Consider the following 72,089-nt stretch of genomic DNA (forward strand, 5'->3'; position numbering starts at 1 on the left):
ATAAAATGTTGATTGTTGAGGATGTGTCTAGGAGGATGTTGTCATAGAGATGGAGAGTTCTGATGCTCGACCATCCTCTGAGAATAGAGACGAAGGCACTTCCAAAGAATCGGAGCCGAATAGAAGTAATGAGCCCCTTGTCATTAACACGGATAATCCCAATTCCTCGAACACTTCGGAGACTCCCCAGGTAAGTACATGTCTTGAATCCTCTTCATAGAAGTATGAAAGTGCTGATTTGTGAGCGAATTAATGAGAATCCATGTGTATACACGAAAAACTTAGTCGGAATTCGTCGTCAGAAAATTCAGAACTCAGTCTTTTAGCAAAAACGCCGTAAAACCCTTATCTGGAGTCGGATTTTCATAATCTGCATATGCATACTCAAGCCCGGAAAATTTCCAAGATTTAGCACAGAAGCTTTTTAAGTTTTGAGCACGTTCAGGGCCTGAAAAAGGCAAAATAGTAAACTTCCAGGAGACTTTCAGAATTTTTTTAGATGGTATGTTGCTCAAGGTTTTAGCCACATCTCCTCGCTCGTTCATCATATTGTTATGAATACATGTTGTAGAGGACATCCATACGAACGGAATAGTATATAACCCATCTTCAGATTCCTTATAGATTGCTCCCAATTTGTCTTCTAGTACAGGGCAGAGTACCGTTTCTTCAAACGAGGTAACCGTAAAACGTATCTTCATGACTTTCATGCTATTTGCTCGTGTCTTGGGCGCATAATGATGAACTTTGATGATGTTTCATTGCTTGTATACTATATTTTATAATCTCACTTGGTTTCATGCTCAAATGACTCTAACCTCATGTAATCTTCGTATTAGGTATCAAATACCGAAGTTGAGGATATTGAATCCAACGAGGATAACTTGAACTATCCTGGAGTTATTGATGAAGAAACAACCATCCCTGCACTTCAAGACCATGAGAAGGTTGTCACTGAAGTTGTGGAAACCCAGATTGTTGCTGCTTCAGTGATAGAAGAAACTGAAACACCGGTAGAGAATACTGTTGCCCTGATTGTAGAAGCTGCCCCAATAATTGAGAACCGTATAGTGGTGCATGAATATCCAAGTGCAGGATTTGATTTTGATCCTCCAATTGATGCTTCACTCTCGTATCATGAACTAGTTGGTGGATTCAGCGTTCCCATTAGATATGCAGGTTTGTATGAGAAAATATGGAAGAAGTTTGGTCACATGATTGTTGATAAGAACCTTGGACGTGCTTATGCCTTAACAATGCGAGTAGGTATTATCTTGCGTGTCGTGAGTGATATATGCACTAGGGCTAGAAATACTGTGACTCCAGATATACTCTTTGATTGAGAGTTTAATTTGCAGAATTCAGAAAGACTTGGATTCAATGTGAAGTGGTTTCGTAAGCAAATGAACGCTATCAAGGACTCATGTGAGAACAACATACCATTTCCAAATGATGCTGCGATGGAGAAAGAAGACAAGATTGCCAGGCTGACTGAAGAGTTGAACACGGAGAAGGCGCCTTTGCAGGCCTTGAAGGATGTAGAGGAGCGAAAATCATTTTTTGCTGATTTTCTTTGATTTCCCTTTTCATGATCTCTTGAACTTCTAAACTTCTGAGAGATGTGAGGTTTTTGTTTGGGTTTTGACATTAGCTGGTTGGACAGATTAGCCGTCATCCACTATGTATTTTATTATAAATAGTCGTTCAAGTTGTAAAGAGACGGAGAGATATTTTTTGAGTAAGAAACAAGTAAATAGGAGAGAGAAAATCTAGAGCAGAGATCATTCTTGATTTATTTATCTCTTCTTGTAAGAACATTCAAAGATTGATCAATAAAATTAAGAGTGTAAACCTAAAAATGAGTTGATTAATAATGAAATCATATGAGGGGTGTAGTGTAGGATTTCCTGCAACTACATAATGGCGCTAGAAACAGGGAGGTATTCAAGATTATTCTAGAAAAAAGCTGAAAATTGATATTGAGATTTGTGAAATTTAGAGTGATTGATTAAGAATTTTCCATAATTTCTTGCAATATTGTTAACATTGAGGAAATGTCTAGAAGAAGAAATACATCTGAACAACCGACTACTGTTAGAAGATGCAAGAGAATTGCTGGAAGAGAAAGAAGTGAAATGGGAGAATCTACTAGAATGAGAAGTAATAGAGAAAATCAAATTCAATCACCAATTCAACAAACACTAATTCAAGGGAGGAATACAGATTATGATAGGGTGAGCATACACACTTGGCAATCAAATTCGGCAGAAGAAGTAGAAGAAGAGCAACAAAACAGAAATTATAGACAGGAAGAGAGAAATCAAGAAGCAGATGAAAGAATAATTCATGGAGATGAGGGAATTGGAGCGTTAGAAACGTTGAGACGAAGAATACATGAAGAAAGAAGAGTTGAGGAAGAAGAACGTGCAAATTTAACAAGGCAAAATCACGAATTAAGGATGGAGAATATAAGACTGCAAAATAGAAGATCGATAAGTATTACAAAATCATATTCAAGATCGACTAGAAGAGAAATGAGGCGTAACTCACCCACAATCAATGCTGGAAACAATACTCAAGAAGAAATATCAAATCCTAATGAAGAATATCACGAAAATAGAGAAAGAGCTGATGATCGTTACGTTCCACAAAACGAAACTTTTGATGATGGGAAAAATAGTGGAAATAAAGAGAATGGACAACATCAGGGACGAAATGACCAAGATGGCGAAGGAAATCGAGAGGAAGGAAGAAGAATTTTACATGAGAGAGAAACTCAAAGAAATCAACAGACAATTGAAGAAGAAATTGAAAGACATTATGCTGAACAAGCACGTTTAATCTGCGAACGTGAAAGATTGTGAGCGGAAATGGAAGAACAAGAGCTTCAGGAGACAATTCGCCAGAAAAATCACGACAATCGAGAAAGAAGGCGTACACAAAACCGGAATAACGGTAATCTCAATGAGGAGTATGATAGAGTAAAGAGGATGGCTGAAAGACAGCGAATTGAATTGATAAGGAATGAACAAAATCATGGAGGGGAAAATGAAAGGCATCATCATATGCGAATTCAAGATAGAGATGAGGAAGAGAATCGCAGGAGAAGACGAGATGAGGATAATGAAGAAGAAATGCAAAATTTCGCGAGAGAAGATAGACATGAACGCAGAAGAAGAGAGGCGAAATTAAAAATACCAATGGATCAAGATTCAGGTGTAAACAAACAAATCTTGAAAGAATTAGAAGAAATGAGAGGAATGCTAAATAATAGAGGAGAAGTAGGCAGAAGACGATTGGATGAAGCAATAGAAGAAGCTGCGAAAACTCCATTTACAAGGGAAGTACAATTAGGAGGAATACCACCGAAATGCAATTTGCCCGCATTAACCAGCATTTTTGATGGAACAACTTGTGCAATTCAACACATTAAAGCCTATGTGAGGTGCATGTTACAATGGGAAAATCATGATGCCGTATTGTGCAAATATTTCGCATCCAGCTTAACAGGAGAGGCGTTAAAATGGTTTGAAGGTCTACCAAAGAACACAATAACCTCCTTCAATCATTTGCAGACTACATTCTTGGGGGAATATATAAGTAACAATTCCCCACGACCTGGTATAGAAGATGTGTTTGGATTAAAACAAAGGATTGGCGAAAGTTTGAAACATCTGACTAAAAGATGGAGAACTATGTGTAGCGAAATGGCTGGCCGTCTAGATGAGAGATATCTTATATTATCATTTATCAATGCTATGTTTGCAACAAACCTATTGTATGTCCAAATTTTCAGAGTCAAGAATACGATCACAATGACTGAATTGCGAGAACTTCAAGAAGAATACATTGCTCTAGAGGAAAGTCAAAATGAAATGGAATCATATCCAGTTGCGAACACCAGCTCACAAACAGCGAATGCAAGCTTATTACCCAAGCTAATAAACACAGTGGCGAATACTTCGCAAGTACAACAAGAGAAGGTGACAAGTAACAATCAACAGAAACTAGTGGCTATGGGAAGCCGAGATCAAGAAGAGTATGAAAGAGAAAGAAATTTCTACAATCGTGGTGGAAATAACAAGATTCAAAGACTCGATCAACCGCAAGAAACTTATGGAGGTCAAAGACAAAACTATAATAGAGGACAAGGAGGTCACAAGGTAGTATGGGAAGAAATCAAGATGCCACCTCTAAATGCAAGTGTGGAGAAGATATGAGAAGCTACAATCTTGATGGAAAATATACCAACACCATGGAACATGGGAACGGAACCACCTCCAAATCACAGAAGCCATGAGTTTTGTTCTTATCATTATCTTCATGGACATACAACAAATGATTGCAGAAATGTAAAAATAATTATTTTGAGAATGATAGATCAAAGAAAACTAAACGACTTTCTGGTAGGGCATCCACAATCTCAACCACTGCCACCACCACCAGAGCATCACAAAGTGAATACGATGAAAAAGAAAGAAACATTCTTCATAGAAGTTGGTGCAAAAGCAAAAAATCTATTCTGTCACTCTATTGTATATTCATATAAGACAATTGAAGATTTTCATAATAATGTTTTGAGTAGAGTGTTCGCAAGAGATAATGATGGAAGAGAATATGAATATTTCGAAAATCTCTCCACTAGAGGAATGGAAGAAATAGATCATTTCTTTTACCGCAGAATAAATTACCGAAGGAGAAGAGGTGCATGACAACCCATTGGTAGTAAAATTAGAAATTAATCCAAAACCGAAAGAATATGAGGATGATGAAGCTGAGGATTCATGGGCAATCAATAGAATTCTAATCGATACTGGAAGCTCTGTGAACATCTTACTTTATCATACTTATAAAACCATGGGTGGAAGAGATGGTGATCTTATACCATCAACATATAAGATATATGGTTTTAATGGTACTGCTAACAAGCCTAAAGGGGAGGTTACTATGCGAATTCCATTGAAGGGAATATCTTCCGAAATATTATTTTGTGTCGTTGATGTAGAATCACCCTACAATGCGTTAATTGGTCTACCTTGGCTACATGGGATTCTAGGTGTAGCTTCAACTTTCCACCAGTACATCAAATTCCCTCACCCCAGTGGTGTAGGAATCATAAAGGGAGATTGGGCTGAAGGAAAGAGGTGTTACGAAACTGAGATAGAATCTTGCGAAGGAAGAGCAAACAAGAAGGAAAACTGGCGACACAAAATCAAAGATACACAAAGAAGTGAGAGGTTGATGGTGGATGCAATCGAAAGGAAAGAAGAAGAGATGTTTCGAAATTAATGCTAGTTCAGAATAAAAATGATGAACATACCACTACTAAGAAAGCAGTAACAGAAAATAATAAAGAAGTAGAGGATGACAAAGGTAATAAAAACAAGAAATGTATGAATGATTAAGTTGTTGCGATACTCTCGCAATAAGCAAAATTCTCAAAAATACATTTGATTGAATGGAAAAATTGAGATTGCGAAATTCAGATACAATATGACGATTTGCGAGACTCTCGCAGAGATAATGAATTTTACAGAAAATAATCAGAGAAAAATGACAAAAGAGAAAGAGGCGAACCTTTATGGCGTACACCCTAGTTCGCGAATACAATTTCGGAAGAGGAAAATGTAAGACCTAAAGTATGCCATATAAGGAGATACCTGTTTCATGGCTCAGGGAAAGGCTACACCGCCACCGAAACCTTTGTCATGGAGATTTGGGGTCAATGAAGCCCATCCGGGAGAGGCACCTTGGATTCTCAGCTTAAGCATATAACTTAGGTTAGGCGACTAAGGTAATAAGGACTCTCCCAAGGAGTGCAGATCTGATCAAGGCGCCGAGGTACATGGTTGATTCAAGAGTGCCAGAGACGTTTGAAGCGTACTTTGCCATTCTTGACAAGTCTTGGATTATACTGCACTCGGCCTGAAGAAAACCCCACTTAGGGTGCAATCTCGTAACCATAAGCCCTATAGGTAAAAGGGATAAGAGGCTGCAAAAACAACTGATTGTTGTTAAGACTGGATGGGAGGAGCTAACCTTGTATGGTAGAAGTACGCTTCCTTGAAGGGGCAACCAGGGGGAGATAAGCGCGGCACCCTCAATTAGGGAGCTAATAAGTTTCTTAAGACGCAAATGTCATGAGGCTTGTTATTCGCAAGGATATTAAGGCTTGTCATATTTGTGCAACAATCCTGAAGAGGCAATAATACAAAAGAAAAGGATAAGACGAGATCAATGGGTTTTCACATGAAAGTGCGAAGACGTCCTGCGATTTCGTTGCAAGACGGCAATGTCATGGGGCTTCATTTTCGCAAGAATATTTAGGCCTGTCATATTGTTGCAACATTCCTGAAGAGGCCATAATACAAAAGAAAAATTTAAGGCAAGATCAATGGGTTTTTGCATGAAAGTGCAAAGACGTCCTGCGATTTTGTCGCCATGACAAGAGGTGGCATAATAAGACCTTTAATTAAGAAGGCAAAATAAGACCACACAGGAATGAGATTTTGAAAAGAAACGAAATTCACTTGGAATAAGATTGCGAAGTTATACATAATTAACCGAGAAATTGAGACATAAAATAAGAATTTTTTTATGAAATCTCTCATTTGGATTCAAATAACAGAGGCAAGTATGGGAATGTATGAAATTAAAAAATGTTATTTGTCTCCATATGATAGATTTACTCAAAGATTCAAGAATTAATGATTATATTGATTAACTGTATTGCAAAAAAGAGTTGTTTTAATTAATGCAGGTCAAAATGAAAGAAACACAAATATACATAAAGAAGAAATAAATGTACAAGTATTACAAAGAATCAAAGAAAAAAATGAAGACTACTTCTTAGTTAATCCTTCATTATCTTCATCAGACTTGTTCCCTTCTTCGTCTGCGTCAGAATCTTCATCACCATCAGAACCTCCATCACTATCAGATTCTTAATCGTCAGCTTCGCTATCAGAGATAATCAAACTGGGAGTATTCTGTGGGATTTCTTCCAAGAGACAAGGATAATCAGAATGTGGGATATTATGATCGTCACAAACCATTTAGATAGTTTGATTGCGAAAATGCATAGCATCATTCTTAAAATTCGCAACATTGTTCTTGATTTGATTCTTTAATCTAGAATACTTGTCGTTGCGAGAAGAAAGATTCATTGCGAGATTCTTCAATCTTTTCACGATATCTATTTTCAGAATCTGCGAGCAAAAGATAATCAATTATTAACTTGATGAGAATTCATAAGAAACAAAATATTAGTAAAGAAGAGCAGTTAGTAACCTTCTCTGTCAGAAATCATATCTCTAATCAAGGTTGTATACTCAACTTGGAGACTAATATTTACACTTTAATCTTTTCTAGCATCATATAAGATTTTCGCATCCCAAACAAATCCATCCTCACTACTTATAAGAAGACGAGAACGAATTTGATTTTCCCTTTCGCAGAGTTCGATGTTCTTGCGGTTAGCTTCATCTCGTTCAAGTTGAACTTCAAGAAGAGCCTCTTGGAATTTCGCCAAAGCCTTGGCACCTTGATCAGAGATGCGATCCTTATCATCTATGAGACCGGTAATTTTGGTTCTTAACTCATTGGTTTTCTCTTTAGAATCAAGAAGGAGACGCTTAAATCGGTTGACTAAGCCTAAACTATATCTATGGTCAATTTCTAAGAGGCGAAATTTAGATCTAAGCTCATTTAGAGAAAGAGATGAAATTCTATCATTTGAGAAGCTATTTAAGGAATTGTTAAGACGCTCAAGAAGGGTATCATTATCCAAGGCATTAGGAAATGAACGAAGAAGGGTAGCTTCATCAGAAAGACCATAAATGTCTGCAAAAAGGATCATTTAAATAAGATAAAACAACATGATGAATGAATAAAGGGAAAAGAGAAAAGTAACATAGCGTAAAGCTGATTATTATCTTTTTAAAGACTAGAGATTTTGTTCTTATACGAGGAAGAATCAATTTCTAATTGTCTATTTTTCTCGCGAAGACCTTTAACTTCAGCTTCCAATTCTTCATTCTTTTTGCGAAATTGAAGATTCTTCTTCCCAAGATTTTCGCGTCTTCTCTCTAGATCCGAGGCAACAGCAAAAGAAGCTTTGCCAGCCTGCGAGAAAATATAAAAAAATATTAATATAGAAAGAAATTTTGAGTTATAACAATGAGGAAGTAAAAGGATAAAAATATATCAGACTATTGAGAGAATGCAAGAAGTCGGGAGTCACTTATCTAGAAACTCCACGAAGAGAGCTATCACCATCCAGTAAAGGGACATCGCAAAGGGTAGCGAGAGCTTTGCAGGTATTTGCAAATTGGCTATCTCCCATTCCTTGTAGATAATTATAAAAGAGGCCAGAGAGCTTAGCCATAGAAGATTCAGGTGGAGAATCTTCACTTGCAGCAAGATCATCATTGTCCTCATCACCCTTGTCACTTTCAGAATTTTCGTGAGGAGGGATATTTGAAGGAGAAGAAGAACGAACTTTCCTTTTCTTTGGAGGAGGACCAGTTGATTTTTCCCTGCGAAGAGCACCTTTACCTTTATCACCAGCCTTTGCAACATCGGCAGATTCTTCTACTTCTGCAATAATCTTCACACACAGATAGAAATAAGAAATGGAAGCATGGAAGCAACAATATACTATTTAAAATCATAAGAGAAAATTTCTTACCTCATCTGTGTATGAGCGAAGAGCTAACAGAGTACTATCTTTCCCAGTCTTGTTATAACTATCTTTCAGTTTTTGGATCTGCGGAATGTCGCAAGAGTTAGAGAACAGAGTAATAAAAATCAATAAAGAAATATAAAGTGAGTTAAATGGGAAGAAACATACCTCTTTCTCCTTCTCGGGCCAAGAGAAAACCCAAGGTTGATAAGCAGCGAGATTTGCAGGAAGAACATTTGACCCAGCAATGTAGTGTCCTTTTAGCATTAAAGGAAAAACACACCATTTTTTATCATCTTTGGATTGGCGAGGAGATGTGTTTTTACCAGAATGCCAGTCAATATCTTGCATGAGAATTTTGGCTTCATCAATGTTATATTTCCTTTTTAAGCGAATACCCCAGCGAGTATTCTCTTTCTTCATGGAGATCAGTTCATAGTTCTCAAAGAAACTCGCTACTGTCTATTTCTCAGCAACTATCTCTAAGTCTGCGAAATTTAAGATACCTAAGTTCTTTGGAGTATAGAGATCCTTTACCAGCACCACGGGTAGCAAATTATAGCATCAGACGGATGCAGTCCCCACTCAGTTGGAAGATAGCTCGCGAAAATCCCGAGTGAGCGAGAATTTCATAAAATAAAGGAAGATCTGGGTTATAAAGAGGAATAGGGAGACCTGCGAGAATCTGACCTAGCGAAATTATGATTGATTGATCATCACAATACTGATCAGAGAAAAGTTTGATAGAAAGAATTGCTTTGGCATTTTCACCAGGAATGGTGGAAAGCGTGAAACCTTTATCAGCAAGATCTTTTTGGACATCTTTTAAATTCTTCTCATTTCTATGACCACTTGGAGCCATATTTGAATATAGAGTATGGGAATGAATAAAAAGTAAGAGGATTGAAGGGGGAAAAATTACAGCAACAAAACTTGCAGAAGAAGAACAGAGTTGCAGAGATGAGAAAATAAAAATAGAAGAGAAAGTAAAAAAGAAAAGTGTAAAGAAGAGTAAGAAGAGTATATAAAGGAGATTTTTTTTACTCGAAGAAATAAATACCATTAAGACGAAAATACATGAGCGGTTGAAAAACAGCGGTTACAAAAGACGTGTCAAGAAATAAATGGAAGAAAGAATACGTGTGATAAATGCAGAATGTGAAAAGATGAACAGTTTTGGAATTTCTCACATCATTCTCTACTTTGTAGAGAAGATATTAGAAGAGGAAAGGTGTAGGATCAGAATCTCGCAACAATAATATTTCAGCGAAATTATCAACAACACAATACAACAGCGTCGCAGAACAATTTCAGGAAGAATAAAATAAATGACGTCAGCTAAGATCACGAGAAAGATATGATAGTCCTGCGAAAATTAGAGAGCTTGCGAAGTTAACATTTTTAAGGTTGCAAGAATGTCGCAGACCATACCCGAAAATAAAGGACAGATTAGCTGTCATCCACTATGTATTTCCTTATAAATAGTCGTTCAAGTTGTAAAGAGACGGGGAGATATTTTTTGAGTAAGAAACAAGTAAATAGGAGAGAGAAAATCTAGAGCAGAGATCATTCTTGATTTCTTTATCTCTTCTTGTAAGAACATTCAAAGATTGATCAATAAAATTAAGAGTGTAAACCTAAAAATGAGTTGATTAATAATGAAATCATATGAGGGGTGTAGTGTAGGATTTCCTGCAACTACATTGACCTCCTCCAGATACTCGAATGGTGAGATATCTTTTTTTTCTTCCTCTGAGTCAGAGGTTCCTTCAACGGAGAGATGTGTGATTGAAGGTGTCAGTGTCACCTTTCCATCATGAATCCATGTGCGTCCAAGAATCATGTCATATCCTGGATCTTCTCGGATTATGTAAAACTTGGTCTCAGTGCAGACCATATTTTCTTTGACTTTGAGTACGAGGTAGCCGTACGCGTCTTTGGAAACTCCTTCGTGATCTCTGATTGCCATGGGGGCATGAGTAGCTTCTTGTCGAGTAATGCCAGCGGCTCTGAGAGTTTTCAGATGGATGATGTTGACTGCAGTGCCGACATCAACAAATGCTCTCTTGAACTCGTTTCCTTTGATGTGCACTGTGGTGAGCAGTCCCCAGTCATACATTTCTTTGTCCGTTGCTGGAGACTCGGTGAATGTCTCTTGAATCAGTAGACGCTTGCCTGACACGATGTGGTTTAATGCAGCAAACATGTCTTTCCTTTGAGCTTTTGATAAGTATATCAATTCACAGATGTGCTCAATTAAGGATTGAACTGCCTCTTTGACGGGAGGTTCAGAAAGAGTGAAGGTTCTGAGGGGAAGGGTATCTCTGTGGACTCCTTCAGTCCCCAAGTTGAGTTCTCCTGATTCTACCTTTTCCTTAAATATACGCTTCAAAATTTTGCAATCACTTATGGGATGGATGACAAATCTATGAAAGCGACAATAGCGAGGTTTTTCCATGGCCTCTTCAGTTGGTTCCTTCTTGACATATGGCAACTTGATTGCACCGTCTTGAATCCAGGCGTCCAACAATTCGATAACTTCTTCAATGGAGCAGGGGAAATCAGGTGCTTCTGGATCTTCCATGTGTTGAGGAGGAGCTTGCACATTATCCTTCTTTTGCGCCTTTGAAGGGGTTGGGGAAGTATGCTTACGTTGTGGTTCAGCTTTCCGTTTGCTCCCTTCCGCAACAGCATTGGTGGAAGTTTTGAAGGTTGTATTGTTTGTTGATCAAACATCTGCTGCTGCCCCTGGCCTCTCGTGGTTCTTCAACTTTTGCAGTCTTAGTCCTTTCTAGTATATCAGGTGCAGTAGTTGCGGACCTCTTGGCTGCTTCATGGAGTTCTTAGAAAGTCTGGAACCTGAGATTCTCCAATAAGGCTCTGTAGACTGGAATCATTCCATTGATGCATAAATCCACAAGTTGTTGCTCCGTGACGTTCGGATCATGGCAATCCAGCGCCTGAACTCTGAACTTTTTCACATAATCATTAGGATGTTCGTTGTTCTTTTGAAATATCCTTTCGAGATCAGAGAGGGTGACTTGCTCTGAAACGAAGAAATATTTCCTGTAGAAAGCATTACCATTTCTCCCCAACTGTTGATAGTTCCTGGTGCGATGTTGTTATACCATGTGTACGCCCTGCCTTTCAAGGACTTTGAAAATTCTTTGAGGCGGACAACATGGTTATGCTCATGTTCACCCAAAGCTTCTAGGAACCAAGAAACATGTTCCCGAGCATTGCTGATTCCGTCGTACAAAGTAAAGGTTGGAGAGATATAACATTTTGGAAGAGGAATCCTTTGAGTAGCGACATGGTATGGAGGTTGGTGACGATGGACATGCGGGGTCTTGTCCTTTCCACGATTCTCCAGAAGGCGTTCCAAATCCTCCCGAGTGATGAAGTTTGACGACTCCTTCGCTGACGGATCATCTGCAGCTTTGCGTAATTCTTCATCATCCATTGTATGAATCGGGATTACCTCAGGATCAGCGTCTGAGGATTTTTCCTTCTCTTTTCCCTTTTCTTGAGTTTTCTCTGATATCTTGTCAGCGAGAGTCTTCAGATAATTAAACAGCTATTTCTGTGTAGCAGCCATATTGGTTTGATTCTGTGCAAGGGTCTCTTGCACTTTGATGAGATCAGCAATGGTAGGTGGTGGGTTTCCTCTGACTTCCTCAGGGTGTCGGCCGAACATAGGATGACCTTCCGTGTTAGCATGAGGAGGAGTAATATCATCACCGCCAGTGTTAGAGGACGAAATTGTTTCCGGTATATCCTCATTGTTGTTGTTGCTGGTGCTACCATCGTTTGTGTTAGGATCTGGGATCGTTCGTGACCTAAGATCAACCATCTTGTGAAAGCTTGAGATTGCAACCGAAAGAATGACCTCTCACTGTGGTCACCAATCTGTAGATGGGGAAAAACGATTTGCTGGTTTTCACGGGATTGAGGAGACGACCGTACGGAGGAGACTCCTTGAACCGAGCGAAATGTTCAACCTCACACAGATGCACTGCAAGAAAGGAGTGCTTTAAATTCGAGAGATCAATCTGTAGTACTCCGGCCTAAACCAAGACAATGGCCGTTCCAGAGTAAATTCGGTCACAAGAGAGGATGGGTTGATCTGTAGGAGGGAAGCTGAGAAATGTGTGGAATCAATGGTAATCAAAGATTGTGGGTGTGTTATGTATTCTGAATAAGATAAGTTCCGAATGATTGAAATTGCTCAGTTGAGAGTAATTGCTCAATTGATGAGGTATTGATCTTGTGTTGTCTGTGAGACGTTAGATTCTTGTATCCAATCATGATTTCAGAGACTTATTTATATTGATGGAATTGTAGACACCATGATTCCATGAAGTGTGACAGTTGATGGAATCAAAGAGTGGGGAAATGGAAATCGTGTTTGAAACCAGTTTCTCATCGTGCGGAGACTTGGTCGATTTTCCATCCACTATTTTGTTAACTCCTTCAACTGATTGCACGACTTTATCACATTCCATCGTGTGTATGAACACACGTGCCGTAGACCGAAAGACCAAAATCCTAGTTAATATCCCCCATGTGACACGATTGACGTCTCGTGGTAAATTAGTCAGTTGTTGACTTCATGATTTTATGGGACGATGAGTCCATGTATTTGCTGAGTTGAACATGATTTTGCAAAATGTTATGAAACTCATGAACTGAACGTGCCTGTTGAGACAGAAGTATAATTCGCACGTTGATAGTTGAGGCGAGCAAGTATTGCTCTGAATTGTTGAATATTGATAGTTGAACCAATATTCCTTGATTTGAGCAAATATTGCTTATCTGAGCAAGTGTTGCTCGTCTGATGAATTATTGGTAGCGTGACCAAAATAAAACATTAATTAGAATATTGGTAGTTGAACCGAGCATAATTAATAAGAATAATGATCATGAGATCGTCGTAAAGTTATTAGTGTTCGAATATGGAATTATGATCATTGGACTCAAAAACCCTAATTTGATCAATTGATGACCAATTGATGGTTTATTTCAAAATCAACCATGGAATGAAGGAGGGATCGACTACATGGTATAATGGATCGACCATGTAGCGCCCATATGCTCATGTGAGCAAATACCAAGGTCTCTTGAAGAGTTGGTGACTTGTTGATGAAAGAATGATTAAATGCTGGTTTAATCATTTATTCGAAAAATGCTCGTCTGAGCCTTAGGTGATAAAACCTAATTAATTATGAAGAGGTGAGGGACGACCAAGGGGTCATGAAACTGGACCTGGGTCATCACGGGATCGACTGACGATCACTCCATGAAATTACAAAATTATTTGGAAGAGTTTTGGACCTAATACGTGCAATTGCGCAAATTAGGTCAAATCATGAAAATACATGGGACCGGCTCATTGCTAGCCAAGGAGACAACCCTGGTCGGTCAAGGTAACATGCTCACGTCGTCAACACGTCCTTGTCTCAATCCTGAGAATTTTGATATTTTCTGGCGTGCGGTTGAGCATCCATTCGAGAAAATATGACAAAATTAGGGTTTTGCTGAAACTGAGGAAACTTCATGAGATGAAGGAAAATAATTATAAAATGAAGGATTGTTGAAGCGTGGGACCGCTGAGTCCAAGGCGTGGCCGGCCGGCCAGTAACCACAGTCACATGGTGCCTTTTCCTAATTTTATAATATTTTTCATGAATTTATGAAAATATCATGAAATCAAGGAATTTGTTGAAATTAAGGAGTTTCCTTGAAGGGAAAGAGTTTCCATGGGATCAAGGAAGCAAATAATATATTAAAAATTAATAAAACAAGGGCGTGTGGGACCGGCTGAGGCATGGCCGGCCGGCTGGGGCCGGGTCCCGTGCGTTTTCCCTAATTTTATGTATTTTTCCATGATTTGAAGGAATTTTCATAATTTGAGAGAAATACCATGAAATCAAGGAATTTCATGGGATCAAGGAAACCTTAAAATAATAATAATAAAATAAAGGGACGTGTGGAACCGGCTGAGGCATGGCCGGCCGGCTTGGACCCGGTCCCACGGGTTTTCCTAATTTTATATTATATTTTTCGTGGATTTATGAAAAAACCATGAGATTAAGGAGTTTTCATGAGTTTAGGGAAATAATAATAAAATAATGAGGAACCATGAGGTGTGGGGCCGGCCGGGATCAAGGCATCGCCGGTTGGCCAATAATCACGACCCCACAATGTTTTTCCCAATTTTATATTATTTCCTCGATGTGAAGGAAACACCACGAAATCGAGGAGTTTCCTCAAAACGAAAGATATTTGTTCAAATGAAAGGATTTTCATGAGATCTAGGAAAATAACGAAAATATGACAAAAATATAAAACTGGCGTGGGATTGACCACGGCCGGGCCGGCAAGTTGGTGGGCCCATGCTCCCAGCGCCTTGGTCAATATTTTAATTATTTATTATTTTCCTTCCTATTTTGTATAGGTTCATCGTTTCGTCGTATTCTGAAATACTCGTTCGTGCGGTGATTATTAGTGCATCATCGTTGAGTACACTTGCACCTTTTGAGCCGGGGCTTACTCAGAGGTAGCTCAGACGCCCGTGCGTTGAATATTAATTACTAACCCATGGAATTCTGCTGGGAAGAACCATAGATTAAAGTAACAAAATATTGCGAAAATATTTGAATATTTTCGGAAAATCAGTGGATGAATCCAAGAATTTAGGAATAATTAACTTATGGATCTATACTAGTAGAGCAAGCTGTCTAGGAGCATTAATTATTCTGACATGAGCTTGCTGGAGCTTCATATCCTTTATATAGTCAGGGAAAACTGTTGTTTGTATCCTGAAGACGTTATCTCTCTATACTAGCAGAGCAAGCTGTCTAGGAGCCGTCAATCTCGTGATTCTATATAGAAATAATTACTGAAATGTTCAGTGTTCATGAGATATGTCGTTGTCCATCCGAGAGACTACATATCTGCATGTACTCCGAGAGAAAGTATTCTCAGTCAGAGGATTCGATGAGAGACCCATGTCTCAATACTCACATCTGATTGCTGGATCAGGAGTTCATATAATTATGGGTTTACGATTTTAGCCTTTGTCGAAAATCCACCATCTACACCATTCTAAATTTTTCAAAAATCTCTAAAAGTTTGAGTTTTGCCTACATCAATAGAAAGGTAAGAAAAACGAAACCAGTTGGTTTCCTCCCGCTTCGCGCTTGGTTTAAATTCTTTAGCTCGACTTGCAAGACAAATTTCCCATACACTAATAATCTGAAAAGTAGGGGATCCACTATAGCACTTTTTTTGCAAACACTAGCTTCACACAAATATTAGTAATATAACACAGAGTTGAATCTATTGCCCGATAAAAGTTTTCCCCAAGCTTATTCTTATCCACACTTTGAAGTGTATAAAGAACATAGAATTCGGGAACTTCCACGGTTTCTTGTTCACAAACCTGCATAGTATGAGAATCAAATGTTTCTAATAGCGGGTATCGAGAAACAAAGTCATTTAACAATATTCTCGAAGCAAATACATTCAAGCCAATAAGAGGTAAGGGAGAAGGATTAACAGGCAAATGGTTAGACAAACCTCGCAACTCTTGTGTTATGGTATCCTCTTTATCCTTAAAGAATTGAAGTGAATTACTTACCTCTTGCACATCGTGGCCCTCTATAAAACCTTGCAACCATTCTTCGTCATTTTCTGCCTTAACCAAAGTCTCGACATAAACATCATCATTACAATCATTTGCAAGCTCAATTGGGTCTTCCACAATATTGTTCATAATGGTCACATTCTCAACACACTCTCTGAAAAGACGAGGGTACCCAAATATACCTTAATCTAAAACTTTTCCACCTGTAAGTCCTTTTCCAAAAGTGATTGTCTATGGACTGAGTCGAGACAATACAACTAATCGGTTCACACTTCGTGTGATCGTCTATGTATACGAGATCGAGACAATACACCAACGAAGTATGTTTACTTGATAATAGGTTCATACTTAACCAAACTCTAGTGATAGTCTATCAAGTAAAATAGGAATTAATGTTTCTGCGATTTACTTTAAATTATAATAAACACAATTATAATTGCGGAAAATAAAAGTAAATGACATAGCAAGATTTTGTTAATGAGGAAACAGCAAATGCAGAAAAACCCCGGGACCTAGTCTAGAATTGAATACTCTCAGAATTAAGCCGCTATACAAAATCAAACCAACTTCGTATAGTTGATACCAAGCAACTAAACCTATAGTTCACCTAGTTCCCTCAGTATCCCTGCGCCTCCAACTTGTTAATAAGTCACGCACTTGGAACAATGCCTTTGGTTCGTATTCCAAACAGTAAAGGAACAACAAATCTGTTCGGTAACAACTCTTTTCAAACAACGTGATATGGGTCCAACAAAAGCTCTTCCATTTAACCAATAAACTCCTTTGTCGGGTCCTTAGATCAATCTCTCGACAACTACCAAAGTAATTGTTAGACTATGCAATCAATACTATTAATCACAAAGAAGTGTATTGATGTCGATCTACTCAACTAATCAATCCAATCTACCACAAAGATAAACCGATTGTAGTTGGATCCCTTTCCAGCCGAAAGAAGTATTGTGCACACCAAAGATTATGAACCCAAAAATTCTTCTTGTCTTTAAATCTTCTTTAATCTTCAATCAGCACCTGCACACAATCAACTTGAATCTCTTGTGATTAATCACACACAGAACGGAGTCTGTTAACATTGGATTATCACAAGACGTCTTTAGATCTACAAACAGTCTAAAGATTCCCGTCGAAACTTCGATCTAGTTTGAGTGAATCTTATATCAGAAGAGAAGATTCTCAAGCATAAACAAACTAGGTGCAATCAAATTTCAACAACCGTTAGTCAATCAAATCAATCGAAAACTAATAATAAACTGCAATTATTTAGTTTCCCACCAACGGTACTAATAGAGCTTCTCAATCCCAAATAAGTCTTTAAACTGAGCGGTCGTAAGAGATTTCGGCCTAATTAGGTTACTTTCCTCTCCGAATAGGCGGCTCCACCAGTAAAAACACAACTAGGTAGTTTTGCTGGCTCTAAGGATTAGTTTGCTAGAAACTTCAATATTTATAGATAAGGAAGTTTGGACACCAAGGAATTTCCAAAACCCAATATTCTCAAAGATATGCAATAAACACAAAATCGTTTTTCATAACTCCTGGAAATGCACTGTCCAAATATTGACCGAAATCCCAATAGAAAAATCTATAATCAGTAAATGCACATCACTAATTATTATTTTCTAAAGATATGCATTTAATTGCTGGAAATTAAATAGCATATAGATACTAAGAAACCTTAATTAAAAGATTCTCAATTTACTTCGATCCTGGGATTCTCCTTTAGCTATTAAGGAATATCTTTGAACAATTAATGATAAGAGTTACTGCACATGTGCAAAGTATGTCGACATCTTTACTTTGCAAGTCCTTTTTCATACTTATAATCTTGGAAACGATTTTCCACACTTCCAAACAAGTTTAGAATTGGTTCGTCTGAATTCCAAGAACTGTGTGATTGATTATCCTATCAAATCACCAATTATGGGTTTCATGGTTCTGCCAAAACAAGTTCGGTTCTACCTCCATGTAAGTACTATGCATAGTCACGCTAGTTACCAAAATTCGGTTGACTAGGTACTAGGATCGGTTCCCCACAACTTATGGTAACTACCTGTATTCGGTTTCCATAGGATTGGTTCCCCCAAAACTACAAACTTGTTGCACATGTTCATAGGATCAGTTCCCCCATCTACTAAAAACGTGTTGTACCTCTTACAAGGATCGATTCCCTCTTGTAAATCTGTTGCACCTCTTACTAGGATCGGTTCCCCAATGACTAGATAAAAGTTTCTATTTACAAGGCATCGATCATACCATCCTGAGTGATTACTTAAGATTGTTTTCACTAATAAAAGTCATACCAATACATAAGTCAGGCCTTGTGAATAGTTTTACCAAGATACATAACACAAGTTTATGAGCGGTTATACTAAGCACGCATATTGGTAATTCAAAATAGATTTGCAATGAATAACAATACCAATAAGCCTAGTGATTTTCCTTTCGATTCACAAAACGAGTTTATGAACTTACGTCCTTTAAACGAATGTAAAATATTGTTTCCTAGGATGAAATCTTCACTCATACCCATATATAATCACAATAACATTGATATGATCATGTCGATGTTTTATATACAAAGTTTAATGGTTAAGCAATAAACCTCGTATTATATTCCTTAATACTATGTCTAACTAGAGTATCATACACAGCTTCGCAGTTATGTTTTCAATATGCACGACTTGAAAGATACGTTAGGGAATGAAACAGTTCAAGTCAAATATTACTAACCTCAAGAGGAAGGATGATGTTGTCGTTGTATCTCCATACTTCTTCACATTCTTCAAATCTTCATGTAATACTTGTAAGTCTCATATCCTAACACTTTCAATCTAACCTATACGAAGTTGACTCTAGTATATAATCAAGCGACTCTTTAAATGAGTTTTGATTCAATAAAATATGACAACCAAACTTGACATACCAATGCTTGGTGGGTTCAACCGAGCTATGCTCTAACACTCTTCTTCATTAGACTCAAACCTTATTGCAAGGAATTTCTGTAAAACACTAGTTTCATCATACTCATGTACCTTTTGAATAGGTGCTTGATCATTATAAAGATCAAGAGTTGAGTCAACTACATGAATGTCATCAAATATCTCCAAAGGTTGGTCCTTTTCAACACAATTGTCCATTTCCTCTTTGTATTCATCAATGCTCTTTCTTAAGTTGGAAACAACTTTTTGAAGCTCTTGGAGTAATCCATCCAAATTCTGAATATATGTTCCATTTGTTTGTAAAGCTCATTTGGCGTGGCAAAATTAGAATCTGAAACACAAACTCTAGTATTGTTGGGCCAATTATCTTCCATTTGAATGGGTGAATGATCATAACTACGATCAGAAATTGGGCCAAACGTACTATGAGTACATTCGGTCGATGAAACCGGTTCTATGCTTGGTTGTCTACAAACTGACTCTATGCTGACCATAAATTGTTGCATTTCATCTACCAAACTATAAGAAATATTAATAGGATCACAAGTATCACCCCTTCTTTGTGGTTGCTTACTTACATACCCACCGTAAGAAGGTTGGTATGTATGAGAATAACTAAAAGGGTACGTGGAATTTTGATCATAACCAAAGGATTGGTTTTGATTATACTCCCCGTAAGGGTGATAGTTGTCATGTTGTTGAGGTAGAAAGCCGTATTGATTGCTCCAATATTATCCGTCCATAGAAATTGGTACCTGAAACGAGATTCTCAAAACTCGGTTAAGAACCAAAAAATATGAAGAACTAAAACAAAAATAAGAAACTAAAAACAAATAACAACCCGCTGCCTCCCCGGCAACAGCGCCAAAATTTGATCGCTGTCGTATAAGTCAATAATAATATTACTTTTCTCACAACTCAAAATATATTATATAGTAAGGGAAAAAAAGGATCGTTCCACAGAGAGGACTTGGATTGTTATAGGTTTTGATTTCTTATGGAAAACAAGGGGGGGTTTCTGACTTTTATATAGCAAAAACTAAAATAAAAGCAAGTAAAGAAAAATAATCAAATCAAAGATGTGAAGATATTGGTCAAGGATTAGTTTTCATTCACAAACATGTTCTTGTCTTAATAACTATAATTGATATTTAATCTCTAATTATAAAAATCCCAAGGATACCTTGACCGCAAGAATATCCCGCTAAATTCCTCTTGTCATCAACAAACACATCAAAAGATGCGAATATGAATTCTATCTAAGAGAAAAACCTAACGTGTAAAAGCACTAATCAAGTTCAATTCCCTAGATGCATTAATTTCTATGAAATCAGGCCAATCAAAGCAATCGAACGTGTAAAATCACTATTCTAATTTTACAAAAGTTATCTTGTGACTACTAGGATGTATCACTACAAGCAATTTTCACAATTATGCTACTTGCAATCAGAAATTTATCACTTTTGTGTATAGTAAGCTCTAATCTAGCAATAAAGATGAGATCAAACTAAATCGATTCGCGACTCCACTAAACAAGCATTCAAATTATGTAACACTATTAATGGTGAATCATAAACGATAATAATGAGACAAAACTAACTCATCAAATAAAGAAACATGTTATGTGAAATCAACTTAATCCATAACCAATGATAATATTCTAGCACATATTCATGGAGTTCATAACAAGAAGAAAGAGAAAGGTTTTCATGTTTCTAAATCCTAGAATAAAAGTAGAAGCAAAGATAGTAAAAAGATACTTAGTTAAAAGAGATGAAACTTCTTTTATATCCTTTCTCTGCACCTTCAATTTCTTAACTTAGGTCGCACCCATCTTCTGCCAAGAGTCGGCTCCTAAAACACCCATTAGTCACTGGGTCTGAATCAGTTCACCTTTTTCACTGGACTGAGTCAACTCGGTTGAACTGTCAATCCCATGGAACTGACAGTGCACTCCTCCGTTGAAGCATTTTATCCTTCACTAACACCTTCATGCCACAAAAACAATGATATCTACCCCGCACATTACATCCATTCATTCAAACAAGCTCAATCCACACACCATTCATCATTCATTGTTTCTGGCCAATTCCTCCAGCAGCGGCAACCACCACAGCGCACAACATCATCTTCTTTTCAGCTCATCTTGACTGCAGTCCAGCTCATACCCATTCTGCAACTTCTTCTCAGGTCCATTTCCTCATGTAATGAAATGATATCACCTCCATCAAAACCCCATCACTAACTTCAGTTCAGCTGCAGTTACACACTTCACAGCTCGGGCCAACTCCATTCTCATCCGAACTGCACTTGCATCGACTCCAACTGATCATATACTCACAATTTCACCAGCAACATCCACCACTAGTCCTTTGTAAACCACAAGACCCATTAATTTCATGACACAATAATCTCTCATGTTTCAACTCCATTGTTTGTAGCTTCCAACTACTGCTCTGTAACAACAACCAACATTCATTTCTTCTAAGCATCCAGTCCACACCAATCTCAACCTGCCACTTCACAGATTCTACCATCATCAACAGCTTATCCCTGCAATTCTTCAGCCAACAACATTACCAATTCTCAACTGCACACGATCACTTCTAACTCCTTGCTTCTGGATGCCAATAACACGATTCAGTGAACCTTGAACCCATAATTTCAGTTCCTTTTTTGATTTTCCAGCTGCTCATCTCCTTGCAATGCAGCTGCAACTCAGTTCCTCAGCAACAACCATTAACACCAGCTCTTCCATCTCATGTTCACAACTATGGCCACCAGTCACTGCACACCTCATACATAGCCCCATACTCAGGTCACCATTGAAATCCATACCTGCACTCCAACCACTAACATCAGCAAACCCATGAAAATCACCAGCCAACATAACCCATCTAGGAAATAACATTCGTTTCATCCTCAGCTCAAGGACTCCACCAAACTGCTTCAATTAAACCCATCTTGCTTTTAGTCACAACACACAACAAACTTAATCCTTGAAGTATTGCAAGAACTGAAACCAAAACCACCAGATTTACTACCACCTTGACCTAGCAATAACATCACAGCTCCATCCAGTTACAAAAATTCAACTGCTGCAACACCCATTAGTTCTAGACTGCAGCAGTTCATCATCTCTTCCATTTCATGCTCTCACTCACCATTAACAAACCTATCACCTGATTCATCACCAGTTTCATTAATTTATTTGAATCCTCAACATATCTCTCTGCCACAAAATAAAACCCAAATTTATCACAAATTAACTGCGCCAGTCTTGAAATCAAAGATACCCATCACTAATCTCATCACTTCCCTTATTTCTTCATTAAAAACTCTTTGCTTCTAGATCTGTAGTAGTAGTGAAAATCCCATGATAATCATCGTCTTCTGCTTCAATCAGTAGAATAATAATAGAATCTAACACCCTAAATCCCCTCTGAATTCAATACTTCACCATTCTTTCTCTTACATTCGACGTTCTTCTCTCACTCAGCTCTGAAATATTGATGGAATGTAATGAAGAAAAACTGAAACCCCCGATCTTGGCACCCATTGCTCCGATAAAAATTTCCAAGATGAGGTGCCTCTCTTTCTAACTTATATAGATAATGTACACTGTCTGTTATCCTCGACTGGGCTCTGAATAACTCAAGTGAAATGGCTAAATATTCTTTTACGCTTTAATGGCTAATTTCTCATTCTTTCGCTCTTAATGACTCCAAAGTACCTAAACACTCAAAAGTAAACATAAGATACATAATTCACATGAAAAATAGCAAAGAAAGTATAAACAATAGATAAATATCAAGGTGTTTAGGACACCTATCAAGGTGCGGAGGTGGGTCAGGCCCTCTGCCGCCTGTCTCCCTTTCACCACTCGTTAAGTGATGGTATGGGGTTCTCAAACCCTAATTAAATGAGACTAAGATAAATGCACCTAAGATAAATGCACCTGAGCTCTCTTTTCATCTTTTCTTTGGTGCAGGGATCCTTTCGTCTTTCTGCGCCAACATCTACTCTTCCATTCATCCTCCCCTTTGGTCCTCTATTCGTCTATGCACTGATGCTTTAGTCGTTCCGCCCCAATGGTGTCTCGTACGCGGCGTACACATCTATTTTCAATTCTCCTTTTCTCCAAGTCCTTGTCACGTCGAAGGTAAAATTACCATTATATCCTTCTCTTAATTTTTGGGTATCTACATTAAGTCCCCTGACTGTCTGGGTAGTCGTCTAGACATGCATCAATCATATACCCAAAATTCTGCTAATCGTTCAGCTATTTTCTTCGAGTCCACTGATAGTTGTAGATGTACGTGTGTTGTTGAAAATAATAATAATTTTGTTTAATACATGTGTGTGTGAGTCATGGAGAGTATGTCCTCATGGCGCCATTTCCTGCATGTGATGTAATATATTTTCTTCTAGTTCTACCAGTATGGGCTCACATAATCGCATATCACTTCATTGTATGCACGTCATTAACATTTCTTCTTATTCATTCACCGAGTACCTGTTAGAGCAAAGCTCGGTCGACCTCGCATGCGTTGCTATCTCAAGCATGTTTGTCAATGTTAGTGATCAAAACTATGAGTTTTGATTTCTAGTCTACATAGATAAGTCTCAGACTAGGATAGAAAAGTGTAGTTGAGCTCAAGGACTTCATGGCGATTCATCATACAACGACGAAGATATACTCAAGGAACCGTGGAATTTTATCAACAAAAAGGTATGTGGAGACTTGAACTTATCTATCACTCAAAAGTCTATCTCTTCTATCTCCTACTTCTTATGAGACAAAATTCGTATGCTATATAGACTGGATAATACACATTTGATATTTCGAGCCGAGTATATCTCGCCTATCTATATCTCGAAATCATGTGTTGTTAAAGCGTTTCGCTTTGATCGGGTTTATCTTCACCTAATGACGAAAGTCATAATGTTTCAATCACTTTGAAAATCGCTTTGACGAGAAATAGCGTAACAACTATATAACGTCCTCTAAGAATGTTTCAATGGTTGGAATGAGAGTTTAGGTCTATATAACCAATGATGGATATAATCATTGTGTGGAAACACATATGTGCAAAAGTCCTATTCCTTAATCTGAAGTTTGCGAACTTTGTGGATTGAGAGAAACCGGAAGAATTGGCTTTGCCAAGTCCGCGAACTCAATTTGCGAACTCAGTCCGCGAACTGATGGAAGTTCTCTTTCCGAGAATTTCTGCTGTGATTTTACAAAAACTCCTTTGCGTGTTTAGTCCGCGAGCTCAGTTTGCGAACTTAGTCCGCGAACTGGAGAAAGTCTCCTTGCCGAGATTTTCTGATGAGTTTAGAAAAATCTGCCGGTTGTCTTAAGTCCGTGAACTTGTTTGCGTACTTGAGTGGGTTATGATCTAAAGATGTGCTCTGAACATGAAACTTAAATTACTAATGAATGCAGTATGCAAATCGTGGCTATAAAGTTCATGAGCCGATTCAATCGAATCGAATCATCTTTGTTTCAATTGTGTCTTGTGTAGTTACATAAGATCTTATAGCAATTGAACAACTCTCTAACTAGTTCATTTGAGTCAATTGAACTAGTTATGGTGAAGAAGAACAAGGTTAATATGAAATGCTCATATGGTTGACCTTTTAGGTTACTATGTTGAACCAACATACACGTACACGTTTGGGCACGATTTTCACAAACCCAGTAAACGTATATCTCAAGTGTGTCTGACAAGCTAAGTTTCCGATCTAACGGTTGAGAAATATTAGATTGAATCTAAATCAGGTTTTCATCTAACGATGAATATCGATTGCTTTGTAATTAAGGCAAAACCCTGATTTGAAGACTATATATAGGAGACATTGTAGGATCAGAATCTCGCAACAATAATATTTTAGCGAAATTATCAACAACAAATACAACAGCGTCGCAGAACAATTTCAGGAAGAATAAAATAAATGACGTCAGCTAAGATCACGAGAAAGATATGATAGTCCTGCGAAAATTAGAGAGCTTGCGAAGTTAACATTTGTAAGGTTGCGAGAATGTCGCAGACCATACCCGAAAATAAAGGACAGATTAGCCATCATCCACTATGTATTTTCTTATAAATAGTCGTTCAAGTTGTAAAGAGACGGAGAGATCTTTTTTGAGTAAGAAACAAGTAAATAGGAGAGAGAAAATCTAGAGCAAAGATCATTCTTGATTTCTTTATCTCTGCTTGTAAGAACATTCAAAGATTGATCAATAAAATTAAGAGTGTAAACCTAAAAATGAGTTGATTAATAATGAAATCATATGAGGGGTGTAGTGTAGTATTTCCTGCAACTACATAATGGCGCTAGAAACAGGGAGGTATTGAAGATTATTCTAGAAAAAGCTGAAAATTGATATTGAGATTTGTGAAAATTTAGAGTGATTGATTAAGAATTTTCTATAATTTCTTGCAATATTGTTAACATTGAAGAAATGGCTAGAAGAAGAAACACATCCGAACAACCGACTACTGTTAGAAGAAGCAAGAGAATTGCTGGAAGAGAAAGAAGTGAAATGGGAGAATCTACTAGAATGAGAAGTAATAGAGAAAATCAAATTCAACCACCAATTCAACAAACACTAGTTCAAGGGAGGAATACAGATTATGATAGGGTGAGCATACACACTTGGCAATCAAATTCGGCAGAAGAAGTAGAAGAAGAGCAACAAAACAGAAATTATAGACAGGAAGAGAGAAATCAAGAAGCAGATGAAGGAATAATTCATGGAGATGAGGAAATTGGAGCGTCAGAAACGTTGAGACGAAGAATATATGAAGAAAGAAGAGCTGAGGCAGAAGAACGTGCAAATTTAACAAGGAAAAATCACGAATTAAGGATGGAGAATATAAGACTACAGAATAGAAGATAGAGAAGTATTACAAAATCATATTCAAGATCGACTAGAAGTGAAATGAGGCGAAACTCACCCACAATCAATGCTGGAAACAATATTCAAGAAGAAATATCAAATCCTAATGAAGAATATCGCGAAAATAGAGAAAGAGCTGATGATCATTACGTTCCACAAAACGAAACTTTTGATGATGGGAAAAATGGTGGAAATCAAGAGAACGGACAACATCAGGGACGATATGACCAAGATGGCGAAGAAAATCGAGAGGAAGGAAGAAGAATTTTACATGAGAGAGAAACTCAAGAAAATCAACAAACAATTGAAGAAGAAATTGAAAGACATTATGCTGAACAAGCACGTTTAATCTGCGAACGTGAAAGATTGAGAGCGGAAATGGAAGAACAAGAGCTTCAGGAGACAATTCGCCAGAACAATCACGACAATCTAGAAAGAAGGCGTACACAAAACCGGAATAACGGTAATCTCAATGAGGAGTATGATAGAGTAAAGAGGATGGCTGAAAGACAACGAATTGAATTGATAAGGAATGAACAAAATCATGGAGGGGAAAATGAAAGGCATCATCATATGCGAATTCAAGATAGAGATGAGGAAGAGAATCGCAGGAGAAGACGAGATGAGGATAATGAAGAAGAAATGCAAAATTTCGCGAGAGAAGATAGACATGAACGGAGAAGAAGAGAGGCGAAATTAAAAAGACCAATGGATCAAGATTCAGGTGTAAACAAACAAATCTTGAAAGAATTAGAAGAAATAAGAGGAATGCTAAATAATAGAGGAGAAGTAGGCAGAAGAAAATTGGATGAAGCAATAGAAGAAGCTACGAAAACTCCATTTACAAGGGAAGTACAATTAGGAGGAATACCACCGAAATGCAATTTGCCCGCATTAACCATCATTTTTGATGGAACAACTTGTGCAATTCAACACATTAAAGCCTATGTGAGGTGCATGTTACAATGGGAAAATCATGATGCCGTATTGTGCAAATATTTCGCATCCAGCTTAACATGAGAGGCGTTAAAATGGTTTGAAGGTCTACCAAAGAAAACAATAACCTCCTTCAATCATTTGCAGACTACATTCTTGGGGTCATATATAAGTAATAATTCCTCGCGACCTGGTATAGAAGATGTGTTTGGATTAAAACAAAGGATTGACGAAAGTTTGAAACACCTGATTAAAAGATGGAGAACTATGTGTAGCGAAATGGCTGGCCATGTAGATGAGAGATATCTTATATTATCATTTATCAATGCTATGTTTGCAACAAACCTATTGTATGTCCAAATTTTCAGAGTCAAGAATACGATCACAATGACTGAATTGCGAGAACTTCAAGAAGAATACATTGCTCTAGAGGAAAGGAAAAATGAAATGGAATCATATCCAGTTGCGAACACCAGCTCACAAACAGCGAATGCAAGATTATTACCCAAGCTAATAAACACAGTGGCGAATACTTCGCAAGTACAACAAGAGAAGGTGACAAGTAACAATCAACAGAAACTGGTGGCTATGGGAAGCCGAGATCAATAAGAGTATGAAAGAGAAAGAAATTTCTACAATCGTGGTGGAAATAACAAGATTCAAAGACTCGATCAACCGCAAGAAACTTATGGAGGTCAAAGACAAAACTATAATAGAGGACAAGGAGGTCACAAGGTAGTATGGGAAGAAATCAAGATGCCACCTCTAAATACAAGTGTGGAGAAGATATGGGAAGCTATAATCTTGATGGAAAATATACCAACACCATGGAACATGGGAACGGAACCACCTCCAAATTATAGAAGCCATGAGTTTTGTTCTTATCATACAACAAATGATTGCAGAAATGTAAAAATAATTATTTTGAGAATGATATATCAAGGAAAACTAAACGACTTTCTGGTAGGGCATCCGCAATCTCAACCACTGCCACCACCACCAGAGCATCACAAAGTGAATACGATGAAAAAGAAAGAAACATTCTTCATAGGTTGGTGCAAAAGCAAAAAATCTATTCTGTCACTCTATCGTACATTCATATAAGACAATTGAAGATTTTCATGATAATGTTTTGAGTAGAGTGTTCGCAAGAGATAATGTTGGAAGAGAAATTATGAATATTGCGAAAATCTCGCCACTAGAGGAATGGCAAAAACAAATCATTTCTTTTACCGCAGAAGAAATTCCCAAAGGAGAAGAGGTGCATGACAATCCACTGTTAGTAAAATTAGAAATTAATCCAAAACCGAAAGAAGATGAGGATGATGAAGCTGAGGATTCATGGGAAATCAATAGAATTCTAATCGATACTGGAAGCTCTGTGAACATATTATTTTATCATACTTATAAAACCATGGGTGGAAGAGATGGTGATCTTATACCATCAACATATAAGATATATGGTTATAATGGTACTACTAACAAGCCTAAAGTGGAGGTAACTATGCGAATTCCATTGAAGGGAATATCTTCTGAAATCTTATTCTGTGTCATTGATGTAGAATCACCCTACAATGCGTTAATTGGTAGACCTTGGCTACATGGAATTCTAGGTGTAGCTTCAACTTTCCACCAGTGCATCAAATTCTCTCACCCCAGTGGTGTAGGAATCATAAAGGGAGATTGAGTTGAAGGAAAGAGGTGTTACGAAACTGAGATAGAATCTTGCAAAGGAAGAGCAAACAAGAAGGAAAACTGGCGACACAAAATCAAAGATACACAAAGAAGTGAGAGGTTGATGGTGGATGCAATTGAAAGGAAAGAAGAAGAGATATTGCGAAATTAATGCTAGTTCAGAATAAAAATGATGAACATACCACTACTAAGGAAGCAGTAGCAGAAAATAATAAAGAAGCAGAGGATGACAAAGGTAATAAAAACAAGAAATGTATGAATGATTAAGTTGTTGCGATACTCTCGCAATAAGCAAAATTCTCAAAAATACATTTGATTGAATGGCAAAATTGAAATTGCGAAATTCAGATACAATATGATGATTTGCGAGACTCTCGCAGAGATAATGAATTTTACAGAAAATAATCAGAGAAAAATGACAAAATAGAAAAAGGCGAACCTTTATGGCATACACCCTAGTTCGCGAATACAATTTTGCAAGAGGCAAATATAATACCTAAAGTACGTCATATAAGGGGGTACCTGTTGCATGGATCAGCGAAAGGCTACACCGCCACCAGAACCTGAGTCATGGTGATTTGGGGTCAATGAAGCTCATCCGGGAGAGGCACCTTGGATTCTCATCTTAAGCATATGACTTAGGTTGGGCGACTAAAGTAATAAGGACTCTCCCAAGGAGTGCAGATCCGATCAAGGCGCCGAGGTACACGGTTGAGTCAAGAGTGCCAGAGACGTTTGAAGCGTACTTTGCCATTCTTGACAAGTCTTGGCTTATACTGCACTCGGCCTCAAGAAAAACCCCACTTAGGGTGCAGTCTCGTAACCATATGCCCTATAGGTAAAAGGGATAAGAGGCTTCGAAAACAACTGGTGTTGTTAAGACTGGATGGGAGGAGATAACCTTGTATGGTAGAAGTACGCCTCCTAGAAGGGGCAACCAGGGGGGAGATAAGGACGGCACCCTCCATTAGGGAGCTGATAAGTGTCTTAAGACGCAAATGTCATGAGGCTTTTTATTCGCAAGTATATTAAGGCTTGTCATATTTGTGCAACAATCCTGAAGAGGCAATAATACAAAAGAAAAGGATAAGACGAGATCAATGGGTTTTCGCATGAAAGTGCAAAGACGTCCTGCGATTTCGTTGCAAGACGACAATGTCGTGGGGCTTCATTTTCGCAAGAATATTTAGGGCTGTCATATTGTCGCAACATTCCTGAAGAGGCCATAATACAAAAGAAAAAGTTAAGGCAAGATCAATGGGTTTTTGCATGAAAGTGCAAAGACGTCCTGCGATTTTGTCGCCATGACAAGAGGTGGCATAATAAGACCTTTAATTAAGAAGGCAAAATAAGACCACACAGGAATGAGATTTTGAAAAGAAACGAAATTCACTTGGAATAAGATTGCGAAGTTATACATAATTAACCGAGAAATTGAGACATAAAATAAGAATTTTTTTATGAAATCTCTCATTTGGATTCAAATAACAGAGGCAAGTATGGGAATGTATGAAATTAAAAAATGTTATTTGTCTCCATATGATAGATTTACTCAAAGATTCAAGAATTAATGATTATATTGATTAACTGTATTGCAAAAAAGAATTGTTTTAATTAATGCAGGTCAAAATGGAAGAAACACAAATATACAGAAAGAAGAAATAAATGTACAAGTATTACAAAGAATCAAAGAAATAAATGAAGACTACTTCTTAGTTAATCCTTCATTATCTTCATCAGACTTGTTCCCTTCTTCGTTTGCGTCAGAATCTTCATCACCATCAGAACCTCCATCACTATCAGATTCTTCATCGTCAGCTTCGCTATCATAGATAATCAAACTGAGAGTATTCTATGGGATTTCTTCCAAGAGACAAGGATAATCAGAATGTGGGATATTATGATCGTCACAAACAATTTGGATAGTTTGATTGCGAAAATGCATAGCATCATTCTTAAAATTCGCAACAGTGATCTTGATTTGATTCTTTAATCTAGAATACTTGTCGTTACGAGAAGAAAGATTCTTTGCGAGTTTCTCCTTTTCAGCTTCGAGTTCTTCAATCTTTTCACGTTATCTATTTTCAGAATCTGCGAGCAAAAGATAATCAATTATTAACTTGTTGAGAATTCATAAGAAGCAAAAGATTAGTAAAGAAGAGCAGTTAGTAACCTTATCTGTCAGAAATCATATCTCTAATCAAGGTTGTATGCTCAACTTGGAGACTAACATTTACACCTAATTCTTTTCTAGCATCATCTAAGATTTTCGCAGCCCAAACAAATTCATCCTCACTACTTATAAGAAGACGAGAACGAATTTGATTTTCCCTTTCGCAGAGTTCGATGTTCTTGCGGTTAGCTTCATCTCGTTCAAGTTGAACTTCAAGAAGAGCCTCTTGGAATTTCGCCAAAGCCTTGGCACCTTGATCAGAGATGTGATCCTTATCATCTATGAGACCGCTAATTTTGGTTCTTAACTCATTGATTATTAGCTTGCTGAAGACTAGAGATTTTGTTCTTATACGAGGAAGAATCAATTTCTAATTGTCTATTTTTCTCGCGAAGACCTTTAACTTCAGCTTCCAATTCTTCATTCTTTTTGCGAAATTGAAGATCCTTCTTCTCAAGATTTTCGCGTCTTCTCTCTAGATCTGAGGAAACAGCAAAAGAAGCTTTTCCAGCCTGCGAGAAAATATAAAAAAATATTAATATAGAAATAAATTTTGAGTTATAACAATGAAGAGGTAAAAAGATAAAAATATGCCAGACTATTGAGAGAATGCAAGAAGTCGGGAGTCACTGATCTAGAAACTCCACGAAGAGAGCTATCACTATCCAGTAAAGGGACATCGCAAAGGGTAGCGAGAGCTTTGCAGGTATTTGCGAATTGTCTATCTCCCATTCCTTGTACAGAATCAGAAAAGAGGCCAGAGAGCTTAGCCATAGAAGATTCAGGTGGAGAATCTTCACTTGCAGCAAGATCATCATTGTCCTCATCACCCTTGTCACTTTCGGAATTTTCGTGAGGAGGTATATTTGAAGGATAAGAAGAACGAACTTTCCTTTTCTTTGGAGGAGGACCAGTTGATTTTTCCCTACGAAGAGCACCTTTACCTTTATCACCAGCCTTCGCAACATCGGCAGATTATTATACTTCAGCAATAATCTTCACACATAGATAGAAATAAGAAATGGAAGCATGGAAGCAACATTATACTATTTAAAATCATAAGAGAAAATTTCTTACCTCATCTGTGTATGAGCGAAGAGCTAATAAAGTACTAGCTTTCCCAGTCCTGTTATAACTATCTTTCAGTTGTTGGATCTGCGGAATGTCACAAGAGTTAGCGAGCAGAATAATAAAAATCAATAAAGAAATATAAAGTGAGTTAAATGGGAAGAAACTTACCTCTTTCTCCTTCTCGGGCCAAGAGAAAACCCAAGGTTGATAAGCAGCGAGATTCGCAGGAAGAACATTTGACTTAGCAATGTAGGGTCCTCTTAGCACTAAAGGAAAAACACACAATTTATCGTCTTTGGATTGGCAAGGAGTTGTGTTTTTACCAGAATGCCAGTCAATATATTTCATGAGAATTTTGGCTTCATCAATGTTATCTTTCCTTTTTAAGTGAATACCCCAGCGAGTATTCTCTTTCTTCATGGAGATCAGTTCATAGTTCTCAAAGAAACTCGCTACTGTGTATTTCTCAGCAATTATCTCTAAGTCTGCGAATTTAGGATACCTAAGTTCTTTGGAGTATATAGATCCTTTACCAGCACCACGGGTAGCGAATTCTAGCATCAGACGGATGCAGTCCCCACTCAGTTGGAAGATAGCTCGCGAAAATCCCGAGTGAGCGAGAATTTCATAAAATAAAGGAAGATCTGGCTTATAAAGAGGAATAGGGAGACCTGCGAGAATCTGACCTAGCAAAATTATGATTGATTGATCATCACAATACTGATCAGAGAAAAGTTTGACAGAAAGAATTGATTTGGCATTTTCACCAGGAATGGTGGAGAGTGTGAAACCTTTATCAGCAAGATCTTTTTGGACATCTTTTAAACTCTTCTCATTTCTATGACCACTTGGAGCCATATTTGAATATAGAGTATGGGAATGAATAAAATGTAAGAGGATTGAAGGGGGAAAAAATTACAGCAGAATTTGCAGAAGAATAACAGAGTTGCAGAGATGAGAAAATAAAAATAGAAGAGAAAGTAAAAAGAAAAGTGGAAAGAAGAGTAAGAAGAGTATATAAAGGAGATTTTTTTACTCGAAGAAATAAATACCATTAAGACGAAAAGACGTGAGCGGTTGAAAAGCAGCGGTTACAGAAGACCTGTCAAGAAATAAATGGAAGAAAGAATAAGTGTGATAAATGCAGAATGTGAAAAGATGAACAACTTCGGCATTTCTCACATCATTCTCTAATTTGTAGAGAAGATATGAGAAGAGGCAAGATGTAGGATCAGAATCTCGCAACAATAATATTTCAGCGAAATTATCAACAACATGATACAACAACGTCGCAAAATAATTTCAGGAAGAATAAAATAAATGACGTCATCTAAGATCACGAGAAAGATATGATAGTCCTGCGAAAATTAGAGAGCTTGCGAATTTAACATTTGTAAGGTTGCGAGAATGTCGCAGACCATACCAGAAAATAAAGGACAGATTAGTTGCGATCCACTATGTATTTCCTTATAAATAGTCGTTCAAGTTGTAAAGAGATGGAGAGATCTTTTTTGAGTAAGAAACAAGTAAATAGGAGAGAGAAAATCTAGAGCAGATATCATTCTTGATTTCTTTATCTCTTTTTGTAAGAACATTCAAAGATTGATCAATAAAATTAAGAGTGTAAACCTAAAAATGAGTTGATTAATAATGAAATCATATGAGGGGTGTAGTGTAGGATTTCCTGCAACTGCAGACATCTAGCATTTGGCAAAACCAATCCCCACACGTCTGTGTGATACTAGTGCGCTCCCTAGAGTCGATTCTCCTCTAACCTTTGGTTTTCTTCTCTAAAACCAGGTTAACGACTTAAAGACTTCATTGGGATTGTGAAGCCAGACCGATACTACTTTTATCGTAGTTGCGTGATCTGATCTTGCATCTTCTATCGTACGAGTACAATCTTTGATTGACTTGAGATCGTGAGAGTTCTCCGATAGGCAAGATAAAGAAGTCACAAACATCTTCATCTCACTGTTTGTGATTCCTCGACGTCCTCTTGTGTATTCAAGTAAGACTGTTGAGAAGTGATTGATTAATCTAGGCTGTTCTTCTGGAATATAAGACCGGATTATCAATTGGTTCCTGTTCACCTTGATTTCATATCTTAAGACGGAACAAAAAACTAGGGTTTTTCTTTGGGAGACATATTTATCCTTTGATAGACTTTTCTGTGTGAGACAGATTTGTTAGAAGCTTTTCCAGCCTGCGAAAATATATAAAAAATATTAATATATAAAGAAATTTTGAGTTATAACAATGAACAAGTAAAAGGATAAAAGTATACCAGACTATTGAGAGAATGCAAGAAGTCGGGAGTCACTGATCTAGAAACTCCATGAAGAGAGATATCACCATCTAGTAAAGGGACATCACAAAGGGTAGCGAGAGATTTGCAGGTATTTGCGAATTGGCTATTTCCCATTCCTTGTAGAGAATCAGAAAAGAGGCAAGAAAGCTTAGCCATAGAAGATTCAGGTGGAGAATCTTCAGTTGCAGCAAGATCATCGTTATCCTCATCACCCTTGTAACTTTCGGAATTTTCGTTAGGAGGAACATTTGAAGGAGAAGAAGAACGAACTTTTCTTTTCTATGGAGGAGGACCAGTTGATTTTTCCCTGCGAAGAGCACCTTTACCTTTATCAGCAATCTTCGCAGCATCAGCAAATTCTTCTACTTCAGTAATAATCTTCACACACAGATAGAAATAAGAAATGGAAGCATGGAAGTAAAGGTACTATTTAAAGTCATAAGAGAAAATTTCTTAGCTCATCAGTGTATGAGCGAAGAGATAAAAGAGTATTAGACTTCCCAGTCCTGTTATTACTATGCTTCAGTTTTTGGATCTGCGGAATGTCGCAAGAGTTAGCGAACATAATAGTAAAAATCAATAAAGAAATATAAAATGAGTTAAAGGGGAGAAAAATACCTCTTTCTCCTTCTCGGGCCAAGAGAAAACCCAAGGTTGATATGAAGCAAGATTCGCAGGAAAAATATTTGATCCAGCAATGTAGGGTCCCTTTAGCATTAAAGGAAAAACACACCATTTATCATCTTTGGATTGGCGAGGAGTTGTATTTTTACCAGCATGCCAGTCAATATCTTGCATAAAAGTTTTGGCTTCATCAATGTTATCTTTCCTATTTAATCGAATACCCCAGCGAGTATTCTCTTTCTTCATGGAGATGAGTTCGTAATTCTCAAAGAAATTCGCCACTGTATACTTCTCATCAACTATATCTAGGTTTGCGAATTTTGGATCCCTAAGTTCTTTTGAGTAAAGAGATCCTCTACCAGCACCACGATTAGCATACTCTAGCATTAGACGGATGCAGTCCCCACTTAGTTGGAAGATGGCTCGCGAAAATCCCGAATGAGCGAGAATTTCATAAAATAATGGAAGATCTGGGTTATAAAGAGGAATAGGGAGACTTGCGAGAATCTGATCTAGCGAAATTATGATTGATTGATCATCACAATATTGATCAGAGAAAAGCTTGACATAAAGAATTGATTTGGCATTCTCACCTGGAATGGTGGAGAGTGTGAAACCTTTATCAGCAAGATCTTTTTGGACATCTTGTAAATTCTTCTCATATCTATGACCACTTGGAGCCATGTTTGAATATAAAGTATGGGAATGTATAGAAAGTAAAAGGATTGAAGGAAGAAAAAATTACAGCAGCAGAATTTGCAGAAGAATAACAGAGTTGCAGAGATGAGAGAATAAAAATACAAGATAAAGTAAAAAGAAAAGTGGAAAAAGGGGGTAAGAAGAGTATATAAAGGAAATTTTTTTACTCGAAGAAATAAACACCATTAAGACGAAGAGACGTGAGCGGTTGAAAAGCAGCGGTTACAGAAGACGTGTCAAGAAATAAATGGAAGAAAGAGTACGTGTGATAAATGTGGAATATGAAAAGATGAACAGCTGCGGCATTACTCACATCATTCTCTACTTCGCAGAGAAGATATGAGAAGAGGCAAGATGTAGGATCAGAATTTCGCAATGACAATGTTTCAGCGAAGTTATCAATGACACAGCATAACAGCGTTGCAGAACAGTTTCAGAAATGATAGAATAAATGACGTCATCTAAGGTCACGAGAAAGATGTGATAGTCTTTCTAAGATTAGAGAGTTTGCGAAATTAACAATTATAAGGTTGCGAGAATATCGCAGATCATATCCGAAAATAAAGGGTAGATTAGCTGTCATCCACTATGTATTTTCTTATAAATAGTCGTTCGAGTTGTGAAGAGGGGGGGAGATCTTTTTTGAGTAAGAAAAAAGTAAATAGGAGAGAGAAAGTTCAGAGCAGAGATCATTCTTGACTTCTTTATCTTTCTTGTAAGAACATTAAAAAATTAATCAATAAAATTAAGAATATAAACCTAAAAATGAGTTGATCAACAATGAAATCATATGAGGGGTGTAGTGTAGGATTTCCTGCAACTACATAATGGCGCTAGAAAGAGGGAGAAAAATACCTCTTTCTCTTTCTCAGGCCAAGAGAAAAACCAAGGTTGATATGCATCAAGATTCGCAGGAAGAATATTTGATCCAGCAATGTAGGGTCCCTTTAGCATTAAAGGAAAAACACACCATTTATCATCTTTGGATTGGCGAGGAGTTGTATTTTTACCAGAATGCCAGTCAATATCTTGCATAAGAGTTTTGGCTTCATCAATGTTATCTTTCCTTTTTAATCGAATACCCCAACGAGTATTCTCTTTCTTCATGGAGATGAGTTCGTAATTCTCAAAGAAATTCTCCACTGTATACTTCTCAGCAACTATATCTAGGTTTGCGAATTTTGGATCCCTAAGTTCTTTTGAGTAAAGAGATCCTCTACCAGCACCACGATTAGCGTACTCTAGCATTAGACGGATGCAGTCCCCACTTATTTGGAAGATGGCTCGCGAAAATCCCGAATGAGCGAGAATTTCATAAAATAATGGAAGATCTGGGTTATAAAGAGGAATAGGGAGACCTGCGAGAATCTGACCTAGCGAAATTATGATTGATTGATCATCACAATATTGATCAGAGAAAAGCTTGACATAAAGAATTGATTTGGCATTCTCACTAGGAATGGTGGAGAGTGTGAAACCTTTATCAGCAAGATATTTTTGGACATCTTGTAAATTCTTCTCATATCTATGACCACTTGGAGCCATGTTTGAATATAGAGTATGGGAATGTATAGAAATTAAAAGGATTGAAGGAAGAAAAAATTACAGCAGCAGAATTTGCAGAAGAATAACAGAGTTGCAGAGATGAGAGAATAAAAATAGAAGAGAAGGTAAAAAGAAAAGTGGAAAAAGGGGGTAAGAAGAGTATATAAACGAAATTTTTTTACTCGAAGAAATAAACACCATTAAGACGAAGAGACGTGAGCGGTTGAAAAGCAGCGGTTACAGAAGACGTGTCAAGAAATAAATGGAAGAGAGAGTACGTGTGATAAATGTGGAATATGAAAACATGAATAGCTGCAGCATTTCTCACATCATTCTCTACTTTGCAGAGAAGATATGAGAAGAGGAAAGATGTAGGATCATAATTTCGCAATGACAATGTTTCAGCGAAGTTATCAATGACACAACATAACAGCGTCGCAGAACAGTTTCAGAAATGATAGAATAAATGACGTCATCTAAGGTCACGAGAAAGATGTGATAGTCTTGCGAAGATTAGAGAGTTTGTGAAATTAACAATTGTAAGGTTGCGAGAATATCGCAGATCATATCCGAAAATAAAGGATAGATTAGCTGTCATCCACTATGTATTTTCTTATAAATAGTCGTTCGAGTTGTGAAGAGGGGGGGAGATCTTTTTTGAGTAAGAAACAAGTAAATAGGAGAGAGAAAGTTCAGAGCAGATATCATTCTTGACTTCTTTATCTTTCTTGTAAGAACATTCAAAAATTAATCAATAAAATTAAGAATATAAACCTAAAAATGAGTTGATCAACAATGAAATCATATGAGGGGTGTAGTGTAGGATTTCCTGCAACTACATAATGGCGCTAGAAACAGGGAGAAAAATACCCCTTTCTCCTTGTCGGGCCAAGAGAAAACCCAAGGTTGATATGCAGCAAGATTCGCAGGAAGAATATTTGATCCAGCAATGTAGGGTCCCTTTAGCATTAAAGGAAAAACACACCATTTATCATCTTTGGATTGGCGAGGAGTTGTATTTTTACCAGAATGCCAGTCAATATCTTGCATAAGAATTTTGGATTCATCAATGTTATCTTTCCTTTTTAATCGAATACCCCAACGAGTATTCTCTTTCTTCATGGAGATGAGTTCGTAATTCTCAAAGAAATTCTCCACTGTATACTTCCCAACAACTATCTCTAGGCTTGCGAATTTTGGATCCCTAAGTTCTTTTGAGTAAAGAGATCCTCTACAAGCACCACGATTAGCGTACTCTAGCATTAGACGGATTCAGTCCCCACTTAGTTGGAAGATGGCTCGCGAAAATCCCGAATGAGCGAGAATTTCATAAAATAAAGGAAGATCTGAGTTATAAAGAGGAATAGGGAGACCTGCGAGAATCTGACCTAGCGAAATTATGATTGATTGATCATCACAATATTGATCAGAGAAAAACTTGACAGAAAGAATTGATTTGGCATTCTCACCAGGAATGGTGGAGAGTGTGAAACCTTTATCAGCAAGATCTTTTTGGACATCTTGTAAATTCTTCTCATATCTATGACCACTTGGAGCCATGTTTGAATATAGAGTATGGGAATGTATAGAAAGTAAAAGGATTGAAGGAAGAAAAAATTACAGCAGCAGAATTTGCAGAAGAATAACAGAGTTGCAGAGATGAGAGAATAAAAATACAAGAGAAAGTAAAAAGAAAAGTGGAAAAAGGGGGTAAGAAGAGTATATAAAGGAAATTTTTTACTCAAAGAAATAAACACCATTAAGACGAAGAGACGTGAGCGGTTGAAAAGCAGCGGTTACAGAAGACGTGTCAAGAAATAAATGGAAGAGAGAGTACGTGTGATAAATGTGGAATATGAAAAGATGAACAACTGCGGCATTTCTCACATCATTCTCTACTTTGCAGAGAAGATATGAGAAGAGGCAAGATGTAGGATCAGAATTTCGCAATGACAATGTTTCAACGAAGTTATCAATGACACAGCATAACAGCGTCGCAGAATAGTTTCAGAAATGATAGAATAAATGACGTCATCATTTCAGAAATGATAGAATAAATGACGTCATCAAAGGTCACGAGAAAGATGTGATAGTCTTGGGAAGATTAGAGAGTTTGCGAAATTAACAATTGTAAGGTTGCGAGAATATCGAAGATCATATCCGAAAATAAAGGGTAGATTAGCTGTCATCCACTATGTATTTTCTTATAAATAGTCGTTCGAGTTGTGAAGAGGGGGGGAGATATTTTTTGAGTAAGAAACAAGTAAATAGGAGAGAGAAAGTTCAGAGAAGAGATCATTCTTGACTTCTTTATATTTCTTGTAATAACATTCAAAAATTAATCAATAAAATTAAGAATATAAACCTAAAAATGATTTGATCAACAATGAAATCATATGAGGGGTGTAGTGTAGCATTTCCTGCAACTACGGTACCAATTGAATCAGTGATGAAGAATTCAAAAAGATCAGGAAGAGTGGAGAGATGGAATGCACAAGTAGGCCACTTTGATATTAAATATGAAATTTTGTCTTCACCAAAATCACAAGTTGTTGCAGATTTCTTGGCAGAATTTCCTTTAGAAGAAGATGAAGCGGTAGAAGAAATGATGGATATAGAAGAAGAACACGGAGATCCAAAAGACTTATTAACAGAACCAAATAGATGGGAGATATTGGTAGATAGATCATCAAATGGAGAAGGCAATGGAGTTGGAATTGTTATAATTTCGCCAGAAGGAGTGAAGATGGCTTTTTCATTCAGATTGGAATTCGCATCCACTAATAACGAAACGGAATATGAAGCTGTGATACATGCCTTAAAATTCGCAATAGAAATGAAACTAGAAAATGCCAGGATCACTAGTGATTCGCAGTTACTTATTCGCCAAATAAAGGGAGAGTACACTACAAATGAACTATCATTGAAGAAATACAAGAAGCTCGTTGAAGAATTTTCAACGAAAATCCCAAAAATAAAATGGAGGCACATTTCAAGGAAGGATAACAGACTCGCAGACGCTTTTGATTTCATCTCAAGCATGATGACAGATCCAACTGCGAGATGCATAAAAATACAAACACTTCTGTCACCATCAATCAATAAAGAAGAAGAAGAAGTGAACTTGATGATAATAGACGGTGAAGAAGAAGAACAAACGAACAATATCGCAGATTGGAGAACAGAACTTCATGCATATTTGGCGAAAGGAGAAACACCAAGAAATAGATTGGAAACACACAAGTTAAAAATCCGCGCAACGAATTATGAATTAAGAGATGGGATGTTATACCGAAAATCCTTTAATGGACCATCACTCAGATGTTTGACACGAGAGGAAGGAGAAAAAGTGCTAAAAATGTTACATAGTGGGGATGTTGGCAATCATAGCGGGGGAAGATCTTTGGCACATAGAGCAAAAATTCAAGGCTATTACTGGCCATACATGCTTGAAGATGCAAAACAAATATCAAGACGTTGCGAAGATTGTCAGTGGCATGGAAATAAAATACATGCACCCGGAGCACCATTGTCATCTTCAACCAGTGTGTGGCCTTTTGGAAAGTGGGGCTTAGATATTGTGGGGCCATTTTTACCAGGTTCTGGACAAAGAAGATACTTAATAGTCGCAACAGATTATTTCACAAAATGGACAGAAGTGAAGGAAGTACAACATATTCGCGACAAAGATATCTTTACATTCATATTCGAAAATATCATTCATATTCCTGTGCAGTTGGTATTTGATAATGGGAAACAGTTTGAAGGACAGAACATAGAAATGTTACTTAATGTATTTAAGATAAAATGTGGAAAGTATACTCCTTTGTATCCACAAGCTAATGGGAAGGTAGAAGCAACAAACAAAACAATTGCAGATATATTAAAGAAGAAATTGGAAGGACATCATAGAGCATGGTGCGAACAAGTATATAATGCAGTATGGGATTATAATACAACTAGAAGAGAAGCTACTGGAATGTCACCTTTTTGTTTAACATACGGAGTTGAAGCGGTGTTACCAACAGAAGTTGTTATTCCGATAACAAAGAGAGAAGCTTGGGAGAAAAATCTTAGTGCGGGTTTGATCTTAAACAAACTTGATGAATTAGAAGAAAGAAGAGAAAGAGCTTTACAACATATGGAGAATTATCAGCGAAGATTATCCCGAGAATATAATAAACGTGTCAAAATACGCGAATTCCAACCAGGAGATTTAGTTCTGCGAGAGACACCAATATATCAGCGAGAAAATGGTGGAAAATTAGCGAAAAAATGGGATGAACCTTACATCATTAAGGAGATAGTTGGAACAGGAGCTTATAAATTAATGGATCCAGAAGGTAGAGATGTTGGTCACAGACTTGACAGACCATGGAACAGGTTGTACTTAAAAACATATTATCCGTAAGAAGCTTTGAGAAGTTATGGATTCTGAAAGAATAATTGCGAGATTATTCATATCAAAACAAGATCATGATGTGCAAAACTTTCGCAGAGATAATCACAGAACAATGACATAAAATAAAGGGGCGAACCTTTATGGCGTACACCCTAGTTCGCGAATAAAATTTCGCAAGAGGCAAATGTAAGACCTAAAATACGTCATATAAGGGGATACTTGTTGCATGGCTCAGGGAAAGGCTACACCGCCACCAGAACCTGAGTCATGGAGATTTGGGGTCAATAAAGCCCATCCGGGAGAGGCTCCTTGGATTCTCAGCTTAAGCATATAACTTAGGTTGGGCGACTAAGGTAATAAGGACTCTCCCAAGGAGTGCAGAATCTGATTAAGGCGCCGAGGTACACGGTTGAGTCAAGAGTGCCAGGGGAGTTTGAAGCGTACCATGCCATTCTTGACAAGTCTTGGTTTATACTGCACTCGGTCTGAAGAAAACCCCACTTAGGGTGCAGTCTCATAACCATAATCCCTATAGGTAAAAGGGATAAGAAGCTGCAAAAACAACTGGTTTTTGTTAAGACTGGATGGGAGGAGCTAACCTTGTATGGTAGAAGTACGCCTCCTTGAAGGGTCAACCAGGGGGGAGATAAGGGCGGCACCCTCCATTAGGGAGTTGATAAGTGTCTTAAGACGGAAATGTCAATGAGCTTTTCTTCACTATTCCAATCTCTAGCTGAGTCTGTCTACAAGGGTTGCTGCTGCAATGGTTTGTGTAGCTATTTGCCATGTTCTGGTGTTTGAAATGGAGAGATTGAGCTGAGTTCTAGTAGCTGGAAAGAAAAGGAAGATGATATGGTTGTATGGTAGTGTTGCAGGTGATAGAGATGGAGGTACTGATATGCAGTGATTGGTTCTTGGTGCCTGAGATGGAACTGGTGGTGAATTGAGTTGGTTGAAGGGTCGCAGCTGAACTGAAGTGCAGGCAGTAACATAACAAGAAGAAATTGGTAGTTGTTGGACTGATTTTTTCATGGGAAACAAGGTACTGAAATTGAGTTGCTGCCGGTGTTTGATTCATGGAAGTCTGCGATTTTGGGTTGTTGCAACTCTTGGTTGTGGGTGAGATCATCTAAGGGAATCAAGTGCGTAGTATCCTGCTGGGATCAGTGGCGTAGGAGTACAACTGTACCTTGAATTAGTGGGAGACTGATTGGGGTTCAACTATAGTCCAATCCGAAGTTAGCTTGGAGTAGGCTAGTGTCTATAGCGCCTTAATACAGTGTGTATTCAATCTGGAATAGGTCCCGGGGTTTTTCTGCATTTGAGGTTTCCTCATTAACAAAATTTCTGGTGTCTGTGTTATTTCATTTTCCGCATTATATTGTTTATCTTTATAATTGAAATAATACAAGTTGTGCGTTAAAGGTTAATCGATTGGAGATCCGACCTTGTGGTTGTCGATTTCATTGATTAACACTTGGACATTGGTCTTTGGTACTGTCCAAGTTATTCCTTGTATTTGATAAAGACTCGCTATTATTTTTATCTTGAGTAAAAATCAAATCAAGAGAGAGATATTAACTCCTTGAGGTACTTTTATCTAGATTGAGTCTGACTGTCTTGTTGTTTCTCTAGCAAAGTATTTCGGACTTAGTCCATACAGATTGCTAAGCGAAATATTGGGTGGTGTTTTTAGACCCCCGCTTTTTCAATTGGTATCAGAGCAGGCAAACACGTTTAAGACTTTACAAGTCTGTGTTTGTAGCGATATGACTCTATGGACAAGAGTACTATCTATGATAAACGCATCACCAGTAATAGAGATTCTCTCTCGTCTAAATCTATTAAAGAGAAAAGTTCAATCTCGAATATAGAGAAACCTTGTGGTTCGACGAGACAGACAAACAATGGCATGAGTGTTCATGATTACCCTTCGAAAGAGAACTTCTCTTCTAATGAATGGGATACATCTGAAGAGAGTAAATTGATTCTAAATCTTGTTAGAACTCAAGATGTTAGAATGAATCAGTTAAAACAGCATGTCAATGCTCTTCTTGGTATTCTAAGAGATTGCAAAGTCCATGGCAACGCTGAAGATCAGTCTTCATGCTTGACTCTTGAGGCCAGCCTCGAAAAGGATGCCTTGGATATTGAACGCCGCATGAATAAACTCTCCATTTAAGGATGTTCAAAGAACTCTAATGTACCAAGAACTTCTGATGCTTTACATTCAGAAGTAAATACAGATGTTCCTAATGTTTCCTCCAATCATGAACTTGGGACATGATAGACACATTTTTGTGTCTAATTTGTCCTCAATGTCTGTATTGTTGGAACTCTATTTTTGTACTAATATTGTGTTTTTATGTATTTTTAGGAAATAAACATTTTTGGAAAATTCGGCTCGAAAAGTTGATTTTGGCACCCGGAGGACAAGTGTTATTCGGACTCTCGCTTTTGGATAAGGGGTAACCTAATTACTAAGGGGCACCCCCAGGTCACCCCCAAGGCAGCTGCTATTCGCACCCCTAATCTGGATAGGGGGCTACCAGTTTCTTCCCCATTTGTAACGATTTTGGCGGGAAATTTCTATAAAAATTCTGGCAGAATTTCGATCGTCAAAATGAAGGGGTTATGGGTCGATTCAATGGCTGAAATTTGGTATAGAGATGTGATATAGGTTAAGGAACATAGTATGGGTGACATGATCGATCAAATTTGGCTGGAATTTTCGGTATGATTCACACACCCAAAACAGAGCACGTGGACTGTAACACGAGCAAAATTGAAGTTCTTGTGTGCATGGGGGAGTTCTGCTGGCGTTGGAAGAGTGTTGAGGCGTGAATAAGTCGAATTGGAGCGTGCTGGACCAGAGAAAACGCGTGAAAAGCTAAAACAGGAAAGAAAATATCCGAAAATATTTTCTTTCACTGCCGAGGATTTGTGGAGTTATGGAGGAGATTCGATGCATGCTTAGGGTTTAAATAGAGTCCTTGGAAGTAAGAGAAAGGTTGTCGAGAGTTTGGGGGCTTGAGGAGAACTGAGGAGAAAGAAATCACCATGAACATCAAGCTTCCTGCTCTTGTTTTATGCTGCTGATAAAGATGAAGAACACGAAGAACAGACTCTCAGAAACCGTCGTTCTTCAACAGTGACAACGACAGTGGCTCGTGGGTCGTAGGTGTGGGTCTTAGAACCATAGCGACAACATCAGTTGGATTTTATCGTTTATTCTGGACGCCTTTTGTGCGTCGCAGATTACAGTTTCACACCATTTTCTCTTCTTCTCTTTATTGTAAACACCAATTGAGCTTAATAAAATATTTTGAGTGGTATTTCACCATGATGAGCTAAACCCAACATTGGGACAACGGAGGAGGCGATTTTCGTCATTCTGGTAAATTTAATTTATTCTTTTTATGACTTTTGCATTGATTTAAAATTGAAAAATGATTTTGATTAATTAGTTATCATTTTATTTGATGCGGCATGCTTGCTTAAATGTTTGATGTCCCATGCTTACGATTTATAACTAATATACTGAGAATCTATATTGGCAAAATAAGAGTCCTTACATTTTATGTTTTGAGCGATAATTGTTAAGGATAAATAAAATGTACCATATGCATGAGAATTGGCCAAGTCCTTAGTCCTAGTAACTCTCTACCAATTTGTCAATATTTGTATATATATTTATTTTCTAAATAAAATTATCCTTCACAAGTCCGAGAGTTTGAACCTCATTACTACAACCCCCATTAAATCAATAATCATTTTGGCGCCGGTGTCGGGGATTTCCCGCCAAAATCGTTTCAAATGGGGAAGAAACTGGTAGCCCCCTATCCAGAGTAGGGGTGAAAATAGCAACTACCTTGGGGGTGACCTGGGGGTGCCCCTTAGTAATTAGGTTACCCCTTATCCAAAAGCGAGAGTCCGAATAACACTTGTCCTCCGGGTGCCAAAATCAACTTTTCGAGCCGAATTTTCCAAAAATGTTTATTTCCTAAAAATACAATATTAGTACAAAAATAGAGTTCCAACAATACGGACATTGAGGACAAATTAGACACAAAAATATGTCTATCAAATACCCCCAAACTTATTATTTGTTAGTCCTCGAGCAAATTTATTCTAGAAAGGAAAATCATTTGAAACCCTAGGTGGCCCTAGTGGCGGAGTGTTGTCTCCGGAGGGCTTACCAGAGGTGTACCCACAAAACCTTTACTCCAGACCCTAGCTATCTACGCAGAACCTTGGAAGGCACTAAAGAATCTCCTTGGTTGGCATACTTATTGACTACAAGAGGAAGTACCCTGGTGCGAAATTCCAATTGATGTACACGAGTTTGCACTCAAGCATACTAAAATTCATATATAAGTGACAGAGCTCTACTCAGATAGTTGCACTATGGACATCATATTCGGAGTCAAACTAATCACATGGAAATATTAAGAGATGGATATAGAAAAACATAGATGGTTCTGATGTTTACTAAGTGAATGGCGTTTCCAATATCTGTCTGAAGGCCTCCGCCAAAATGAACCTATCCTAATGGATTGAGATACTAGTCTGACTAATATCAACACACTGGCATATACAAGGGAACCAGTGGTCGATAACCTAACTCTAGGTCAACACAACTGGCATATACAAGGGTACCAGTGGTCGACTTTATTGAATTTATTTCTTTTGGTCAAATGGTCTGGTCTCAATTTTTTTTTTCATGGTATCTCAATCACTCTAATTCACCCTAGCATTGGTAACAACTTGAATCGTGGGCCCCACCTAATCACTTAGATTACATTGTTTAAAAACAAAATAAAAATAGAAGTGAAAAGGACTCAACGAGATATGGTGCAACTATCATGTTATTTCTAACACCTGAGCTTTGTGCTTTTATGAATAGACTCTTTAGATGTTTCCATCTATTCAGATTGGTTCCTCAACTCCTACAACCAAAATGCTTCCATCCACTTAGATTGGTTAGTGCCATCCTAAATACGCATAAATTTCTAGGCTCTGGAGTTTATTTATTGCAACTAAAAAGTTTCTCCCATACCCCCAAACTTAAATCTAACATTGTCCTCAATGTTCTAAAGATGAAACTAAAAGCATGAACAAGGAGAAACTATTACCATTTGAAGCAAAAAGAGTTAAGGAAGGATATTACCGTGTTGCATGAGATTGGGTTACCTCCCAAGAAGTGCTAAGTTTAAAGTCTTCAGCCAGACGTAGGAAAGGTTTAGTCAACTCGAACCGTATAACAGTAGCCGGAATAACTGTGGGTCTTTAAAACCAAAAAGAGCTGACAAAAGGAAACTGCAGTGAACCAACGAAATGAACAACACTAGCATTCCCTTACCTTATTTCCTGATAACTATTGCTAATTGTGGTTCAGGTTCAGGTTCTATGAAAGGGTCTAAATAGAATATTTTCATTGGTCGCGTTTCTTCATAGGTTGGATCCAAATTATTAGGTCCTAGAGTCTGGAAAAACTCAAATATGATCTTAGAAGCGCACAATAATAACCTAAATAACTGAGGATCCTCTAAGTCAATAAGATTTGACTTACATAATTGACCAAAATGAGAGTAGTGGTCATTCTTAAGCAAATGTGTCGATTCTAATTTCCTAAAGAATTTAGGTTTAGTCTCACAACTTAATATTCGACACATTTGGAATATAAACGTTCCCACAGTTGGAAGAAAACTATTTGGTGAGAAAACAAAGTCAATCTGCGGATCATAGCCTAGGAAAACCACATCAACCAGAGGATGGTTTCTAACGACTGAACTCCTTCATGGATATCATTAGGCTCGGGAAAACGAGTATGAAGGTAATCTTGTAAAATGGTCGAGGCACAAATATCAAGTCCTAAGTGTGGGGACTTTCTGAGAGTTAAAGGTAAGGCACTAGGGAAGTGATAATCACCCCCAAACTTAGAGTTTTCCGTGTCTCTAGATAGACCTCTAATTATTTCTTGAATTTCCGTATCTTCAGATTCCTTAAAATATTCAAGAGATTCTTCTAAGTTATTATCAGGTAGTGCATCTTTACTCATCTCTACGGGTCTATCTTCTTCTTCCAAGACTATTGTTTCTAAGTTGCGAGACTCTAAAACAGTATTTTCGAAATGAACCCGTTCCTCTAAACCACTATCGGCTTCGTAATCAAAAGGAAAATATACATCGTCTAAAACGGTGGTATCCATAATCAAATCCTCGTCCTTTTGAATAGGTGAATAATCATAAAAATTATTTGAATTTGAATTAGAAATAATATAATCACTATACAACTCAATTGGATTACTAGACTCCTGATCACTATGCCTACATATTTCAGATTCTTCATCAATACTATCCTCATCACAGTCCTCATTATAATAACATGAAAAAGGTTGAACCTCATCAAAACAAGTAGTGTTACCAATTCTAACCTCGTCATCTTGATTATGTGAATAACTATCTTCATTCTCAAGGGTATTATTGGATACACTATATTGGAAATTCAAGTAATTTCGAGCAATTCTTTCGTTCGTCTCAGCTATCCGCTTGAGGTGATCTTCTAAAGAAGGTTCACTCATTATTGTAGTTCTTTCGTCTATAATTATACTATTCATCTCAGCTAACTTACGTGTCGACTCAGCTAACTTCCTGAGGGACTCTTCTAAAGGAGGAATAGGAACAGAGGGATCATAAAAGGGACTACTTTTCAATAGTTTGATTGTATCCTCTAGAGACGAAGAACTCGTACTATAATCTTCTTGCTCGTAAGACTGATGCATGTGTGGATAGTAATTGGGCTCACCAGGGTTCCCAACCACTATTCCCAACATGGTCATAAAAAGGATGATGTCCATATTCAAATTCAGGTCGATACTCATTGTATTGGCTTCTATCATACCAGTTCGAAATTCTTAATTGCAAGGGAATTCTACACAATCACAAACAAGGCTGACTCGACCAAATCAAACCTATAAAATCTAGCAAACAAAAAGCATGATTGCTCCACTTACATTGTTTCTAGACCAGCTTCTATCTTTCGAAAGGGAATTCGTTGCAATTTTAGCAAACCCCTCTGGAATCAATCCGAGCTAATGTAAGTTGAATCGAGGCGTGGGAAGCTTAGTAGAACTTTGATACCCAAGGCCTCACCGCATTAGAAGGCGGCACAGTCACGCATTCAACTCACAGAAACCATCATGAACTTTGAAGTGTGCTTAAAGATCAACCAATATTTTTCGAACGAGTTTCCTATTAAGATCGTTACCCTATCGGTCTCGTTCTATTCCAAATTTTAAAGCTTGGGTTCGCGTTAGGTTTCGTTTTCCTAAGGCGCGCAAGAAGGGAGCGGTGATGAAATACAAACCCTTATCTTGTATTGGCCAGGCCTTTCCCTTTACTAGGAATTTAAAAACAGTCCAAATTCGTCCTCAATCAATGAATCACCTTAAGGAATACAGTAAACCCGCTGACAGGAGATTCGCGAGTGTTTCGATGGACTTACCTCCCGTACCAGACGGGGGATGAACCGTTGAAGTCGACTCGGGCCACGACTCCTATGTCATGTACGAACCCGAGGGGCCGAGACGATATAGTAATCGTCGTCCTTCCCTGCACACAGTTTATATAAATTTTTTCTTTTTTAATAATACCCTTCCGTAGGGTTAAAAAAAATTAAAGTCCAAATGTCCAGTCCAATTAAAAAGTCCAAAAATTACAAAAATTATGAAAAATAAAGCCTATTTACAAATTCTAAAAATAAATAAATAAAAGCTATATACAAAAAAAAATAATAAAAAAATTAAATCCTAAAAAAAAAATTATGTCTTTTTTTTCTTCTCTTTTAGCTTTTAGCTTTAAGCTTTTTGTTCCCAAGTCCTTAGTATTCCACTTCGAACCTGTAAATCAAAGACACAAAAAGAAACGAAAAAGGAACAAATAATAGTAAAAAAAAAAATAATAAACCTAAAAATTCTACCTAAGCACAAATACGCGTCGGCGGCGCCAAAATGATTAAAGATTTTCTGTGGGTTGTTGTAATAATGATGTTCAAACTCTCGGACTTGTGAAGGATAATTTTTTTAAACTTAATAAAAAAGATAAATATATACAATAAAAATATTAACACTGGTGCGAGAAACTGGGACTAAAGATTCGGCCATTTTTCATTTTCAAGTGGTTCAAAATTTAATTCTAGGCGATTATAGTTCAAAACAAAACAAATATTAACTCTAGTTTATTGCCAAGATAGATTTTATAAAATATTACTTGTATTTCTTAAGCATGGCATATCAAAAATCCCTAGGACTAAGCATACCCCATCAAATGAAATCACAAGTAATTAATTCAAAATCTTAATTCAATTAAAATTAGTGCAAAAAGTAAATAAAAAAATTAATGAAATTAGGACATTCTGTAAAAGAGACAACTCTTCTGACGGTAATATTAAGACTACATCCTCCAATCATTCCTATGATCAAAAGGTATGTCTTGTTTGTGAGACCAAGTGTTCTGTTAGACAGAAGAGAAACTCCAAATTGAATAAAGACTCCTTAGCAACTTCAACACACCAGATTTGATTCTCAAAGGTGTGACTAACATCCGTATGATTGAGCCAATTGGTTTTCGTACCTATCCTGTGTATACAACCAGGAAAGTCAGTACAGTGAGTTCCTCCAATGTTCAAGGGCAGAATAGACGTCTTAATAAACATCATCTTAAGGAAGTTCAACGCTTTGTCTCTAAATGCAACATTTTTCCTGTTGAGAAGATCATTCCAGAATAAAGGAAAATTGAAGATAATAAAGGATATTAAAGACATAATTGTAAGATACAAAGACCTTGTCAACAAATTATCTTCTTCCTCATGTCAAGGCACTTCTGGTAAGAACTCTAACTATGTCTCTTACTTTGACGACAATAAATTTTATGATAATTTCTCATGTCAAACAAGATTCCTCTCTAAGACTAAGAGGAAAAAAAAGCTTAACCAAAGACATAAACCTCGTAATGAGCCTGTAGGCTCATACTTGTGCTAATTAATCACAAGGTTCGAGAAATTACTCATATAAAATCCTATTGAGTAAGTTGTGTTAAAAGCAGGTATACTTGTTGCTTGCATCTGTTAAGTTAAGATATTTTCTTATCGTCCATAGCTAAACTTGTGTTGACAAATCCGCTAAGATCAAGTATTGGTTAAGTCAAAAGAAAATGTTGCATACTGTCTTAAATTTTTTTTAGGAGCTGTTTTCAAATGTTTGAAGGACTTTATTTCTTGGGTATTTGTTGTACTCGAACGGATTCCGTTCTGGCCCAAGTTAACAGTTTATTTGAAACCCTAAATTGTTGTCCCCAAGGATAAAATATCTAACCTCTTAGGGTTACAAGTCACGTACGTGTACCCCTGGTGGTTTTTGGATTTTCAAAGAATGTCTTCCTCCTCTTCTTGCTACGGTGGTTTCGGAAAAGGATTTCTTGACAAAATTGTTGATGTTGATTCCAGGAGGAAGAGAACACTTGTAGATGAAGATCATCCCAATGCTTCATGCTTCTTTGCTTATTCTCATGAAGATGTTGAGAAGGATGATATGATCTCTGCTGAAGTTGTTCATGACTTTCTTAAGTACTTTGGGTAAGCAAAAAAACAACTTTTTGATATTTTAAAAGGTCTTGATAAGGTGAAAACTGAGTTGGAAAAGTTTATGTCTGACCTTGGTCTCATAAAATCTCAAATCAATGATCTTCGTAAAGAGAATCATCTCTCTGATGAAGCAGAGAAGGCTGGCGTTCACAAGACCGAAGACTCCAAATCTTGTGAGGATCCTGTACTTCCCATATCCCTATTCACTATCAGGGAAACGATGGAGTCTGATTTTCTCTAGCTTGTCCTTTTGTTGCCTAGTATGTCTTCTTTTTGGATTAGTTGGAAGAATAACTAGCGTTTTCAATAGCGAAGATTGTGACTACACATAGCTATTTTGTTTTCATCTTCTTATGTTTATTTTTTAGGTTTATTGGTTTTAAATTATTAAAATATTTGGAGGATGATGTTATTGCAGTATTAATCTTTATGATTTTGTGATATTGCAATATTTTTATGGGATATGTATTGTTTGCGTCCGTGAACTTGAAGGTCCCATATGTTGTCAAAAGTAAATCCGTTCATGAATTGGTTTTCTTATTGATGAAAGGACGAATGGAATTTTGAAAAATACAAAAGTTATGCCTATGCAGTCATTTATTTGATGGAAAATAGGATAAAATCTTTTGTGTGACAAGGATAAAGTCTATTATGTCATTATGCATATAGTGATGGAAAGATATAATAGATCCTTGTATGTATTCCACGGTATTGATATTCATTGATCCATTCTTTTTGTATTACCATGAAGGCTCCATTGTGTGTCTTCTGTTGAGCACGATACAACTAACTCGATTATTCTTATTGGCTTTGTTGGTTGTTCCATAAGATGCTATATGTTGAGCATTATGAACTAAATTAATCATCTTGGTTGGTTATTTAGTTATTTGCTCCGAAAGTCTTCTTTTGTCGAGCAAAACTTTTGACAATTAAATTGATTACCTTCGTGATTAGTTTGGTTGTTTGTATTACAATTAGATTAATTATGGGTTCTCTTGTAATTAGTCTAGTTGAGTTTTCATATATTCCACAAGTTCTTGTGTTGAGTATATGAACGGCTATACTAACTATGTTCTATTGGTTGATGTAGTCATATATTCCGTAAGGTTTTCCTTATGTTGAGTATGTGAACGATTAAGTTAGTCATCTCCGTATGATTACCTTAGTCGTAGCTCCGTAAGTTTACTTATGTTGAGCACAATCAATTAAATTGATCACTTTTGTGGTTTAATTTAGTTGCGTATTCCAATTAAATTAATCATGGGTTTACTTGTGATTAATTTGATTGAGTTTTGGATATAGAAAATCATTTTCCTATGGTTTTTGGTGTCAAATTAAAAATCCTTTTTTTCTTTCGAAATTAAGGTCGCTCTTGTTGTTCTCTCGGGAATGACATCAAATGGGGGAGAGTTCTTTTGAACTTGTGCTTAATGGTAATTTCTTGCGGGGTGTGCGGCTGTGGAATTTTATAGGGGTTATCTTGTATCTTAAAACTTCTTGATGAATGCATTTAGCTTCGACTTTATGATTGCATCTAAATTAAGTTGGTATGTATTTCTTCTTTTAGTTTATGAAACGTCTCTTCTCGAAAAATTTCATTAGGAACTCGTTCTTGTACCTTTGCCAATTTTATCGACAAAAGGGGGAGAATTAATGTGTAGTTCTACTGCATATACATATGGTTCTCGGATCATTGTGTAAGGGGGAGTGGTTTCCATGTGAGATGGAGTATTGACTACTATTGTTAAAGTCGTGATGCAATTGGACTTTGACGTTACATAATAATGCTATGTCACTGTATAATAATGATCGAGAATGTCGATTTCTCTCATTGTTATAGCTACGGATCTTCAACAACGGTGATGGTAAACTTACAACCTTGGGGGTCATTGGAGTACTTGGAAGGACGAAGATTTCAGGGAATGTTGAATATTAGACTATGGAATAAGAGCCACTAAAGTTTATCTTTTTTGTATTCCATATGTATTAATAGTTTTGTCACTAAAATTGACAAAGGGGGAGATTGTTAGAGCATAGCTCGGAAGACCTCGCATGCGTTGCTATCTCAAGCATGTTTGTCAATGTTAGTGATCAAAACTATGAGTCTTGATTTCTAGTCTACATAACTAACTCTCGGACTAGGATAGAAAAGTGTAGTTGAGCTCAAGGACTTCATGGCGATTCATCATACAACTACGAAGATCTACTCAAGGAACCGTGTAACTTCATCAACAAAAAGGTATATGGAGACTTGAACTTATCTATCACTCAAAAGTCTATCTCTTCTATCTCCTACTTCTTATGAGACAAAAGTCGTATGCTATATAGACTGGATCATACACATTTGATATTTCGAGCCGAGTATATCTCGCCTATCTATGTCTCGAAATCATGTGTTGGTAAAGCATTTCGCTTTGATCGGGTTTATCTTCACCTAATGACGAAAGTCATAATGTTTCAATCACTTTGAAAATTGCTTTGACGAGAAATAGTGTAACAACTATATAACGTCATCTAAGAATATTTCAATGGTTGGAATGATAGTTTAGGTCTATATAACCAATGATGGATATAAGCATTGTGTGGAAACACATATGTGCATAAGTCCTATTCCTTAATCCGAAGTTTGCGAACTTTGTTGATTGAGAGAAACCGGAGGAATTGGCTTTGCCAAGTCCGCGAACTCAGTTTGCGATCTCAATCCGCGAACTGACGGAAGTTCTCTTGCCGAGAATTTCTGCTGGGATTTTCCAAAAACTCGTTTGCGTGTTTAGTACGCGAACTCAGTTTGCGAACCTAGTCCGCGAACTGGCGGAAGTCTCCTTGCCGAGATTTTCTGCTGAGTTTGGAAAACTCTGCCGGTTGTCTTAAGTCCGCGAACTTGTTTGCGTACTTGAGTGGGTTATTATCTAAAGATGTGCTCTGAACATGAAACTTAAATTACTAAGGAATGCAGTATGCAAACCGTGGTTATAAAGTTCATGAGCCGATTCAATCGAATCAAATCATCTTTGTTTCAATGTGTCTTGTGTAGTTACATAAGATCTCATAGCAATTGAACAACTCTCTAACTAGTTCATTTGAGTCAGTTGAACTAGTTATGGTGAAGAAGAACAAGGTTAATATGAAATGCTCATATGGTTTACCTTTTGGGTTACTATGTTGAACCAACATACACGTACACGTTTAGGCACGATTTTCACAAACCCAGTAAACGTACATCTCAAGTGTGTGTGACAAGCTAAGTTTTCGATCTAACGGTTGAGAAATATTAGCTTGAATCTAGGTTTTCATCTAATGGTGAATATTGATTGCTTTGTAACTAAGAAAAAACCCTGATTTGCAGACTATATATAGAAGACATCTAGCATTGGGCAAAACCAATCCCCACACGTCTGTGTGATACTAGTGAGCTCGCTAGACTCGATTCTCCTCTAACCTTTGGTTTTCTTCTCTAAAAACAGGTTAACGACTTAAAGACTTCATTGGGATTGTGAAGCCAGACCGATACTACTTTTATCGTAGTTGTGTGATCTGATCTTGCATCTTCTATCGTACGAGTACAATCTCTGATTGGCTTGAGATCGTGAGAGTTCTCCGATAGGCAAGATAAAGAAGTCACAAACATCTTCGTATCACTGTTTGTGATTCCTCGACGTCCTCTTGTGTATTCAAGTAAGACTGTTGAGAGGTGATTGATTAAACTAGGATGTTCTTCGATAATATAAGACCGGATTATTAATTGGTTCCTGTTCACCTTGATTTCATAGCTTAAAATGGAACAAAAACCTAGGGTTTTTCTGTGGGAGACAGATTTATCCTTTGATAGACCTTCCTGTGTGAGACACATTTGTTTATTATCAAGTCTGCGATTTTGGGTTGCAGCAAACTCTTAGTTGTGGGTGAGATCAGCTAAGGGAATCAAGTGCACAGTATCCTGCTGGGATCAGAGGCGTAGGAGTACAACTGTACCCTGAATTAGTGGGAGACTGATCGGGGTTCAACTATAGTCCAGTCCGAAGTTAGCTTGGAGTAGGCTAGTGTCTGTAGCGGCTTAATACAGTGTGTATTCAATCTGGACTAGGTCCCGGGGTTTTTTCTGCATTTACGGTTTCCTCGTTAACAAAATTTCTGGTGTCTGTGTTATTTCATTTTCCGCATTATATTGTTTATCTTTATAATTGAAATAATACGGGTTGTGCGTTAAAGGTTAATCGATTGGAGATCCGACCTTGTGGTTGTCGATTTCATTGATTAACACTTGGACATTGGTCTTTGGTACCGTCCAAGTTATTCCTTGTATTTGGTAAAGACTCGCTATTGTTTTTAGCTTGAGTAAAAATCAATTCAAGAGAGAGATATTAACTCCTTGAGATAATTTTATCTAGATTGATTCTGACTGTCTAGTTGATTCTCTAGCAAAGTATTTCGGAGTTAGTACATACAAATTTCTAAGCGAAATATTGGGTGATGTTGTTAGACCCCCGATTTTGTAGTACCAACACCAACTTCTTACCAACTGGCCGCTTCTCTTCCCTAGACTTCATAGTTATTACTTGGCGCAGAGAGGTCACGGTGCTTTGTATTGATGTCATTTCCCATCACCAGTTGTTACATGTGCAGAGAGGATTGAGGCTATTCGCACCTCCTCCCCTTTTCTCTATTAGTAACTTTGTTTGGCGTGGAGACCCCCCTTACATCTCCGCGCCAACGCTTCCCTTTACTACCTCTTTCATTCATTACCTACTCTATATCTAACTTTCTTTACTTGGCGCGGAGAGGTCATGGGTACCCCGTGCCAGTATTTCATCCACTCGTGTCTCTAACTCTTTTGTTCTTGTTCGCCTCTTTATCATCAGTTGTCATTGGCACTGTTATGGTCCAACACCAAACACAAGAGATATCAGACCAAAAAACTTAAGAAAACCAAGATAAAACCCTTTGATTTGGGGGTTAACCACCTCTATGAATAAGTTTAAGAGAAAGAGATTTAAAGTTTATGATTTTATTGATTGATAATCGAATAATAAGTTGGTCAGGCTATATATAGCTTCAAAACCGTGCAAAAGAAGTAAATAACTTAGAGTTTTAATAACCCTTAAACTGCTAGCTAAACAAGGAAATAAACCAACTAAATATAGTAGTTCTTAATAAGGAAATCAGTTAAGGTACGTGGATTTGGTGTCACAACATCCTTCCCTCCTGGAAAACAGACTTTCCCTCAAGTATGAAAATCTGGAAACCGTGCAATGAATTCGTCAGCATCCTCCCAAGTGGCTTCATATGCAGGATGATTTTTCCAGTGTACCAACCATTGTGTTCCTGCATTGCGTCCTTTCTTGTACATCCTTCGCTGTAAGATTGCAAATGGTTCCCATTTATCATAATCTATGATGTCAGGTAAAACAGGAACTGTATTAACAGTCATGCCCAATTTCCTTTTCAATTGAGAAACGTGAAAAACAGGATGAATGCGACTTGTTGCAGGGAGCTCCAGTTTGTAAGCCACACTTCCAATCTTCTGAAGAACACGGAAAGGACCATATAAACAAGGAGAGAGATTTGAAAAATACGTACTAGCCAAAGTGGTTTGCCGGTATGGTTGTAATCGCAAATAAACCCAATCATTAACCTGAAAAGACCTTTCAGTTCGATGAGAATCAACATATTTATTCATCCGAGATTGAGCATCCAACAAGTGGGATTTTAAAAGTTTAAGAGTATGATCCCTTGCTTGGAGATTTAGATCAACATCATGCCCAGGCGTAGAACCAGGCAAAGAGGATAAGATTGTTGGAGAGGATCGACTATATAAAGCTTCATAAGGAGTCATTTGAATTGCAGTATGAAAACTTGTATTATACCACCATTCGGCCCACGACAACCATTTAAACCAATATTTTGGTTTCATACCAGCAAAACAACGTAAATAGCATTCCAAGGTGCGATTAGTAACCTCAGTTTGGCCATCTGATTGCGGACGATAAGATGAGCTGTGACATAGTTGTGTAACTTGTAAAGAAAAATAGGTTGTCCAAAAATTACTCATGTAAATCGCATCCCTGTCGCTAACAATACTTCTTGGCATTCCATGGAGACGAACTATTTCTCTGATAAACACTTCTGCAACTGTGCTGGCAGAATATGGATGAGACAATGCAAGAAAATGAGCATACTTGGACAGGCGATCAACCACAATTAAAATTGAACTCTTCCTCTCAGATAATGGAAATCCATCAATGGAATCGATTGAAATATCAAGCCAAACATCAGCAGGTATTGGCAGAGGACTCAACAACTCAGGGGGAGAAACAGATTCATTTTTATTACGCTGGCATATGTCACAATGATCAATGAACTCCTTAATTGAACTTTTCATTCCTTTCAAATAAAATTTTTGTTGAAGTCTCTTGAGGGTCCGTAAATAACCTGAATGACCCCCCATAGAAGTTGAATGAAATTCCGCAAGTAACTTGGAACACCATAAAGAAGAAGGAATAACCACAATGCGCTGCTTATATCTTAAAGCGCCGTCTTCATAAGTGTAATGACGCTTGAATTCCGGGTTAGTCTTCAAATTTTCAATAAGTGATGCATAATCTTCATCCCGATGACACTCTGCAAATATCATGTACACCAGAAAAGACAGGAGTAGATAGTAAAGTTAGTTGAGGACCTGACAAACGAGACAAGGCATCTGCAACAATATTTTCCTTTCCCTTGCGAAGGATAATCTGGTAATCATATCCGAATGACTTGGATAACCATTTTTGTTGTTCCATAGACGAAAGTTTTTGATCCAAGAAATATTTCAAACTCCTATGATCTGTATAAATCTTGAAGTTCCTTCCCATTAAATATGGTCGCCACTTTTGAACAACAGACACAATTGCCAACATTTCTTTATCATAGATGGAAAGATTTAAGTTCTTACCAGACAATGGTTTTCTATAATAAGCAATGGGTCGTTGAGATTGCATTAAGACAACACCTAGACCTCCATCAGAAGCGTCACACTTAAGATAAAACTCCTTGTCGAAATCTGGTAATATTAATACAAGAGTTGTAGTAAGAGCGTGTTGTAGTTGCTTGAAAGCAGATGTTGCAGCTTCAGTACAGACAAAAGCATCCTTCTTCAATAATTGAGTTGAGGGGTGACTAGTCATTCCAAAGTTCTTAACAAACTTGCGATAATAACCGGCAAGACCCAAAAATGCTCGAAGTTCCTTAATTGTACTAGGAATGAGCCAAGAGAGAATGCTCTTAATTTTATCATCTTCAACTGAAACACCTTCAGATGAAATAACATGGCCTAAATAACCCACAGAAGGTTGAGCAAATGTGCACTTTGATTCCTTCACAAATAACTTATTAGACCGTAGAATCTCAAAAACTGCTTTAAGATGGTCCATTGTTCAGAAAAACTCTTGCTATAGATCAATATATCATCAAAAAATACAAGGACAAACCTGCGTAGATAGGGTCTGAAAATATGATTCATCAAGCTCTGAAAGGTGGCTGGTGCATTAGAAAGACCAAATGGCATGACAAGAAACTCGTAATGCCCATCATGAGTACGAAAAGCAGTCTTGTGAATATCAAGGACAAAAAGTCTTATTTGATAATAACCAGAACGCAAGTCCAGCTTTGTGAATATACAAGCACCAAATAATTCATCAAGAAGTTCGTCCACCATAGGAATTGGAAAACGATCCTTAATGGTGATCTTATTTAAGGCACGATAATCCACACACATTCGCCAAGAGCCATCCTTTCTTCTAACCATCAAAATAGAAGAAGAGAAAGGGCTGGAACTGTGTTTAATAAGTCTTTCCTGTTGTAACTCTGAGATTATCTTCTCGATTCCATTCTTCTGAAAATGTGGATAACGTTAAGGACGAACATTGACAGGTGACGAATCAGGTTGTAGTGGAATATGATGGACGTGCTGTCTTGAAGGCGGCAGTGTAGTAGGAGTCTCAAAAATACCTGAATATGTAGATAACAATTGTCTTATTTCAGGTGCCAAAACAGTGGCAGGTGAGACTTCATTTAATGTGCAAAATTGGAACAAAAATCCATATTGCTCCTTATCCAATAAACGCTGCATTGGATAGCTATCCAAAATCATTATTGTTAGAGAATCATTGTCAACCAAAAGAATGTCAGAATTATTAACACTGAATTTCATTGTCAGTGCCGCAAAATCCCAAAAAATTGCACCTAGTGTACGTAGCCAGTGAATGCCTAACACTGCATCGCAACCACTAATAGGTAACAAATGAAAATCAGAAGTAAACTCATAATCTTGGAATTTAAGTGGAATACTGGAACAAAAACCCTGAGTACTTATCTGAGCACCATCGCCAACTGTCACACTTAAAGCGGCATTGGAAGAGCAAATTGAATAACCACATTGCTTAGCGATACTTGGATGAAGGAAATTATGAGTAGAACCTGAATCCAGAAGAACTGTTAATGGATGGCCTTTTGTAAATCCTGAGATGCACATTGTTTTAGGAGACGGAGAACCCATTAGGGAATGAAGGGAAATTGCTGGTTTCTGAGTTTCATCATAAACTGTCTCTTCTTCCTTGTCAAGTTCTTCAGTAAGTTGATAAACAACAGACTCATTCATGTCCGGAGATCCTTCCAAAATCAACAACCTTGGCTTCAAACACAAATGTCCAGGAGTGAACAATCGATCATAATTAAAACATTGTCCTTTGTCGCGTTTTTCTTTTTGTTCTTCCCATGTAAGTCTCTTAGATCCAGGTGGTAAGTTGGGTTTGCGAAACTGAGTAGCAGCAGCAGCTTATGGGGACCTGAGCTGTGGAGGACAATATGGTTTTGGTGTAGAATTGGTAGCTAACAAGGCATCTTCCTGGTTAATTGCTTTTGTGAAAGCCGCAGTCAATGACCGAGGTTCTAGCAACTTAACCATGGGACCAATATCCGGCTTGAGGGAATGAATAAAACAATTGATCAAGTGATCCTCAGGAAAATCAGTGACAAAATTCAACAATTTTTCGAACTCAGGAATATGCTCACGTACTGTACCTTTTTGCTTAATCGTGCTGATTGCCATGCGAACATCCACAAACTTTGTAGACGAAAAAAGAGCACGAATGAGGGAACAAAACTCCAGCCATAAGCAATGGGAAGTTTGACATCATCAGCAACAACATGAAGAGTAAAATACTGGTCGGCGCTAAAAATCCAACTATCAGGATCCTCACCATCAAAAGTTGGAAATTTCAAACTGATGGATGCAGAACGAATATTATTGTTATTACCACCAGGAGGAGGTGGTGGTGGTGCAGCATCAGTACGCAGATTGAATTGAGGAAGAAACTCCCCTCGCAAAGTAGTTCCTAGTGTTGCAGATAAAGCTGTCGTGAGCTCAGTGGCTAGAGTGGTTGATAGATCTGTTGCATGCTCAGATAAATCCACTTTTCTATCAGCACGATCTTCATCACGCAACTGTTTGTCCTCAGCTTTCTTTCTGTCACGGGCTTCTTCATCGTGAACATGGTTGTTGTTAATGGTTGTGATAAGAGTATCTAGCTTGGTTGTAACTACAGTAATGCTTTGTTGCAGGAGAGACAAATCTTCAGTGTATGTCATGATGTAAATTTTTTTCTTTTTTGAAAATTTAGGGTTTGAACCAAACCAGCTCTGATCCGGGTGTTATGGTCCAACACCAAACACAAGAGATATCAGACCAAAATACCTAAGAAAACCACGCATAAAACCCTTTGATTTTGGGGTTAGCCACCTCTATGAATAAGTTTAAGAGAAAGAGGTTAAAATTTTATGATTTTATTGATTGATAATCGAATAATAAGTTGTCCAGGCTATATATAGCTTCAAAACCGTTCAAAAGAAGTAAATAACTTAGAGTTTTAATAACCCTTAAACTGCTAGCTAAACAAGGAAATAAACCAACTAAATATAGTAGTTCTTAATTAGGAAATCAGTTAAGGTACGTGGAGTTGGTGTCACAATAGGCACGCGAAGGGTATGGGTACCCTGCTTCAACCATTCTCTCATCACCATTGACTCTCATTCCATCACCATTATTACTTGATTCTTCATTTCTCGTATAATGATACATCAACGTCAAAGGTACCTCGTCTATTGCGCTTGCCCACGCTCTTGCATCCTCCATATACCGAGTCTTGGTTGTCTTGTGGGTGTAACTCCCTTTATACCATCCTCCCAATTTTGGAGTATCTACATTCAGTACCCTGACTATTGATCGCTATCATATGCGTCAAAAATAAATTACTTTCTCACTACTCAAAATATATAATATAGTAAGGGTAAGAAAGGATCGTTTCCACAGAGAGGTCTTGGGTTATCAGTGTGTTTCAGTTTCCTATATAAAACAATGGGGGGTTTTCTGATTTTTAATAAAGAAAACTAAAATAAAAGCAAACAAAGAAAGATAAACAAATCAAAGATGTAAAGATATTGGTTAAGGATTCATTTTAATTCATTAATATGTTCTTATCTTAATAACTAGAATTGATATTTAATCTCTCATTATCAAAAGCCCTAGGATACCTTGATCGCAAGAATATCCCACTAATTTCCTCTTGACATCAACAAACACATTAAAAGTTGCGAATATGAATTCAATCTAAGAGAATAACCTCACGTGTAAAAGCACTAATCAAGTTTAATTCCCTAAATGCATTAAATTCTATGAAATCAGGCCAATCAAAGCAATTGAACGTGTAAAAGCACTAATCCGATTTAACAAAGGTTATGACTCACTTGTGACTACTAGTGTCACGACCGCAAAAATTCGGGCTTCTACTCAGCTGGATTTGACCCAATGGATCAAGTCCAACCCAACTAGCAAGACCGGATTCTTGAGTCATGACTATGGAACAAACTAATTTTTTTTGAAAGAATAATAATAAAACAAAATAAAAGTACAAAATAAATAAAGACGACATAACCTAATGTCTTTCCAAATAAAATTCCAATAAAAGAGGTTCCAAATAATAATCAACAAAAATATTCCAAAAGTCATAAGCAAGAACAATTGTTTAAAATAAACTGTTAAACTGAAATGATGTCTCTTAATAAAATAATTGAAGCAAAATCCAAGAAAATGATAAGATGATAATCAATAAAAATACCCCATATCCCTGTGATATCATATAGTAGTGTCTTGCGAGAATACTAACATCTGAATACTATGTCGTAAGCTTCCAAGTACGCTTACTGCGCTAACTGCTCCTCAAACTCTGTGGGGATAGGAAAAGGAATTTGGGGTGAGCAACCACAACTCAGTAGGAATTTCAAAAAATAATATAGTGCATCGAAAAATTAAACCGTGCAGCAGATAAATAAAATAAAAACCATGCAAGCCAAAATCTTTTGAAATTACTTACACCTTTACTCACATAAGCCAACCTATAATTGTAGGTTCCTAATCTAGTGTCAGAGTTATTCCGGTAACAAACCATACTGTTCCCCGAACAATCTTCCCAGGATAACCACCAGTGGTGGGATGGCATAAAGGCCTGACATTTCAGCAGCAACAGAGATATGTGTATCAAAAATTTATTTCTTACCAGTACACTCAATTCCGTACAAAACCTAAACACGCCCACATTCCGATAAAAATTTAATCAATGCATTTATATAATATTTATAATAACCAACAAAAATGCAATTATAACCCCAAACAGAAATCATCTGCACACACAAAACCGCTATGCGTAGAGATGCATTTATCCCGTACTACCTAGACAGATTCCCGTCAATCTGAAAATAACTGGGTGACATAACACTGTATGACAAAAACACTGTCTCAAATAGGAATTATTTAAAATCATTTAGGATTACTAATGCACCAGAACGGAAGGAAATAAAAAGGAAAAGACGGCTATATGTCAACAAAGAAAAAGAAGTGAACCCAATTTACATTTGTTATAAGAAAACCACACTGATTAAAGAAATATTTATAACGGTGCTTCTTGACAGACCGAGATCCTGAACTATGCAAAAACTAAATTCACTTTTTCTCTCACAATTTTTTTGTGGGTCCCGGTGGACGTACAAAGAACCATTTCTTTTAAAATATTCTCTTTCCCAATGGACAAAACAATTATTATTTAAAAGATTTGAGCAACCAAACCACTGACAGAGTTCATGAAACAGTGAGATTTTTTTATAGCAAGTGAAGATAAATCGATAGACATCTGACGTAGGTGTACCGAGGATAATGACAGACATAAAAATCAGAGCAATAAATCATGAAAATAGTTTAGCTTTTATAGTATTACGATAAACCCCTACAACCTGGACCAGTATCCCTAATGTCCCAACAACTCGGTCTAGGGTAATTTCCATGCGTTCCCTTCTGTCCTCTCCTTCTTCTCCATTTGGTTGAGGACCGTTGGTGGTATCATGGCGAGGCGGCATCTTTTAAATAAAGAGAAACGTGCACTAATGTTAATATCTAAGTTGAAATCCTATATTAACTAATACACACAACATTTTACTTTATAAGGCTTTTAGTTATTTACCCCGACCCCAAAGTAAATTAAACGTGAAAAAAAACTTGATGAAAACTAAATAAATTTATTTTTTTTCAAAAAGAATAAGGAAAACATAACCAAATTCTCAAAATCATTTCAAATCGTAAGTCAATAAATAAATAAATAAAAATAATCAGAGTGCAATTTTTTTTTTTGTAAACCAAACTGTTAATGGTGGATTTTTGTTCAAAGGATAAAATTGTAAAAGCCGAACTTAATACGCTGACATCCTGCAGAGGATAAGACTATCTGAGTGATGGATACTTCTTCACTTTACTAATTCACCTAGAATGGAGCATGTGACAACAATTCCAGTATTCTGTGAATTAAATACACCCAGAAACGGAGCATGTATCAACAATCCCGATGTTCTGTGAATTTATAACATTATTAATTAATGCTTGATTAGCCTTGTATTTCCTGTGTTGTTCCCGCAGAACTCTCATTATTGGTGCGGCATGACGACTGAGTGTTGCTCTTAACAGAGTAACACGAATCTCCAAGTGTCAATAGTGAGGCATGCACGAAATACCCGTACAGGCTACATCTCTCGGTGTGTTATACTAGCCCGATTGAGCATATTTCCTAAGGGAAATCTGAACTGCCCATGTCAGTCTCAGAAACAATCACGACCACGCAGGTTGGACGCATGATTTAACCAGCCTAGACGATCCTCAGCAGGAGCAGGCTATCACCACAATGACCACAAGCGGGCCAGTTTATGCCCTGGACGGTCGAACACATGCTATGCCCCAAAACGCCACCAAACGCCAGCCCTGAAGAAGGATGGTCGAGCTGGTATGAAGTGACTAGTATGCGCAAGGATGTCAAAAACAGTCTCAAAGAAGTCGCGGCCGTCCAACTTCGCAAGCCAAGTTGGATGGCTTGGATCGTCCCGCGATTGACCGGAGAAGTGTTGGCATGCACATTAGTGGGCCCACTTTTCACCTACATGATCGAATTTCTCACAACCAAGCCATGGAGCAATAAACGTTTGCTCAAAACATGGCTGGCGTGATGCTTTAAAATCCGTGGAAGCACCACTAGTGTCTTAAATTGATCACGACCATCCAACTTCGCAAGCATGGATGGATGGCTTAGATCACACCTAGGACCGTGGAACAAGTACACACGTGCTCACCGTCGGCCCAACATGGGACCCACATGATCGGTCTCCCCAAAGGAGGAGTACAACTTTATAAACCGATCGGTTGAAGTTGCACGGGTGTGAACTATACAAAACCCTAATTAGGGTTTGTGGCATGTGTCATGTGTCGTTAATCGATCACGAGCATCCATCTTCGCAATCTTGGATGGATGGTGTAGATATAGACTTAAAAGGTTCAAGCATGTCAACATGATCACTGTTGGCCCGTCTACACGTATGACTGATCGGCCTAGGCCGACCATGGCCGAACGTCTCGAAACGCGTGCCCAAAGTAGGCATGTCGCGCGGTTTCTGATTTCTTTGCGGCAACGGATTTCTGTCGAAAAACCAATCTCAACCACTCACCTTTGCCGGTCAAACTGAGTGGCCTAGATCGCACCTTCGCGAGCCGAGCCAAAATGGACATGTACACTGACGGGCCGCCTCCATGCAGGACAGATCGGTCCCACCAAAACTGGATCCCATGCTTGAGTTCGATCAATCCAAAGAGTGATGCTTGCGCACCTCTTTAAAACCTAATATTCCATCAATGGTCGCAGATGAGGGTCTTAAGCCATCTCGTCTGTCCAAATTCGCTAGCTTGGTCGGACAGCCTAGGTTAAGAGCTAGACTACCAATAAAGCGTCTCTGTGATCACCGTCCGCAACTCTTCCACATGGAGTAATCGACCGTGAGATGGCTCTCCCATGAGGCTTCCAAACGATCACTCGAAGATGGCTACACGTGTTGATGTTTTAAGACGCTTAAATCTGCGACTTATTCGGTTAAGCCTTAAAATAGCGATGCTTCATATGTATTGATTATACTCGATGCATTACATGCATAGAATACACACGATATTTTACAAATATCAATTCCCTAAATAACTTAGTTATTTATCCTAGCACCGCATGCTACTTCCTGTGGGTCCCACGATCCACACATTCGAGACATCAAGCATGTCACAAACTGGGGGATACTTACTGGGGTATTGGTCTGGCGGTTTACAGCGTGCAGCGTGCAACGCGCCATCACAAGAACGTGTCAGGAAGACATGGACGGTTAGTGATGATGGGAGAAGTGGGCAAAGACTGATCGTGTGACATTAACACAGACCCCACTATCCCATCACTCCACTTCCTCCACTTCCCACGAGAGACGAGGGTTATGCTCAATGTCTTGTATAAATAGGTTATCCTCCCTATTTCCAAAACAAACAGAAACCAAGTGTTGATATAACGTATTCAAACACTCAGAGCTTATTGCTTACATTTTTTGCAAGCCAATTCATATTTCTGATACAAGTCATAAACATCCAACACCTTCACACTTTCAACACCTTCTTCGCTTCCCTCCCTAAGATCAACCCCATTTCCTTCACTTTGTGTCCGAAGAAAGTTTGGAACGACCATTTCTTGGTTTAGGCCAGAATTGTACAGATTGATCTCTCGAATCAGAAATAATTCCCGTGCAGTGCATTTGTTTAGGGTTTAGATTCGTTTCTCATCCACACACACCCAAATTTACCAAAAACCGCAGAAACAATTTTCACCCATAAACACAAACTCGCAAAACTAGTAAGTCCACACGCACGACCCAAGTAAATCGGAACCATGCTCTGATACCAACTGTCACGACCGCAAAAATTCAGGCTTCTATTGAGTCGGATTTGACCCAATGTATCAAGTCCAACCTAACTAGCAAGACCGGATTCTTGAGGCATGCCTATGGAACAGGCTAATTTTTTTTTGAAAGAATAATAACAAAACAAAATAAAAGTACAAAATGAATAAAGACGGCATAACTTAATGTCTTTCCAAATAATAATCAACAAAAATATTCCAAAAGTCATAAGCAAGAACAATTGTTTAAAAAAAACTGTTAAACTGAAATGATGTCTCTTAATAAAATGATTGAAACAAAATCCAAGAAAATGATAATATGATAATCAATAAAAATACCCAATATCCTTGTGATATCATATAGTAGTTTCTTGCGAGAATACTAACATCTAAGTACTATGTCGTAAGCTTCCAAGTCCTCTTACTGCGCTAACTGCTCCTCAAACTCTGTGGGGAGAGGAAAAGGAATTTGGGGTGAGCAACCACAACTCAGTAGGAATTTCAAAAAATAATACAGTGCATCGAAAAATTAAACCGTTGTTTGTGGGTGAAAACTGTTTCTGCTGATTTTGGTAATTTTGGGTGTGTGGATGAGAAACGAATCTAAAGCCTTGCACGGGAGTACTTTTGATTCGAGAGATCAATCTGTAAAATCCTGTCCTAAACCAAGAAATGGTCATTCCAGGCTTGCTTTGGTCACAAAGTGAAGGAGAAGGGTTGTTCTTAGGGAGGTAAGCGAAGAAAGTATTGAGACCAGAATCGTTGATTCTGAAGGTGTGGTTGTTTACGACTTGTATCATAAAGTAGAAATGGCTAGCAGAATGGAAATCTATCAGGTGATTTCTGGATACTGTGTTGTTGCCGACCAAAAACTTGTTGTTTGGTGGAAAAAGGTGAAGCCTATTTATACAAGTCATATTGAAACGTACCCTGGTCTCGTAGAAAGTGGAACGTTTGGGTGATGGAAGAGTGGAGTAACGTATAACCGTCAGAAATCCATGCTTCCATGATACAGGAATTGGATCTGTTTACACCCGTTACTTCTTGCCGCCACTAATTATCCCACTTCATGACACTTTCTTATACGGGGGTATTTCATGCCGCACGATGTAAACCGCCAGACCAATATCCTGATGAGTATCCCCCAGTTTATTACATTTTTGATTTCTCGAGTGTTTTTGTGGAAAACATGTAGCACTTTGCTATGTGTTGTAAGTCAAAGTCAAAAGTCTTGCCACAGGAAATTAGCGTGTGATGCTATTAGGCACGTCTTGGATGGTTGCCTAAAACTTTCCACCAGTCCGTCAGTTCGGTGGAAAACTTGGATGGCTGAGATTGCATCTCATGAGAAAGGGTAGCCGTTGATTGTGGCTACCATATGTTGGCGCCTGGTAATGGCGTTTTGGTGTATGCCAGTGACACTGCGGCATGACTGGTATAGTTCGTGCATTCCAGTGGCATGGTGGTATAAGTGGCGCCTGGCGTAGCCATGGCCACGAGATTTAACCGGCTGGTAGCCTAAAACTTTCCACAAGCCTATCAGTTCGGTGGAAAATTTGGATGGCTGAGATTTCATATCAAGAGGAAGGATGGCCATTGATTATGGTCATATCTTGTTGTTTAAAAAAGTGGCTCGTGCATGCCAGTAGCACGATGGTAGAAGTGGCGCCTGGTGTAGCCATGGCCACGAGATTTAAGCGGCTGGTAGCCTAAAAATTGCCACAAACCTGTCAGTTCGGTGGCGAATATGGATGGTAGAGATTGCATATCAAGAGGAAGGATGACCATTGATTATGGCCATATCTTGTTGTATAATAAAGTGGCGCCACTGGCATAGTAGCGTCTGGTGTAGCCATGGCGTGGCGGCATGCCAGTGGCACAACCGTGGCAACTGTTGTGGCATATTGGTGTTAGACCCAAATATGAATTTGGTAACATTGGCCCTGTTACTAAGTTAATCTTAAGGACTTAGGAGAGTTATTGAACACAGTTGGCATGGAAAATTTTGGCTAAATTAGGGTTTGGTGTATCGCAATCCTATTCAGCACGTGCGTCATGATGGTGGCGTGGCTGGCATAGTTAGCACATGCCAGTGGCACGAAGTAGCGTCTGGCGTAGCCATGGACGCTAGATTTTGGCGCATTAGAGTGGCAACATTGGACTTGTTTCCACATCAATCCCAATGCTCTGGGAAACATTACTTGGCTTGGTTGGCGTAGCAACTTTTCCTAAATTAGGGTTTGGTGCGTCAAAACCCTAATTAGCGCAAACGCTCATGCGACATGTGGCCATTGAAAATCGATGTTTTGTGCAAATGGTTCGATAGCCATGCCAAAGGAAACATATCCAGGCCATCATGTGGAAATGACCACAAGAGCAGGATTCCCACGGGTGGCCATATCATGGCGCCATTATTAGGGTTTCCTGGATCCTGTACAGTTTGTGGCATGTTGTGGGGCCCGAAGTGGCATGATTTGCACCACGACTGGAAATTAGGGTTAGGACTAACGCCAATAAATCAAAGATGTGTTTGGAATACCCTAATTGAATATGTTAAGGCGTTTGGCCATGAACAAGGAGTGGGTTAGCACATTGGCACGTTATTTATGGTATGTTGCCACGTTCGGCATGTTTCTGTGGCAAAGTGGCGAGTTTTGCATGTTTGGCATGCCAATTAGCGTATTGGCGCGACTTTTGGAAAGTCAATTTGGCATTGTGACCATCTGGCGCAACTTTTCCTCTTTTAATACTGTGGTAGGTTTAGAGCGACTTGATTGGTCGATTAAAAGAGGGGTCGTCCAAACGCGGGCGTGGCCACACTTCTGGTGTGCGTGTGGAAAGTTTAGAGTGACCTGATTGGTCGATGGGAAGGGGGGCCGGAAAGCAACATGGGGCCGACCTCATTCTAAATGCGTGTGGCACATTTAGGGAGACCTGATTGGTCGATGGAAAGGGGGGCCGGAAAGCAAGGGCGTGGCCACACTTCCAGTGCGCCGTGGAAAATTTAAAGAGACCTGATTGGTCGATGGAAAGGGGTCTGGCAAGAAGCATGGGGCCGACGTCATTATAAATGCATGTGGCGCATTTAGAGCGACCCGATTGGTCGATGAAAAGGGGGCCGACAAGCAAGGGAATGGCCACACTTCTAGTGCACCGTGGAGGGTTTAAAGCGATCTGATTGGTCGACAAAGGAATAAGGGACGTTTGGGTAGCATGGGGCGTGGCCAAGTGGCGTCGGCTAGCCTATGGCATGGCCACGCTTCCCTCGTTGTTGCTCCTACTCCGCGACTCTGTTTATTCTTTTCTTTCTGACTGAGTATTTTGTGCAAAGGCCTTAACCTTGGTACTTGGAAGTCCGTGCTACTCTGCTGTGAGTGAAAACAAATCCGTCATGCCATACCGATATTAAGGGTTCTGCCGTGGAACATAGTACAAGAAAAGTACTCAGTGAATCTTATATTAATAAGTAATATAGGCAAGGCGCCGAAATTTACAGAACATCTGGGATGGTTGCTACATGCGCCAGTCTGGATAAATTTCATGTAAATATATTGAACGACTCAATATATATGCCAGTGGAGAGGTTAACAGTCATGGCTCCGTTTCCTTACAGATTGACGTCACATCAGATGCAAGGTTTTACAATTTTAACCCTAAGCTAAAAACCACCATCAACATTAAGTCCCCTGCTTAGTTCGGAACAGTGGCATTGTTACAGGGTAAGCATGAGATGGTGATAAACAAGGATAAAATCGAAACGGCAAGTCATGAAGAGATTGTCAGGAAGATTGGGCTAACCTTTTTCAAGAGGCATGAAGAATCTGTGATCCTTGCATTGGCGGCTTTCAATAAATTCGGCTTGGCCACGGGGTGTTGGCATCAATGCTGTAACTTTGGCTACTGATTGGCAGAGGTGGCACTGCAACTTGGTCCGCGGAACGGGCGCTGGACGGCTAGGAAAGGTAGATGGTATTGCTTTGGCTGGCTAGGAGCAAGCGGATATGGCGTATTTCAACACTAAGATGAAGATGTGTTGAGGAAGTGATGTCTGAAAACACGGTAGTGAGTGTTGAGGAATTTGCACGTCTCAACACTAAGAGAAAGGATGTGTTGAGGCAGCATGCCTGGCAACACATTGATGAGTGTTGAGGAATTTGCACGTCTCAACACTAAGAGAAAGGATGTATTGAGGCAGCATACCTAGCGACACAATAGTGGTGTTGAGGAATTTTCATGTCTCAACACCAAGAAGAGGGTGTGTTGAGAAAGCATGCCTAGCAACACAATGGTGAGTGTTGAGGAATTTGCACGTCTCAATACTAAGAGAAAGGATGTGTTGTGGCAGCATGCCTGGCAACACAATAGTGGTGTTGAGGAATTTTCACATCTCAACACCAAGAAGAGGGTGTGTTGAGGAAGCATGCCTAGCAACACAGTGGTGAGTATTGAGGAATTTGCATGTATCAACACTAAGAGAAAGGATGTGTTGAGGCAGCATGCCTGACAACACGGTAGTGAGTGTTGAGGAATTTGCACGTCTCAACACTAAGAGAAAGGATGTGTTGAGGCAACATGCCTGGCAACACAGTGGTGAGTGTTGAGGAATTTGCACGTCTCAACACTAAGAGAAATGATGTGTTGAGGCAGCATGCTTGGCAACACAATAGTGGTGTTGAGGAATTTGCACGTCTCAATACCAAGAATAGGGTGTGTTGAGGAAGCATGCCTAGCAACACAGTGGTGAGTGAGGAATTTGCATGTCTCAACACTAAGAAAAAGGATGTGTTGAGGCAGCATACCTTGCAACACAATAATGGTGTTGGGGAATTTGCACGTCTCAACACCAAGAAGATAGTGTGTTGAGGAGGCATGCCTAGCAACACAGTGATGAGTGTTGAGGAATTTTCACATCTCAACACTAAGAGAAAGGATGTGTTGAGGAAGTATGCCTGGCAACACAATAGTGGTGTTGAGGAATTTGCACGTCTCAACACCAAGAAGAGGGTGTGTTGAGGAAGCATGCCTAGCAACACAGTCGTGAGTGTTTAGGAATTTGCACGTCACAACACTAAGAGAAAGGATGTGTTGAGGCAGCATGCCTGGAAACACAATAGTGGTCTTGAGGAATTTGCACGTCTCAACACCAAGAAGAGGGTGTGTTGAGGAAGCATGCCTAGAAACAGAGTGGTGAGTGTTGAGGAATTTGCACGTCTCAACACTAAGATATTTAAAATTTATTGAATATACCTACTAGATATTAAACATTTAGTTTAAGTATAATTACTTAGCTCTATCTCCGCTAGTCAAATCCTTGGCGCATGATTGGGCTTTGGGTATTTTAGGCTCCCCCACGAGTGAGCAGCATCAGGCGTTAGTGATGACATCAGGATGATGACGGGTTGATAGACGGAAAAAAGTCCCCAGGTCTTTGATGGGATGAAACAAAAGGTGGCCACAACTATGAACC

This window comes from Papaver somniferum, chromosome 1, assembly GCF_003573695.1.
Source record: "Papaver somniferum cultivar HN1 chromosome 1, ASM357369v1, whole genome shotgun sequence".
NCBI classification, from domain to species: Eukaryota; Viridiplantae; Streptophyta; class Magnoliopsida; order Ranunculales; family Papaveraceae; genus Papaver; species Papaver somniferum.